This window comes from Pararge aegeria, chromosome 8 (assembly GCF_905163445.1).
Source record: "Pararge aegeria chromosome 8, ilParAegt1.1, whole genome shotgun sequence".
Lineage (NCBI taxonomy): Eukaryota > Metazoa > Arthropoda > Insecta > Lepidoptera > Nymphalidae > Pararge > Pararge aegeria.
The window spans coordinates 19,984,433-20,046,703 of record NC_053187.1 but is presented as its reverse complement, the minus strand read 5'-3'; the positions used below and the strand labels follow the sequence as shown (position 1 = coordinate 20,046,703).

Genomic DNA, 62,271 nt, shown 5'->3' with positions numbered 1-62,271 from the left:
ATTTACTTGCCGAGCGCAAATGCGGCAAACCTCACGACCATTAGCTAAATCAATTTATTCTCATTCATGCAATTAATGTTGGCGCTGTACTCCAAGTTCCAATTAATTGCACAGAGTCCGCATCGCTTTAAAACGGCCTCCTCACACGAGCAATCGGCCGAAACTCGGTATGACTCGTTCGTAACTGGTCTTGTCATCACAGTCTGTGTACTTGGTCTTGCAAGTATGTATACTGAAAATTCCCTGCTGGCGAGACTGCGCTCGAGCAGGTAAAGTAGATTCGGCCGTACTCAGGCACTTTAATGAGGCGCTAGTTTGCCATTAAAGGTCTATTGCATTATTAACATGCTTATTTGCCCTTCTTTATGTTACTGCAAGCGAGCCTGATGCTTTAAATAAGGAGTTTATTATTATTATATTGTAATGGCTGGCCCCGTGGACGTAGACCCTATCCTATAATGTCGTTTAAAATAAACGCTTCAAATATTATAAAGTTGATCGGACAACTAAACGACAATCAAGTTGTAATTGAGAGGCACAATAGCGCGGTGCTCCGATGATCGCCGCAATTAGTTCGCAATACAATAACACGCGCACGTGCGCTCGCGGCGCGTCGGGGCGACATCATATTGTCATCACAGCGCATTAAGTATGTCAAGCGCGGCGACCGCAGCCGGCGCGGCGGAGTGGCGGTGCGCTCGCGGTGGTGCGGCGCGCTAGTGGGGGGACATAGCGGTGAGGGGGCGCACGTGCCCGTGACGGATGCGCCGCGACAGGTCGCACCGGCCGCGCCGCGCGGAGAGCGACACTTTGTTACAACATTCTATTGGACCGATGAGAGTAGGGTTACCAGATGAAAATGATTTATTTCCGCAGATTTCCATTGAAAAATCCAGACAATTTTCTCTCGATCTATTTCCACAATCTATTATACCAGATTGTGGAAATAGAATTTGTATCATGGTAAGGGGATGCAATGAAAGTGTCAGAGCGCTATACTATTCATTCAATATAATTTGTAGAGTTTAACATGTGAGGTATTTTATAAGTCAATAATTTAAGAACAAACTTTACTTAAAAAGGTATCCTTTGGAAGGTGTAACATCGTGTAACACTTTCAGCCCTCTCCCAGAGTAATTGTACCGAATTTCAGGATAAAAGTATCCTATGCCCTCGTAACATGTACTCAAATAATCCAATGTTTTTTTTTAATTCATTCAGTAAGTAATTTCAGCGCGAAGCGCGGCCACGGTACTGGCAGACATTAAAAAAAAATTATAGTTTTGGCTTCAGTATCGATCATAGATCACCCTTAAAAAAACTTTTCATAATATCATTTACAATGTACAGAATTCGTCCAGTATAGATTCTAAAAATCCAACGGCAATTTTAAGAAGAGACCAAAAATCTCAGGAGATATCTAGAGATACGGTGATAACCCTAGATGAGGGTAAAATCGATCGATTTTTATTTTGTGAGAACGCGCGCCACGCGGCCTCTTCGGCAAGTGCGTACCTGCTTCCTCAGCGGGCGGCGAGGGCGAGGCGGAGGGCGAGGCGGAGGGCGAGGCGGAGGGCGAGGCGGGCGGCGAGTGCGGCGCGCCCGGCACCTGCGCGCGCGCCGCCAGCACGCCGCGCACGATGTCTGCAAGCGTCACACGGTTATGCCGCGGCCACGCACACACCTATGCTTGCATTCTCTCAACGGGTCGCGAAACTGCAGTGGCAATGGGTGCGGCGCATAGCAGAGTGCTGGAATGGTGACCACGCACCGGTAAACGCAGCGTGCTAGACTCCCGACGGGGTGGATGGGTGACATCGAGCGAATCGCAGGGGGCCGCCGCGCTGGACCCGAGTGGCACAAGACAGTGGACGCCCATTGGGGGATGTCCACCGTGTGGTAATGATGATGATAAGTAGGTATATACATTCTTTATCCCGTTGGGATCGCACCACGAGTAGGAGTTGCCGTGAATTTGTTCTGCACGATTTTGTCACATTTTTGCTGATGAGATAGCTTTTGGATTCGTGAATTGTCGGCCGTGAAGGGTTCGGCCAGCTTGCCCGCATATTGAACGAATTCCCTAAATAAATAACATGATATGTAATATACCCGTGAGGACATCTCTGCTCGTGATGATGGACTCGATTTCATGGGAGACCTCGTCTACCAGCCACGGCATGAACTCTTCTTCTACACCTGAGAAATAATTTGAAGCTGTTAAAATATTACTTATATTTCCTATAATGCTGAGTCAAGTCCTATTATTTGCAATGCGCAGAAGTAGTGCAGCAGAAATCGTTTAATCTGGCTTAATTAAATTAAATCTAAAGACGAATACATTGAATGAGTAGATAATATATTTTTTTTAAATTGAATTTAGTTTAGTCTAATGGCGAAGTGTATTAATTTATTATAGAAAATTAAGTTTCCTATGTAAGTGTCTTAGGTCTTTTTATAAGAATAAATGTCTTTAAACCTAACCTAACTGAAACAAGAAGCAGGCGTTCAGATGTTGGGGAGGATTTGTTTCTAGGGAGTCAGAGAGCTGGGATTGTAGTAGGTACGAATGCATACGAATATTAATTAGAGAGACAGATTACAGAATAGATTGTGTTTTGAATATTTATTATTTTTGCATAATTTAACATCTCTTTATAGGTGCAATTTTCAATTTTTTCAATTTTTTAAATTTTTTCATTTTCTTTATAGGTGCAGGTCAATTCGGCATGATCTTAGTAGAACATAGGGCAAGTTGTAGGCATAGGCCTTACTTTACGCCGTTGTGTTTTCGAAGTAAATCTTCTTTAGGCACGACTAGGTCTGAGATAGTGCCTGAGATTTTTTTCCGACGGAAGTAACGCTTACGTCAGACGACTGTGTAGTTTCCGCTATTTAAAATTAATAATTTGGATTGGTTGTTGGTGGAGTATATGACATATACTTAATATGTCATATACTCCACGCTTCTTGACTTATACGCCAGCTAGTAGCAAATATCAGAATCAATGAGGATTATTTATTTCCAATATTTTCGAACGGATCAATTGTGAATAGCATAGTGTATAAAAATTGTGCAGTTTTAAATTTTTTGAAAATTTCTAAACATACTAAATATAAATTATTTATAAATTCTCTGACGATTGAGACTTTCTATAATATTTAATGACAAGATTATATTAACATGTGCTGATCTAACCTTCCATTTTCTACTCTGAATAATTCTATTTAACAAGTGAAAATATTAATAAAAAAATTAAATTTGGAAAATCCAAAGTGCACGCCTCATAATCTCATTTTTCACTGAAAAAGAACATTAAACTTTTCACCGCATGCGGGCGCTGGAGCAAGTCATCTGTTTTTTTTTAAATTATCATTTGCTATCAGTCAATGACGTAGGTGGAATAAAAAAAATATACTTAACAGTTAACATTTTGCGCCATTCTCGAAATAAAGCAACACAATAGTTCGCAAGCATTGTGAACGAACCGGATTTTCATAAGAGACACACTAAAGACTATTTAATTTTTTGTTAGTTTTTATTAATTGTAATTAAACGACATCGAATTACCCCGAGATTTTAAAAAGCAGCGGGCTGCGATTATGTAGCTTTTAAAAAAAACTTTGTTACGTTTTTTTTTTACGGTCGTGAGAGTGCCAGATCCATACGGACAGACATCCGGACGTCTTGAAATATTTTGCAATTTAATTTTTTTTTGTTAAACAAAATAATTATTTTTTAAAGATATCGAATACGTTTAAACGAATGTTTTTTCTTGATATATACGAGTATATGATAATTATTCTATAAGTGCAACGTGAGAAAAATACAATCATTTTTAGTTTCGAAAGTTCTTGACTTTCATATAGGGGGAGTACAGCTTCACCTCAACGCTTCGCTTATGAGTCATGCAAAAATGTGAAAGTGATATTAATGAATTTTAAATAGAATATAAAACGAAATAGTGAATATTAGATGAAATGACGCAGTCCCAGGAACATTTTACTCTTTCATCAATAAGAAATAATAAAAGTTTCACTTCAATCGCCCGTAAAGGTTACACGCACACACTTCTTTTTGCAAGGTCCTGCTGTTCCTCGCAATGGAGCCCGGGATTAAACTCACTGATGCAATTGTTATGAGAAATACACATAAATGCTTATGGGGTCGGGCCTACCTGTCTGCAGGCGTCGCAGCAGGTGGCCCGCGTCGCGCAGGCCGGCCAGCAGCGACGGCAGCAGCTCGGCCACGTAGCCGCGCACCAGCGCCGCGCCCGCCGCCCGCGCGCGCGCCTGCTCGCCCGCTGCGCGCGCCGCCCGCGCCTCGCCCGCGCGCCGCGCCTGCGCACCGCCACGTGAGACCGCGCGCGCACCGCCACACGGGCCCGTGCGCGCGCACGCACCTTCTCCCGCGCCAGGCGCGCGTGCTGCGCGGCCAGGCGCTGCCGCTCGGCCAGCTCGGCGTCGCGCAGCTCGCGGAAGCGCCGCTGCTGCTCGCGCAGCGCCGCCAGCTCCTCCTCCTGCGCCGCCTCCGCCAGCGCCTGCCGCGCCGCGCCGCCCACCAGCTGCTCCAGCAGCGGCTGCACCTCCAGCTCGAAGTCGAACAGCTGCGACGAGCGACACACGGGGACGCGTGTGTTAGGAAGTAGGGAACTACAGCACTATCTCCAAGCTAAACTCGATAATTATACTAAATATATTAACGAACCATAGTTTGTATACTCATTGATAGTATTTTGCAGAGTGCTTTTGAAAATAGAATAATGGCCTTCACTCGATTCTCAAAGAGATGATCTATGGCGTAGCATGTGACGCGAGTTGGAAGAGATCGATTGGCGGGAAAAACAAGTAAACAAGGAGATTAAAAGTATTGTAATAGAACTTTACAGTCAGGGAATAAATGATTTATAATGGAAATGATATACTTAACGAAATAATGTTGTGGCGGAAAAAGTCTTATATACTGGTGATGGAGTGGTTAAAAGTTGTTAGTACTATGGTGGTACTTATGTTGCACGAGATAGGTATATCTCTGATATCTCTAGGGCTTCTTTGGTATCATATATGGAAACCTAGCATAATTTGATACAGACAGTATATGTTGCAGAGGTTGCTTTATACAATTGGACATCCCCATCAAATATGGACATAGTAAACGGTTTGATGTTTATGACGATGCCTCAACTATTTGCTGCTATGTGTTAAAACAGAAATACTCTGGAAACAAAGCAACCCGGCTTGGTGAATTTCTACATAAGGAAATGTGGTCTGTGACTCAGCTAAATTTTGTGGGTAAGGTTAGGTCAGTAATCTTTCAGTATGATGTTGAGAGAAGTTCTTAAAAATTATCTTAAGAAATAATAAAATAAAATAAATTAATGTTGCAAATTATATTTTAGTCGCATTATAATTTTTTTTTTTTTTTAATATTAATAGCGGGCAAACGAGCCAGTGGGTCACCTGATGGTAAGTGATCACCGTACAGTCTAAGTATGCCAATTGCTTTGGCATACTTAGACTGTACGGTTTCAGTGACTAAATGTGACTAACAATGTCAATGACAGAGATTGATTAGAAATACAATTACTAGTTAGTACCTATATTTAAATAAAGTTGGACTGAAGGCAAAAGGCTAAATTGTTTGAGATTAATATTGTGATGGAAATATTTTGATTGTGTAGATACATGTTGAGATGTACAAGATAAATGAAAATGAGTATTTATGATTTGTTTTGGTTATGCCTATCTTTTGATAGAATATTGTTTACAGTTTACAGTTTATTATACACAGTGATACTAGTGAATACAGAATGTGATTGATTTTATGCTAACATATTATTTGAACTAACTTTATAGAGGTGTACATAAGATGATGTTGTTATTAGGAAATTCTATTCACCTAAGGACTTATGATACAATACATATACTTAAAAAAGAAATAACCCGATGCACTTCGAGAACGAAGTAATTTGGCCGTGTTAGGTGTTTTATGTCGGTGTAACTGGAGCTACGATTTAGTGCTGTGACGCTGCGTCGGTGCGGGTGTATGAGGGTGTACAATACATTCCCCGATTGTAGTCACGACAATACATAATATATGAACGTGTTCACCTGCCAAAGCACGACCACAGGGCATAGGAGAACTTTTAGCCCCGGTTATTATTGCACGTATTATTTGGATCAAAGGATTAAAAACATACAGAAGCCGTGTACACAACTAATATTGAAGCATCAAAGCCACTGCACTTTATTAGTGTTTCTCGAGCACTAGTCACTTCATTAATTTAGCAGTTGACAGGAAAATGGGAAAAGTTTGTGAGCCAGCAACATTCCACGGGGGTGAAGTGAGACGTGCTCGGGGCGTTTTTTGGACATAATGCACTGCATGCAATAATGGCTGACTAAGGATTCTGCATGTTCTTCATTCTGTGTGATTCGGATATTATTTCCACTTGTGCGACAATGCTCGGAGATAAAGTTGTGGGAGAAGAAAAAAATCATCAGAAATGCAGCCGTGTAGTTTTTGTCTGAAGGATTGTCCCGTAGTTATTTGTTTAAATACGAATGTCAGTCGTAGGTTATTTTTGAATGCTAGGCGACTGGCAGCGCCGAGGTCGAGGAGAGGGAGGCAGACATGGTCCGCTGTCGACTCACGTCCCCGGCGTATATCTGCGTGTGCGCGTCGGCGCCACTGGCGGCGGGCGCGTAGGCCGGCGTGGCGGGCCGCTCGGCCGACAGCTCCGTCTGCACGCCCGCCTCCAGCTCCTGCCCCTTGGCGAACAGCTGCAACACGCCACGATGCTGCAGCGCCGACACTCGCGCTCCCTACTCGCTACTTACGTGTTTATGGATTATTTAAATTCATGAGTAGAGAATGGAATGTTTGAAAACATGTCTGCTTATAAAAGACTTATAACGGTGCCTAACTGCCTCGTTCGTGTTTTCACCATCACATCACGTCCTGGTTCGATCCCCGCGTCGGTATAGTGAATGGTATGTATTGGGTATTGTTTGGTAATTGGCGGTAGGTACTTCACGACCGTGCCTCGGGGAGCACGCTAAGCTGTCGGTGCTGCGACTGATCCCTTTTCGTTCGTGCCGAAGCTTTCCATCGGATTATGAGGCCTGCAGAGTGACGCTGTGTCCGTCGAGCTGAGGCGGTGGGAATCAAACCGGCAGCCACGCTGTCGCACCGGAACACAGCAATGTTGTTTTGCGGTAGAAACGAGCGTGGCGGTCGAGATTGAGCACCGCGGGCGAATCGGTCGGGCACTCGCGAGTGTGTGCGGGTACCTCCTCCAGGTAGTGGTCGGTCTGCGCGCGCAGGTGGCGGCGTCCGGGCGCGGGCGGCGGCGTGGTGGCGCGGCCGGGCCGGCGCGCGCGCAGCCGGCGCGACCGCGCGGCGCCGCCCGGCGCGTCGCCCTGCGAGCGAGGGAGGGGTTAGTGTGACACGCCGGCGAGCTGCTGCACTGGAAGAACCTTGCCAGAGTTCACAATCATTGTTAACCTTTCATGAATCCCGGTGGATATCTCCAAAGTGCGAAAACTGAATATGTTAATGACGTTGATGGAATGTTCCAGTTCTACAGGTGTTACTCTACTAATGCAGAATTGTAAATAGGACTTATCATTACATGTGGGGTGATGTGTGCGTGTGAGCATCTTTATATACCTAATTGTTCTTTATTTGGTCGCCATAATACTCCGTAACCGATTAAAGTCTTATTTGCTGTTACTGTAGCAATCCGTGACCGCATTTGACCCTTAATGCAAATACACGGTGACAACCACTACTATACTACGACCACACACACATCGCCATCTAGCCCCAAAGTAAGCGTAGCTTGAGTTGTGGATTGTAAGATAGCTGATGAATATTATTTTATGAATATTATTTTATGAATATAAAACACAATAATAAACACTTATAATATACAGATAAACACCCTGACACTGAAAAACAGTCATGTTGATCACGAAATCATTTTTTTCCAGTTGTGGGAATCGAACCGACGGCCTTGGACGCAGAAAGCAGGGTCGCTGCCCACTGCGCGAACTGACTGTCTTCATACTGTCTGTCTGTCTGTATTAATACTTGGCATGAGAGCCGCGCACTAAGCCTACCCGACTTTACAGTATCATCATAATGAAAATCTTTCTTTCCGCACATAAGAGTTTCCTGATGTTTTGAGAACTATGGCTGAAATAACTTTACAGAGTCATCATAAAAAGATACGCAGTTACAAAATTATTTGGAATCCTGAATTAGTTTGAAAACCTGTGTTTCAAAATGACCGTTCTTCCCATATCTATCTATCTATCTGCACCAACATACAGTCTGGCGAATTGAGAGCCTCCTCATTTTTTAAAGTCGGTTGAAAATACTAAGTAATGTCAAAATTGCACATAGTAGCGAGATGATGGATAACTACATTCGTACCTTTAAACTAAAGCTACGAGAGTTCCCGAAAAATAAGTTAGCTGGGTGTTCTTTCTGTTACTACTAGCTACTTTCAATCGTACTTTTGAGGGACGCGATATATTTCCTAATAACTGCGAAGAAGCCAACGGTTCTCGGTTCGGTTCGGTGAGGATGCAGAGGATGCAGTCTAAGATCTTAGCCCCGGGCTAATCTGTTAGGGGATGACAGTTATACAAAAACCTATATCCCTAGCTGTCATGTCGCCTCTGCCAAGTACCCCTCTATGGATACAATAGAACGGGATGTAACTTGACAATAAAGAGTGGTGGTTCTGTAAACAGGAGAGAAAAGTTAAAAGCACTAGAAATTTATCGGAACTACAATTCAATTGTATTTGTTGTGAGATCATTGTATCGAGTCGTGTGTCCCGCCCGCATGCGACAGCGCGCCACACTACGTTCCGCGACATTAGCACACATTAGCATACATTAGCACTCATGATAGTCCCGCGAGGACACATCGGAGCCGACACGGGCGGCTAATCTCTCCACCAGACTGACAGCTCCAGTTATGTTAAGGGGTCCATACACGCGGGGCAAACGTGAACGTGACTGGGAACCTCTATGCTTTCAATTTCACGTAGACGGCACACCAATGTCTACGTAATTGAGGCTTCAATAAGGTTAAAGGCTATTAAGGGATTTGTTCTAAAGGTTTGCTAATAAAGGTTCAATGTTTGTTTGCACGTGTTTGTTGCCGCGATCATTAGTAGCTCGTTTGTTTTGTCGCAGATTTGTGATGACGCGGATAAAACCGCGGGGCGCAGCTAGACGTCTTTTGCAGTAAACTTTAGAGAAATGCTTTTATTATTCCGATATTGTCTGCAGTTAATTATGTGTTTATGGCGAAAATGATATTTTTCGCAATTGCATGATGACAAAAAAGATGAGGTCTTTATATTTATTTTTCTATGTAGAAATTAAGTTATTATATAAATAATAATAAGGTTCCCAGCAAGGCGAATTTAGCATATTATAATTTCTGAATCTTCTCTGACTACCACTCGGGTACCTGCCGTGGTCGTAGACAAGACCACCGAAAAGGCGTGTCGCGGCCGCCGAGCGATCCAGCGCCGCCGCGGTACAACGAGGCGTATTTATTAGGTTTGTTATAATTGTCGTACCCCTAACAGACTCGCCCGCATCCATCTAGACTGCGTCTTCATTTAACACCGGGTTGGATTGCTGGGCAAACGCTAACCGGTAGTGGACGAAAAATAAAAGGATTAGGTACAAAATAACTCTTGCTAAAACGTCGATAGCATTCGTGGAAACCATAAAACAAAAAATAATTCAACGACTATTTGTGCTGCATATAGTACTCAAAACGAAGTGCAACACGATATTCTGTTTTCCAGATGAGGCACAGTGTATCTGTATACACTTCTTCTTAATCTACCTTAAAAAAATGCACAAGTCGCTACTCACGGCGGCTTGCGGATGGGATCCAAAAGTGCTCCCGCGCACCACGCGCTTGTCATGCATCAGGTTGGAGTAACTCGTCGCACCCGTCGCGCCCGTCGCGCCCGTCGTCAAGCTGCCGCTGCAAACACGATGCACAAAGTGATAGCCGCACTCACACAGCCGGACGCGGCTCTAGTATTAGTATAGTGGTCGTCTGCACACCACAAAGATCTAGTACACTTCCAAAAGCTATTCATTCTGTTTTGGGTGGGATCAAAAGGACCGTGGATGATGACACCTACAAACGACCTATAGGACAATTAAACTGCGCATATTGGAATTATACTAAAAGTATTTTTAGTAGAATCCCAATATGCGCAGTGGACACCCATCGGTTAACATGACGATGTTGATAATGTGCTCCTTTCGTGGCTACTTTAGATCCACAACTCATGAAGTTACGGGGTTAATAACTTCGGTTCTCCTTCAGAACTCATCATTTCTCAATTCATCAAGTAGATATATTCGAAGCAAATAAGTCTCTATCGCCCGTCGAGTGACTTCACCAGGTATACAGACGATGGCTGAATGTTTCAGTATGCTTGGTTAGTAACGTTAAAGAATAGTAATGACCCTAACGGTAAAGTGTTCCATTTACGGTCGATTCGTCGCAACGATCGATTGCACGCCAATCGCTTCAATACTAGTCGCCACACACGAGCACGATGCTTCGTTTGCAACGGGACGTGCCATTACACAAAGTTCGTGTGATCAGAAATCCTCAGTAACTTGCAAATAGTCGCCTCTAGCCCTGCAATAAGTTGTGATAGTATGACAGGCTGGAGTCTATAAGAATTTGTATCGCAGGGGACGATTACCGAGATACAGTTAAACACGAAACTCTACGAGTATGCAAGACTTATGCTTGCATGCGATATCTGCGATTCGATGTACATACATGTCGCAATTCCTTAATGGCAAGTTAGGATTTATTATTTCTTAATTGTTTTCAGCCTGCTCTGGATTTTATGTAACTGTATGCTAAACTAATTTTAAATTCATGTGCAAAACCCATGTGATCAAATTGAAATGGATATTCTAGCTTCACTTTACTCAAAACGTGATTTTTATTTGGATAAATAAAATAAAAATATACTACGACAATACACACATCGCCATCTAGCCCCAAAGTAAGCGTCGCTTGTGTTATGGGTACAAAGATGACTAAATGGCTGGATAAATACTTATAATATACCGATAAGCACCCAGCCACTGAAGTTTTGGGAATCTAAACCACAGCCTTGGGCTCAGACAGCTGGGTCGCTGCAGACTTCGCCAATCGGCTCTATAAATATAAATAAGTAGAATCGATAGTTGCGCCCCGGGCTAGAAATCTAATCTCTTGTGGATTGTATTTCTGGGGGCCTTCACGATCGAAGGTTTCGATCGCTGAGCCGAGCTGGAACTGGGTATTGGTTGTCTATGCACAGGAGTGCCCATGAATACCCACTTCCTGCTGGTATCATGAATAGAATTATAATATGTTGAAAGCTGATTTTGAGATAGATATTAATGCCATTTGGGCATTTGTCATCAGTCTGGGACACGGGCCCTTAACGCAAATACCCGAACACAGTACGTCGAGATAAGAACGTGAATAAATGGTAAGTAGATTGAAAATAACAAAAAAAATTTTGTGTTCGGCTTAAAATCAGCTTTCAAACGATACTCAAAAAATATTTCAAGTTAAAAAATCTTTATTACTAGTATAATTTTCAAAATTTATTAATTTTAATAGGTAACTATATCCTGACCCAACGCTTCGACGAGTCCGCCTGTGCTTTACTACGTTCGCTCGTCTCGTAAGTGACGGAATACGGCTACTGAATATGCATTTTTAAATAGGATTGACATTTGCTGAGCTTAGCACTTTCTTACAAATTCACTTGCATTCTTTATTTAAACCCCTTTGCGGGACGTTTATATTCTGAAACTTTTTAATTGTATGTTAATACTTTTTAAATACTAATTTGTAAAATATGTAACATTAAAAATAATCGACTTTCAAGTGGTGATAGCCTAGAAGTTAGGGCTTTGGCTTCACTTTCGGGGGGCCGAGTTACAATTCCCGCACGGTCACCACGTTTTCTTATGCTCGAGAGCTGTCCATAATGATCTAGCGAGGTAAACAACGGCCTACATCCTTCTCATTCGGAAATGCATGCCCAGTAGTGGGTTGCTAATTGGCAATGGGTTGATCATTGTGATAAGTGCATTGGCATAACTCTGGCAGACCTACGGACGGGCGTGGGCGGACTGATTGACATTATATTATTTTATCCAAGTTCACTATATTGACCTCGCTTCGCTGGCCCAAAAGAAAAAAATCGTAATATTTATAGAGACATACAGGTAAGATTGGATATATTATTACAATGTCTCAAGGGTGGTTGAACTCGCGGCGGAGCGCCCCCGGAAGTAGGCCGGCGGCGACCCCAGCTATTAGTGGCTTGACCCCACCATAGATAAGCCACGTATGTGCTCGGTATTGACTTCTTAATACCTTCGTATTATTAATTTACCCGCATGCTCCAACGGTAGGTATTACACTATTCCAGAAATAATCGCAGTTTTGCCGGGTTATGGACACTAGTCGAGGCCTGCGGATATTGACTTCGGTCGCTGTACCACCGGGGATCGGTTTGTTTTGTGAAAGCGGGAGTACTAACACGCAGTCCCGTCGCTCGAGCAGGCGCCTAACGCCCGCCACGCCGGCGATCAACGCTCGGACGCCCCGGAAGGCCATTCCGGGGCCCGAGGGCGAGGGCTCATCGCCGCGGAGAGCCACGGGCGCGCCGTTCGGGACCCGGTCCCCGCTGCCGGGCAGCGAGCGCCGGGCCCGCGCGGCCACCGGCTTGGGCCGGCTGGCGTACTCGTACACGACGGGCTCGCGCGCGGCGTACAGCGCGTGCAGGCCCGGGTGGGCGGGCGCGCCGGGCGGCGGCAGCAGGAACTGGCCCGTCTTCACCGTGGTGACGAAGCGCGGCCGGTCAGCGTCGGCGCGGCGCTGGCCGGCCGCCAGCCGCTCGCGCTGCTTGAGGCGGCGCAGCTTGAGGTCGAGCGCGCGCGCGAAGTGCGCGTCGGGCGCGGCCGGGCGCTGTTGCGGCCGCACCGCGAGCACGCGGCGCGCGACTGGCGGCGGCGGCGCGCCCGAGCCGCTTATAACCGTGAAGGCGTGCGCGGCCAGCTGGAGCGCCGGCATGGCTGCGGGCGCTCGGCCGAGTGCCGCCCGCCCCGCGTCCGCGGCTGCGACACGCAAGCGCAGGCCGCGCGCCCGCGGCCGGCGGTCAACTGCGGCGAACGACGAACACGAACGAAGCGATGGCTGCGGGTGGACCGCCGAGGGTTCAGTCTAAACAACGCGACGTGCCATACTGCAGATATCCTGTGAGTTCGCACTTCGAGCTCAAGTTCACTGACCACATCATCGCACGGAACGTGCGCGGCCCGCAGCCTCCAAGCATTTCCCACGAGTAATTTCCACTGCGTTCGTCGCCGAGGCACTGCCGCTATCTGTCGCGGCTCGTTATCTTGTTTTGTCGATGTGCTGCGCGGAGGCAGGACGCGATAGCGGAGGAAAGTTGTTTCCCCGCGCCTCATTTTTAGGATTCCATAGATAAACGAGGAATGAATAAATCGGTACGTGCGAATTTTACCATTTCATGGAAACAATAAAGCTATAATAACCCTAATATCAATAATTTCGTGAGAAAAATAAATTCAACGTGATTTCTTCTGATTTGTCACTTGAGAAGGTCCGCTATAAATATTGAATAGCACTTTTGGAATACCTACATTCTTCTGCTGAAAAAATGTATTAAGATGAAAATATTCATGCTGCAGCGACTATCAGCCGGAAGCCCGACTGCCACCCAGCGACTCCCAGAGAACATTATAAAAATCCAGATCTCTCCGGGCTGTCGCGCCTATTCTTCATCGGATCAGTTCCATTCAAACAGGAAAGAAGAATATCGTAAAATCTAATACGAACAACGGAATATCAATCATTTCAGTACATGAATGCCACACAGCTGGGCGCGGGCCGCCTTCCCAAAGGAAAGGAAATTTTAGAGCATTGCACATGAAGCAGCGTGATGTTAGGGATAATAACCACTTAAGGGATTGCCCGGGCCAATGGTCGTTATTCCGGGATTTCCTAACAGAAACGACTTTGGCCCATCCCGGGAATCGAACCAAGGACCTAGTAATAACTAGCTAAATATGCCACCTGCTAGTCACTAGAGCAAAGAGACATTAGAGATAATTGGATATCGTCACTTTTGGCTTTTGTGTGGTGTAATTTCTGCGTTAATGGCCCCCGGGTGCTGTCTGGATAAAAGCTATCTATGTGCCCATCGAGTTTAGTTCAGCGGTGGAACATGGGTCATAAACGATGGTAATAAACAAATAAAAGAGATTTCGAATTTAAAATAAGTTTATTTTATGGGACACACCCAACATCCGCGATGATGTGAGTCGACATACCTTTATAACATTGGTTTCAGTTATGTTGGCCAAGGAACGGTTCAAAAATCAGTGAACAATTACACAAATAAAGCACCTAGTTATTCTGAACATTTAAAATACTAAGCCCAGACACGAAATATGGAACGCAAGTTGTCTAGGAGTTGGGTAGCGTGCAAATTGTTTCATGGCCGCAACATTATTAAGGCCATGTTATCGCAGAATCAAGAGGATAGCTAAGCTTCTGTAGAAATTCAAAGTCAGACAATATTAATATCAATTGTATGACTGAAAGTCCTTCAAGCATACCTGATCATTTTCCATCGTGTATCAGACATTTATCAACAAACCGCCATAGCGCTACAACGGAATAGACAGACCTAACGACCCGTCGTCTTATAACATCATAACACTCCATCGAGTGTTACGACTTGAGTAGAGTATTACGACGCCTGTGGCAGTCTGCAATGAGCTGCACGTGTAAGGGACAGCGGTGCCGGAGGTTTAGAAATAAAAATAAACAGTGATTGTGCCGCCCTGCGAGTGAGCGCGCCTGCGCGGCGGCAGCGGTCGCTGGTTGCCGGGCGACGAAGACCAAACGGCCCGCGCCCCAACTCCCTCAGCGATAGCCCTCTTTGACCCTTCACCCACCCTCAGGGCGGCTCAAGGTTAAGGGCAATGCTCCTCTCGCGCTAATAGCAATATGCTAATCACAGTTAGTAGAACGGTTATCTCAATCTCAGATCTAGCACGCGATATTGATGCAGTAAATAAAACATAACTACTCCAAGTCGCCGCTTGGTATCCACTGCTATTAGTGAAGGAACAGTACCTTATAGCCAAATGTCGAGGTCAACAAATTATTTACGTACAAAAATAACTAGTTACTTAAATTATTTTGGATTGGCAGAATAGAATTCAAACGTAAGTAGTGCCAAGCGCGGGGCCCGTAGCTAATTCTTTCAAAGAGCCCTTGATCTGCTCTGGATTTGTATGTGTGTGTGTGTGTGTGTGTGTGCGTTTGTATGTATGTATGTATGTGTGTGACACTCTTATAACTTTTGAACGGCTTGATCGATTGGAATGAACTAAACGAGGTTCCAAAGAGTTCCACCAAAATTTTAACCAATTCGAACCAAAATATTTAGAGAAATCTCAAAAATAAAAAAATTTAAAACAGTTTTATTGGAATCACTTTCTAACGGCTTTATCGATCAGCGGATTCACTTCAAAATTCCTAGTTCGATCAATTCAAACTTAGATATCCTTTATGAAGCTTTAAAACCGATGTCGAACGCCGCCAAGAACGTGAAATCGGTTGATTCATTCAAAAGTTAAACGTGAAAATCGGTTGATTCATTCAAAAGTTATTGCGTTTTGAAAACTCAACAAATACTGTTTTATTTAATCTCTATCAGACTTCTCAGTTTGAAGAACTCAAAAGCAAAGAGCAGCCATATCTCTTTCAGCTCTTGTTTGATTGTCTTAGTAGCAGACGTTTCACGTTTTTATGCGGGCCCCTTTCGCGCGGAGCCCGGAGCAATTGCTACTCTTGTTACGTGGTAAATCCGGCAATTAACGTAAATATACCTTATGACAATTAGTATATAATATAGTTAATTCATAATATAATGGCTAGTTGAGTAATAGGCCGGAAAAACACGTCTCGTAACATACGAAATGTGTGTGAAAAAAATAGTTTAACAACTAGAACAAATCAAATAAAGATCAAGATAAAACGCAGAGATAGATATTTGTTTCGTCTGGTAAATTCAGACAAACACAAAATCTCGAATGAATGGCAGACTTCGTGAGACTCCCAAGTGCAGTCTGACATTTGTAAACAGAGCAAACGACTCGACTTGAATTGCACACTGTTAGGTCGGTTTCATGATATGGATATCTGGATAGACGCGGGCGTGTAAGACAATCGCCTTTCTTTTCGCCTTATCTATCTCTTGTGTTTTTTGAAATAGGTTTTTTAGTTGTTAAGACTTTTTGTTGGAGTTTTTATTTACTTCAAAAAAACTTGCATTGGAGTTAAAAATACGGCTTCTAAGATCAATTTCTAAGATTATTAGCGCTTGCCTGCAATCTCACCTGTGCTAACTAACTGACGATGCAGTCTATGATGATAGCTACAAATTTAAATAAACCCCGTCGGGAACTGGGAAGTGGGAACTCCCACTTATTAAATCATACTTGCCGTCTTGTTTACTTTGCCAAGCTAAAAATAATTATTGTAAACCTATTCAGTTGGTTTAATGTGAATAAATTTACATTATTACAAATTACATAAAATCATGATTCTTGTAGGTCTTTATCACGGACACTTATGGAGCGTGCATACATAGGTATAATGTTATTATGTTTCCATTGTGATAGTGAAAACTACATTCATCAACTTAAAACTAAAGCTAAAAAGCGCAATAAAAACACGCTTTTGTATGGCTTATACATAATCCATAGGATTTTGCTATAGCTTACAATTTAAATTCAAAGAACATTACATTAAATTTTCAAATTGTGCGCTGTCATTATTTTAACTTCTATAAATTTATCTCTTAATTATTCCTCTTGGGCCCATTTTATATATTGTACAAACAGCCCTCTTCTGCAGGACTATAATCCCCATAATAATATTCTGTAAAAGTAACTAAAATACATACAAGGCTAGCAGTTTCGTTAAGCAAAATTAGCAAGGGATGATGGGAAGATATGATAATCATATCCTCCACTCAGTAGCGTTCGTACAGAGTATGCAGTAAGTGTGCAGATGATATTAAATGGGACAAATTACCAGTACGAGTTATAAAAAGCCTACTCTTAAGTTTTATAACTAGTACTGGAGATTTTTCAAGTTGAATTGTTAAATAATATTTAATTGTGGTACTTTAGAATATTTCGAGCATAGGGTGGGCGCGATACCATCGTCTGCCACCGACCGGAGACGCGCGACCGCACGGAGCTGGTGCGACGCGACTCACGGTCGCACGCAACTAGAGACTCCCTGCCGGCGCTGGGTTCAAGCCGGGCGCCGCACGTGAAAGCACAGAGAGAATGTAACAACAAATACGGGTTTTAACAAAAACAGGATCGCCATGAACAAGGCTGGGCCTCGCCTCGCCTTGCCCGGAATAGTGGACGCGTGAGCAATTTTAAATTTAGTGGTACTCTGATTGCGTATTCATCGCCATTGATGCCTAAGATTCGTTTTCGTTTGTAGCAGGAACGCGCCAGGCAGGCCCGCCCTTCCGGCGGTCTCGCTCGAGGCGCGGCTGCACGGAGGTTGGTGCATACGCGAGCGAACAGCGTGAGTGCGTGGTGGCCGACAAGCTCTCGAACGGTCGGTCGGGTGTGGATTGCGGACGTATATTTGAGCTCTGACGATGAGGTGTTTTGTTGGACCTGGAGTGGCTTATACTGGCGTGTGGGGCAGAGAACGTACCAGGGAAAGTAAACGGTAAACGAGAATAGAAGTAGGTTTTAGGCTCCGCACACACTCAGTTTAGTTTTTGTGTTCAGGTTAGCCGTGAGGAGTGAGTAGAGCAGAGCTTGGTTAGTCGCGTTATCGACCGTAGAGGTCTTACGCTGTTTCTAGTTCATGTAGCATCCCAGATACTGCACTGAGGTCTTCCACAGGTTCTATTCAATTTTGGCGTTGTATCCTATTAGTAGTAAGGCGACGCGAAGAACGCACTGATGTCCGCATATGAGGCCGCACATCTACTACTCGTAGTAGCTTTGATATGCTCTGCTGTTAATCTTCTAAAGCTCAAGGCTTCCCAGCAGAAATCGCTCAAACAGTTTGGCGATGTGATGAGCTCCGAAACAGCTCGATGGTTGGGTAGTTCGCAGTAATCTGGCTGGTTTGGCAAAATTACCTTCCCTTTCTTCCCTGCTGCAGGAAAGAGGCCCCCTCCACTATAATGTCATTTAAAAAAAAACTTGTGAAATTATTTTAAACGTTAATTCAAAAAAACGTGTAATTTAAACATCAAATGTTGAAACAACTGTGGTAGAGTTATTATTTGCTGTCAGCTGAAGAGTTTCGTCACCTGTTTCTGAGCAGCTTGAGTGACATACGGGATGAAGTTCGCTCGTCAACTCTCTATGTCAGCACGTTCAACTACGGGTTGAGAGGCCCCGGCTCAATTCGGCTCGGGCTAACAATAAATAGGTATCGGATTTTTCTGTTATGAGTTCTCAGTTCCAGTCCAGATTTAAAGTTGTGTCTATCGCGATTCACATTTACGTAGAGTACGTAAACGTGGATCGCGGTCCCGGTAATAAGAGATCTATGACCGAGCAGGACTGCGCCCAGCAGTGTGCTAATGTTGACGATGAAGGGATGAAGTTTATAATAATTAATAATATAGTTCCAATAAATTCATAATTTCTGCTATTTGGTTTGCTTGGTCACCCTACGGAAGAGCCCTGCGTGAGACGCTTTTCGGTAGCTCAAGGATTTTCGGCCAATAGAAATAATCATTTTGACCGATCTGTACAACCATAACTTACGTTAAAACTATTTATGTTTCAAACTACAACTTAACACGCTCTTATATATAAGTAGAGTTGGGAATTTAAAATCTAATTTTTATTCATAATATAATTTTCCATTGGTGTAGCAAGAAAACGCCCAAAGTTGACTCATAGTCTTCCTTTGGAAACGTGAGGTAGTGTAGTGAGTATTATTAGCTATAGTGGGCCACTGAATTGATTGCACGGCGTGCATGTTCGGCCGCCATTATGATTCCGGCGATGCCCGTCGGGCGTCCGGCAGGTATCACTGTCATCGGCAGCTCTATAAATTCCACTAACGAATAATAAATAATCGATTGTTTCAAACAAAACGACGAGTGCCTGATGACGTCAAACAGCTCCCCCGAAACTGCTGAATCACGTTATTGTGAAGTGTACACCACTTCACTTAATGACGGTGTGGGTACCTGTTCTGTTACGAGACGGCTATGTCTGTTACGCGAAAGTGAGGGTCGATGACAAAAGCAAAGAGGCCTAGGTGGCGAGCGACAGAGGAAGCTGAAAATGTTTGGCTTTTCAAAACATTATCAGTCGATCTGTCCAAACCACTTTTGTAAGGGTTTCTAAATTTCACTGCCTTGTTCATTATTTTCGAGTGCAGGGATTCCCTGCGTCTTGTTCTATATCGTTTACTCACTTGTAGAAGCCGCGCCAGGGTAGATACAACGAGCAAGTTTTCAAAATTGGACAGTTACCGGGGTAAACGGGGTTTCCAAAGTTCTGTTAAAGGGCACATTGGCTCCCTGACGTAGTGCACAAAGTGCAAGACCTTGCCTAGTTTGCGGACAAGAAATCTTTTGCGATCGAATGAATCCGAGCTTCCCTGTAGACCAACCGCTCCTTACGCTCGTTTTGCAAAGTATTAGTTAAACGACAAAAGTAACTATTCTGCGATGAATGACGAAAAACACTATGAACGATATAAAAAATTGTCTCATTAAAATGTTTTTCTCCAGAAATGGAACCCAGATTTATTTCTCATCGATTATTCTACCGTATTTATGAATAACTAGCTGTTGCGGAATTGGGCCGCGTCTGTTTTTACGAGTACATTAGAGTAATGAGAACTACACCTATACTTATTGAATAATTTAGGTGTAGCTCTGCATTTATTTTTAGTTGTGTATTCTTGTAAAAGAAAATCAGGTGTACCTAATTAGTTATTAAAAATAACTTTTCCAATTAAATGCATCTATAAAAAGAACAGTTTGGTTTAGGTGTACCTACTACCTAGTCTTTAAAAGTGTTGAAACTCGCGATAACTCGTACATTAAATGCCAATTAGAATGAATTAAAAGTAATATACTGCTACATAAATACCTTTAATGACAAAACTATTTATTTAAATATAAATTGATAATGCGAAACTAATGTAACCCACTTTTCTACCGGCGATTTGATAAAATCTTAGAACACAAAAGCTGCTATTGCGAGCTAACTACGTTAGTTAGTATATATATTTAATATATTTTCACGTGGACTTTTTATAGGTAGATAATAGTAGTTACTTTAATCATGTAGTACATATTTTTTATGAATCATTAATATTGTTCTCAGCGCTCGCCAGTAATGATTTTTAGAGGTAAAATTTTGCTACATCGGGATAATTTTTTTAAGGATCTAATTTTTTTGAAAATAAATTATAGGCTATGTTATTTCGTGATGGTGTAGCTTTCTTTTGGCCAAGGAATGCTTAAAATCACTCCAGTACCTACTTTCGGAGTCTATTGGGTACATAGAACGAACCAAAAAACGAACAAAAAATCTTTCCTCTTTTCCTTCTTAAAACATCGCGCATCCTACGTATAAACGACACTGGCATGAAAAAAGAGCTCAGGCGCATCAATCCACATGCGTGAAGATGCTTGGGTGGCGTTGTTTGTGCAACCATGCAATAAGACGCCTCGGTGCAGGGGACCTAAGGGTCGTGCACACCTCCGGCGACTCACCAGGAGGGGTCGCGGCGCAGCTTGGCGTTGTTGTAGAGCGCGCGCGGCGTGCTAGCATACGTGTACGGGCCCCGCGCGCCCGCCGCGCCCAGCTGCAGCGCGCGCATGGCCCCGCGCCCGCAGCACGCGCGCCTCGCACGCCGCGATCAGCAGGCGGCACATCCGCACATCCACCCGCACTCCGGCACTGCCGTCGCTATTGGTTATGCCGGTCTCTACGCACTGGAATCTACGAGTCGCATCAAAACTATTAAAACACTGCTTTCAGCGGCTTCCTGGATGGTTTCAGGATGTTTCTTTGCACCAATTTCAGCGGTATGATAAAATTCTGCAGTCTAGTTGAATGTCCGTCAACAATTGACATCCGCCCACGCGATGTCGCGATGACAAACGACAACGACACATTCGAAAAAGGAATCACGTGTGTCCGTCACTGCCGGATACACCTCCACTCGCACATGTCGATACTCCGTCGCTCGTATCGATTATTGCTCGGTTGATGAAGTCACTGTCTGCCTGAGCACGATGCGCTGCCCGGTCGGCAGCGTGCGACTGGGGGGCGGCCGCCAGAGCGCTAGTGATCGCGCTCCGCGTCGCCATGGCGACGACTAACAGCCTGCTCGAGTCGTGGCCGCGTAGACCGGCCAGCTGTGTACTCTGCATGCACATTTCAACTTGTCAGTGAATTATTTATATAAAGAAATGAATAACTGATGTTTTGCACCTACAAGACTAACCATTCAACTGAGATCAAGTTTAACTGCGCCGAAACGCATCCTCGGCAGCTGGTGTAATCGTGCCTCGCCCGTCGCGCAATTTTAAACCAACTTCTTCGGGCGGAGGTGGTTGTACATTTGTTTCTACTTATATCTTTAATTAACCTCACTGAATTATAAAAAAAGGTCAATACGGACCAGTCATGAAAATTCCTTGATTGCTGGTAACGGCGTTCTACCCTGGAGGTGGTCCCATTGCCACTAAGTCAGAACCTGATTAGGGAATCCCAGCGAAATCAAAGGAAATCCTCGAGCTTTCCAGCCATGAACCGTGTTCTAAAATAATTCAGAAGGCGTTTGAGTCTTAGTGATTCAGTCGTTTTAATTTGATTTTAAAAAGTTTGACAAGTGCTGGATAGTTCTAGGAAACTAATAAATAATCAATGCTACATAATATTTTGAAAGGAATAAATAAACTTCTTTGTATAAAGAAGACTCGTAGCTGATTCGTAGATATCTCTACGTTTTCGTAGCAAAAGGGGTTGCTCGGAGCTCGTTTTGACGTTACTCTCATACCGCGAATCTCATACCTACGCAATTCTCGAATAGCTATAGGTGACTATAATATTTGAAGAGTTCCCTCGCTTTCTCCAGGATCCCCCCAATAATTCTTCACGAAATTAAAACGGGACCACCTCTGAGGTATAACGTACCTACCAAACAAAAAAGAATTATTTATTATTAGGAGTTCAAATATACAAAAAAAAACATAGAACATTTAAGTTGAATTGAGGTCCTTCTTCTTTTTTTAGGTTAGTAATAAAATACTTTAGTATTGAATTAAAAACAGCCTTTTTTGCTTGCTTGTAATAGTTTACTTTAACATAAGTAGTGACACCTTTTGAACAGCGGTGGAACCAGCACAGCTAAGAGGTGCCGCGGCTGCACCGTCAACGGCGCGGCGGGTACTGCAGCTAGAAGTGCAAGCTCGCGCCGCTAGGTGGCAGCTCGTTTTCGCGTTTTCCTTTCAAAAAAATATTTACTAGTTTTATTAGACTTATTAAATATTGTATTTCTACAGAGCCGATCACGGCAAAACTTGCTAAAAGAATTTCAACCTGACGAATAGTAAAGCTCTACTTTACTATTCGTCAGGTTGAAATTCAACAATTCGTCAACTGTGCTCTACAAGTTTGGTAGATTAGGTACATTGAATTCTTCTTATCTCGATTTACTAAACGAGCTAATATTGTGCTCAGAAATTGCGCGAGCATGCTCGAGTAATTTGACATTAACACCTATAATACAATGTTTCCTATTTAATGGTTTATTTTTGATGATGGTGATGATGATAATTTGAAATGTATAAAGTGTCCGTTTATTAGAGAATGTGAATTGCCATATTGCTAAATATTAAACATGGAAAAGAGCAACTATTTAGTTTCCTGCCGGATAATTCTTCCGAACTAGCGGTAGAATCACTAAAAAAACAAACAAACTTGAATAAAGTACGTGAAATACATGAATGAAATAGTAGATACCTATCTAAAAACAGCTACATTTGAATCAGATGAGGTTATTCTTGATCTGTGGAGTAAGCGCTAGAGAAGGCTCGCAGTTAGATGCTCGGCCTGCGTTCTGGCCTGTTCATCATAGCGAACGTAACATGTGGGGGCATCGATATTACTGTCTCAAGGGAAAAGTCCTATTCCTCTGTATCTGGCAGCACACACCTACATACTTTATCTATTGACGAATAAGTCTCCCACCATGACAAACATACCTACATAAAGAAGAATGGCGAAGTTGAACCCAGCTATTTTAGTAACCGTTCAGACTCATAAATAACTTATCTATGAATACTTTTCGAAATATTTTTATGTGTAAACAACATATTTATAGAAGTGGGGGATCAAAAATTAAACTAAGTAAGGTATTAACCACAAAAAAATCATTGTAATGGCAATAATGACGACTTCGATTCCCACAACTGGAAAAAGTTTTTGTGATGAACATGAAAGTGTTTCAGTGTCTGGGTGTTCAAATATTATAAGTATTTATGTCTATTATTAATAAAAATTATTTATCAGTTATCCTAGTACCCATCACACAGGTGGGGCTGGATGGCGATGTGTGTATTGACCTAATATATAAAAAAAATTAGCTGTGTAAATTACGTTTCGGCTTATGTAGAAAATAATTATTTTTATAGAGATGAATGTTTATTGTCCAGGCAGGGCGGTAACTAAAAAGGGCTTACGCTGAGCGCTGAGCGCTGAGCGCTGCGCCTACGGACTATGCCATCAACTATTAATATTATAAGTTTATGTAACAAGTTATACTCTAGTGCTAACTATAACAAATAGCGTGTTCGGACGTAAATAAAGCGAACAATAAAGTCACCCCGCCCTCCCCCGGCCGCCGCCGCCCCGCGTGCACGCACTTCCCGGCCGGCGGAGCGCGCGCCGTGACCGATGCCGATGAAGACGTCATAAAATAATCACTATTACACTTTCCACCAGATTATCCTCACGGGTGACAGCCCTCGACAAATACAGTTCTAGTCAACAAACCGAACCATTCAATACAACCTCTTTGGAGGAAGAGTTAAAGTCGTAATTCGCTCGGTCATTTTTGTAGCGGGGGCGTCCCAAATTGTGCATCGCGCCGTACAGGGTTGTCAAAGCGTACAGTAATAAATATAGTTGTACTTTCGAGCGGAGAGCGTTTAATGATCTGTGCGTAATGTACTCGGAACATAACTTCCGCACTCTTTTGTCGTAAAAAAGTCCGCGCGCGCTCGGATGGCTGTTTTCCGCTCGCAGTTCTGCTAATGTCGCTTTTTAGTAAGTAATCATTAATTTATCACGGGAAATGGGGAGCATTTTTTATATCCATCGCTTAAACGAACGTTTGTTAGAAAAGCATGATATTGATATTTCTTCAACGATATATGCCTATGTAGTTTTTATTTCCTGGATTGAAATCGCAAAGAATATTTTGTAGAGACACACAGTGCCTTACAATTATTTTATAGCAGTTCCCATCCATCCTGTGTATAATATAGGCGAACCTAATAAATAAATCCCTCACTGGCTTCGCTAAATGTTTTGCGGTATGTTCCATGCTCTTAAGACAACATCTGGGGCCCCCGATGCACCGTCGTAAAAGGCTCCCCATCTCCAGGAGCTTCACCTCTTCTCTTCGACCTCCATGCACTCCATGTATCCTTAGGGGCTTGGTAACCGCCAAGCCTTGTTTCCACTCAGTGATGCTGCGCCGCCTTCAGATGCCCTATTGCAACCATTGTGTCGAGACCCTGCCAGTTTGCCCATCGTTGCTGCAAACATATAAACTTAATATGGAACTTCATCCTTTTTGTCAGTTTCACTATCAACAGATAGCTTTCACCTTGTTTCACCGAAAAAAATTAACTGTGTAATTACGTCCCGGCTTATGCAGAAAAGAAGTCTTAAATATAAATAAATAAATAAATATTTACCTACCTACCTCTAAAATATAATTATTGCTCACTGTACCGTACCTATCACGAACTTGTTATGTAAACTTAAAATACAATATTCAAATATTATTAAGGAAGTAAAACGGCTGTAAGTATCAATTTCGACATCAACATCGTCTATTGTTAATGTGGTCTTTGCAAACATTTAAAAGAAAAACACTAGCTGTAGTCCGCTCTCTTCGTCCTCGTTTTTTATGGTGTTTTTTTTGCAAATCCCATGGGAACTCCTGGTTCTCCTGGGATGAAAATTGTTGGTGTTTGGTGCACAAGTCAAACTTATGTCGTCTTTTGTACAATTGATTGTGCCGATTCACACGGATTAAAATGGAATACGAATTAGTAGTGAAAATGTATGCGTAAAAACAACAAAATATTGCGGTTGGATAGGTAATAAATATATGAAATAACGAATGCGCTTTCAGTAGCATTTGCTTCGAAAATAATGTAGGCGAATGTAAGAAAAATGAAAAATAAAATATTCTCACGCTCCTCGATTTGGTATCACCTGGTTGACCGCTGCGTAGCTCAGCCACGCTGGCTGCGCAATGTAGCTCGTGCCCGCCACGCTGGCGCCACGTCGCGTCGTAGGCAGGTATGCTCCCAGGCCGCTTAAATATTTGTTCGAATACCTCAGCGGAGTTGTAGTTAAAATGAAATAAAAATAAGTAGGTAAACGTTAATGCAAACACAGCCAAATTTGCGGCAAATTATTTTTAAATTGGTTGGTATTGCAGCCTTGATTATTTAAGGTTTAGGTAATATTTGTTCTTTAAAGAGCTTCCCGGGATGAAAAAAGAAACCAAAAAAACAATAACCTATAAATCGTTACCACACGTACGAAACAAATAGGTTTGCTTAAATTTGAATAATTATGCAATAGTTTCACCGTAATTTAGCGTATCGTTTCTTACATTGAGCTAATTACATTAGCCTAATAGAACTTATTTACGCATACATTATGCGTAAAAAAACATTGACATAACAAAATATATTGCGGGTGGACGCGTAATAAATATATGAAATAACGTATGCGCTTTCAGTAGCATTTGCTTCGAAAATGGTGCAGGCGACCTACAAAAAGTAACAGATGAATCCTCCGCCGTTGAATGACTACATAAATGATCGATGTTTGAGCGACCCACGAGCCCTGAGAAACTAACTGTACCTACCCGTTTATTGTTATTTTGAAAGTGCCAAACTATCAGGTGATCATCGAATATAATCGATTCATATTTGGGTTGCGCAAATATGATCATATTCAATTCAAACGGTCTCATCTCAAGTGGAGACCTATCGGACTTAATGGAATTTGCACATTGTTTTTATTCAGTACTGTGTTTTATTTCATCATTCTACTCCTCTATTCTTGAAAGAGAGGTTTCAATTTGTAGGACTCCCAGAGAAACTTCATTCTACGAGGAAGTTAATCTTGGAGATGCTTTGTCACGAATCCTCCTTGTTCAACGGATCATTTACGGTTCCGGCTATTAAAATATGGAACGCCCTGCCGTTAGATATCCGTGAGGCAGATACTATTGGGACCTTTAAAACACTAGTGAAGGATCATTATTTGTCTCTATCGGTCAAACATCTCTAAAGCGTATCATTTTAATTGTGTATTCTATTTATTTCTGTATCTCGTTTTAATTGAGAATATTATATATTGATAAAAGTATTTATGATATATATGTACATTTAGATTTAATTAATCATGGGTAATGTTATTTAATGTATTTTTATATCTTATTTGTATTTATATGTTATATATATTATATGTAAATATTTGCGTAATGTATATTTCCTTTAATTGCACCACCTACCTCTTTTCTATGTTTTTTTCTTTTGCGTCTTTGGTTGCCTGGAAGAAATCGCTAAGTGCGATAAGGCCAAATTATACTGCTCTAAGTGTATATTATCTCTGTAACTCCTTTTTTTTTTTGGTGTGCAATAAAAGTGTATTCATAATGAAGACGCTAGATGCGAGAACGGTGCGACTTTGGCATAGCGCACAACGGGCCGTATGTCAGCAAACGTATGAGCTGCTCCCAGAGAAAGGCACAAAAGAAAAGGCAAGTTTCCGTAAAACTAAAAACACGGCTCCGTCCAATTTATTAGAGCATCATACATATGTATCATGACCCGGCCGACGGCGAAAAACTATTCGCTAATACAATCAATTGAATTATACATCAGTTTGGCCGTTTTGGGGACTGGCCGGAGACGCGGGCGCTGGGAACGGGCGAGTCGCGGGCCCGTGCGACGCGCTGCGCCCTCCGCCGGATTCCTGACGTTGATATTTATGTACATCAGGACATTTTTACTCCTCGCCTTCGGTACTCCACATTGCAGCCGTAGAGCTACAAAAAGATTTAAGGGCCAATAAATCAAGGCGAGGGATTCTCTCGAGCCGCGCTCGCGAGACAATGCGCTGTGTTTTGTGGCTGAGCTTATGAGGTCGAAACATTGAAATGTTATTGACAGGTCTCGGGTCACAATTTTCGTAATTTAGCTTTGTGGTCAAATTTATATTTTTTGCATCATTCTTTATCGTCTCATTTCAAGTCAAATGAATTCAACTCTCCCTTAACGTTCGCCTGAACGAATCAATTTTGTTAGTGATATTGCGTAACAAATCAGTTATATTATGACTTATTTAAAAGTTGTCTGAAATCATTAACTTGACTTTGATCAAACTGACTGCAGTTGGTTATAGTTCGAACAGTCGAGTCGATAAATGGATCGGCAACCAGCTCCTGCATCCTCAGAGAGCTCGTAAGCTGTCGGTTTCGGTCAGTGTCACTAATACTCGGCAATTGACTAGAATCCAAATTGGTTAGTGGAGTCCGCAGTATCCCACTCTGCAATGGAAAAGCAGGCTGATAAAGACGACTTGTTCACCAAGGGCCGGCTTATGCTTGACGACATTCTCTCAATGTCACAGAACAAGAACTTTGGCTCGATGCTGTAAATCCCGAACTTTATAATCGTGTGGGTATAAGGTATAACAAATTTTTTTGACATAAAAACAACTTGATTTAACAACTAAATAGCAAGAATTGAATATTTCCTACAACATTTTTAAGTCGGTGCCAAGTAAGATATAGAATTACTAAGTTTATAGTACTTACGTAATAAGGAAAGTACCTAGTAATTTGATAATATTGCTTATCCCGAGGCCGGGGTTTTAATAGTTTCTGAGTTCTCCCAGCACTTCACCATCAGCTTTTTTACTGTGACGAGAATAATTTGCTTCGCAGTCATATACCTACCATAATCAAAGAGAAACCCGTGTAATAATAATTATTGTATAGACTTCAGCCACAGTTCTACTTGACCACAAGGTCCTCTTCGAAAGAAAATGCACGAGATCCTTTAGAAATACTCTAAATTATTGCTATACCTAGATGTCCCTATTATATTGAGAGAGCTCCCTCCATTTCTCAAGGATCTTTTTAATAAATCTTCACCAAATTAAATGGGACGGTATGGACGGTACGGATGGTATGTTATACCTACTTCAGAAGCAGTTCTGAAGTAGGTATTACCTACCCACCAAAAAAAACATCAAAATCGGTTTATAATTGGCGGAGTAATCTTACAGTCCAATTGAGAACCCACTCCTTTCTTTAGGTCGGTTGAAAGGGGTTGCTGTACTAAGTATGTGTGTGTACTAAGGTATTATTTTCATTATTACCATCTTACAAGTCAATATATCATTAGATTTTCTAGACATTCCCGTATAAAGGTGAATAGGGAGTTTTCATAACGTTTTGTATATTAAACATTATTAGAGATAGATGCGGTGTCTCGAGCTGTTTCCAGGGTCAAGGCAGATACGTTGCAAGCTGAGACCAATTTGGTGTGGAGCAGGTAATTACCTATCACCCCCTATTGCGTTTTTGCGGCTGCTGCTGGCGCTGGCCCTTTCATATTTCGCCAGAGAGACAGTAAAAGCATAAAATATCCACGCTGCTCCTATTCGGTTTGGAATCCTTATCACACGTATAATGATAACTGCGAAAGCAATCTATATCCGGACTGGTTCTCAAACTTAGTACATTGCGACAAGTAATCGAATCCAGAACCTGTGGTCTGTTATGGAACATGGTCGCACGCGGCTACTGCCCGCTGATGTATGCAATATTCTGAAAGCCCCGCGGCCGCAGCGAAGCGAGCTGTCACTCAATTCAAATCCATGCATACGGTCACGTGGCTCACGCGCCCTGCCACACGGCGCGCCGCTCATTGTCGAAGCGAGCACCTCGTGGCCGTCTGAGCGATGCCCAGCATGGCCCTGCACAGGGCAGTGAACTACAGCATGAGACCAAACCAAATGGTTGCGACTCTACCTATGGTTCAGTAGAACCGACTGCGCCGCAATGATTGTACCTACCAACACTCAACCGGTTAGAACATAGCACTCTTACAATTTAACCACATTCTACCTTTTTTGCTTAGAAATTGCACTATCTGACGGTCCGCAGTTTGCTTGTCGGGATAAAGTGCATTCTATACTGCAAATTCAAATATAATGTCAATGATGCGGAAGACATGACATACGGTCGTGGCTTACTTTGTGCCAAATTTTGTCAAAATCGGAACCATAAATTGGTAACCAATACACAAACAGTCGCATCTTCACATCTATATATGGTTAATATTATTTCGGTCGAATACCACGGAAACATTTACTTCAGATGTCATTTTTATCGAAAGCAATAAAAACAACACGTACGAGATTCAGTGTGCATACAGTAGAATACAATCGAAGATTAGCGCCAACTCGACACGAGCAAATCGCGCTGCAAGTTTAAAGAACAATGCTAGGACCAACAATAGCCCGCGGCGCACGCAGCTTCAACCCTACGACGTTAAGCACGCGAGCTACTCCGGTCCCTATACTAATAGCATTAGAGGTTATTATGATAGTGCGTATTTAAGTTTGCGAGGGATGCGCGGGCGGCGCGGCGGTGCGCGATATGCTAATGCCGGCTACCGTATTGCTCGCCGCCGCCCTTTAGCCGTAGTGATGGGCAGCTTGTGGCAAACAATATCACACCCACATTATATATTTTGACCACTTCTAGTTAATAATGCATACAGTTAACTATCCTTATACTGGCTTATTTAAGCAAGCACTATTGCAAATGTAATCCAAACTCGATGTTACGACATGCGTATTTAAGCAAATACCTGCATAACATCGACGAAAGTAGATGTAAGTCAAATGTTGTCTTTCGTCTACCATTTTTATCATCATCATATAAACCCATTACCGGTCCAATACAGGGCGCGGTTGAAAAGGGGTTAAGGCCATAGTCCACCACGCGGGCCCAGTGCGTTTCGGTGGATTACACACTTTTGAGAACATTATGAAGAACTCTCATGTATGCAGGTTTCCTCACAATGTATTCCTTTACCGTTGGAGCAAGTGATATTTAAATTGCTTAAAATGCAAATAACTTAAAAAAGTTAGATGCTGGGATTCGAACTCCTGGTTCTACCCACAGGGTTATCACCGCTTTACCGTTTCCTTACTAATTGAAAAACCAATTGCTAACATAATTTATATTATAAGCAATCAATTTTATCAAATGTGCATTTTATAGATGAACTACAAAAGTTCGAATTCGATGATGACAGCTTTACAGTACTCGTCGAACTTGAAGCATTCCACGGATTTAAGTTCGTTGAAATTGTAAATACCGCGTGAGAGGTTCGTGGCACTACGGCGGTTCGGGGGGTAGAGTCCTTGGTGACGGAGTGACCAGCAATGGAAAGAGTCGCCGATCTGGAGCACGGGGCTGCGGCCGCCCTGGCCAGCACTAGCGCGTCGTGTGGCCGCGCACGCGCGCCGCCGATTGTTCGCGCCGACTCATATTTTGTAAGTAATAATCATTTCTTTATCGAAATCTCCCCTGGCAGCAATACAAAGTCAGGCCGCACTGCGTGTAAGCGCCCAACAAAGCTTGGTCGTAAATATTTTTTTTCCCAAGTTTTTACTAACTGTTGCCCGCCACTTTGTCCGTGTTTTTTCGAATTTTTTTAACAATCCCGCAGGATCGGTTGCATTTTTCAGAATAAAAAGTATCCTTTGCCATCTGCAAATGTCTCCAAGATTAGTGCAGTAGTTTATTAAATATTTATTTAAGAATTAAAAAAAATTGACAAAAAATAACCTCCTTTGAGCAACAACCAAAAGGCAACACTTTTGAAACGTTAAGTATGTCTGTTTGTAATGACTCTACCACCGGTTCGGAAGGCACATTCAGACAGCAACTCAGCAGCTGTTTTTTTAAAGCATCAACAATTTTCCAATCGTTTTTTATCTTGCGGGAGATGAGAGCGAAGCTGACTGCTTCCAAGCTAACTTGTCATCATGAATTGTATAGTAACTACGATGTAATGAATATCTTATTGCCCTGTCTGTATAATTTTTGTAACATCTATGAATGATTATGATTATGGTTATAATGATTATGGACTATTTTTAGTTAAGTTACAGAATAAACTTGGGGCCATCATTAATGTATGTCCCTAAAGAACTCGTTCAGAACGTCGTGATAAAAAACAACATAATTATCATCATCATAAAACTTGGCCTTAAATATTGCAACCTGCCGGATGCTGGCAGGTTGCTGGGCGCGGGCGGCGTAACCGTGTGGCGCGCGGCGTCAAGCGGCCTGGCTAGGGCTCCGCGCCTCACGCGGCGCTACACAATTTCTCCTCACAGCCGGTCTGTAGGCAGCTGTTCTGAAAAGCCTCGATCCTGCTTACTATCTTTCGTTTGGTCTAGAGTTTGGCCGTCCTGAGTTACCACCCTACCGACAAAGATGTGCCGCTAAGTGATTGAGTGTTCCGGTGCAATGTCGCGTAAAAAATGATCATACTAGCTAGCGAGCTACATCTTTGCGATCTGGAATAAAAATACCTGATGAATTCAGGTCCTACAGAAAACAATGCCTCAAGACTCCTCTGACCTCAATTTGAAACCTTTTCCCAACCCTATCTCATACCAAGTATAGCAGGAACTTGGAAGACCTCGTTACGAAAGGATATTTCTGATAAGGAGGTGATGTTGTTATGGCAGTAGTAGTCAAGCGTAGTGTCAATCTGTCTCCCTCTCGCGCGAACAAATGCATTATTTTTTCTGACACAATACACGCGAACAAACGCTGGACGGGTGCAAAAACGACGACTATCAGATGGAGCGCGAGTACCCGCGATTAATCTAACAGGTAGATCACGTGCTCCAACGGGACTTCGAATCCCGAACTTTTTGCCTCCACTCGTGATTCCCAGAAATGTTGACGGACCGATGCTGTGATGACATTAGTTTCGTTAATAACTTACATATCTCACGCACCTTTTTATTAGTTAACGTGAAATGATGAACGTTAACACAGGTAGCTTTTTGTTACATTTATGCACACGCATATTGATTATTTCAATCACATCCGAAAAACAGTTTTGGCGTAACAGTAATAAAAAAAATTGTGAGCCGTCACGGGACGCCTGGCAGATGTGAAACATCGAAATTATTTTGTACAAGTAATAGGAAGAACACCGCGCACCGGCTGAAGCAGGAGCCATGTTAACTAACATCACATCCATGTTGCCGTGAATAAGTAATTGTATATGGAGGGCCGAACGTTACAATTTAAATACCTAATACAAATTTGCCATTTATAGTTTATCCAAAATTAAATTTGTGAACTTGTTAAGCTACACTGGGGTCAAAAAGTAAACAGGAATTTCCACATGTTAATTGATAGGTATTCAAACAAACCCACAGTACTTGAGGTAATCTAATGACGGAATAGGATGGGACATAGTATCGCAACGGTGTTAATATTTCGGCCGTCCAACGACAGTAGTCCAAACAATGATCACATTGTAGCACTCAGAGTCCTGGGGACGAAGGCGTACCGTACGATGACGCGGAAAAACCGATTAGGGGTATAGATTTAATAAAACTGTCGTACCCAGAACATGTTAGCCCGCTTCCATCTGACTGCATAATCACTTCCCACTTTATCCCATATCATCATCAGGTGAGATTGCATTCAAGGGTAAACTTGTAGAGGAATGAAAAAAATTACCCAGTTCGGCCCAGCGGATTGGTGACCTTTGTGAAGATTATGGAGAACTCTCGGGCATGCAGGTTTCCCCACGATGTTTTTTTTTCACCGTATCTTAATAACTCAATACGCACATAACTTAGAAAAGTTAGAGAGTTATATATACATATAGGTATAAATAATAATATACAGGTAACTAAAAAATAAACCGCCAACTCGATTTAAAAAAAATCCTTTTCCAGTTGATGGATAAGTGTGTATGGAATTATTGTGTGCGACTTGATTCTTTGAGGATTCCGATTTAAGCTGTGATTAAGTAATAAGATTTAAGTCGTTTCCAGCATCCTACGTCACAAATAGATATCCGGACTATGAGTCCCCTCCGGTACCAATTCAACTGAGTTCGGTACGAGTCGAGACAGTTTCTCGTGTTTCAGTTTTTTTTAATGTAATTATACAGTGTAGTAATCTGAACATCAAAGGCGTGTGTTAATTAAAAAAAAAATCTAGACAGCTTGTTTTTTTTGTCCAACAGATAAGTACTTAATAAAGCAGATACAATTGAAATGATCCCTACAAGGTATGGTAATTTAACATGGATGTGAAAATACTTAATCGTTTGTCCCGCGTGTCCAAATGATTTGACAAACAGGAATAGTGATGCGGGCGAGCGGGCGGCGCGGGCGGCAGCGTCAGCGCATCTACAACTCAAATATGGGATCAATTATTGATGAGTTCTCCGAACTGTCAGCCGTTACTCTTGGCGCACTGTTTGCATGCATTACCGATGTTTTTTGAAAAGATTGTCGAGCGACATACGCGGCCGCGCGACTCCGCCCGCCGTGGGCTGCCAGCGCGCAGCTAACAGTCTCATGGCCGCTCGGATTGTGATGAATTATGGATTACTTCATACCTCTGGCAGGCAAGTTAATATAGTGATGTTTACTTTCCTACCAGAAGCTCTGTAAATAGTCGGCTTAAATACATTCATTTCAATGTTATCGTCCCTTCCAAAATTGCCGTTTTAGGGTTCCGTACCGAAAGGGTAAAATGGGCTATATTACTAAGACTCCGCTGTCCGTCCGTCTGTCTCCGGGCTGTATCTCATGAACCAAGATTTACTATTTCGTGAACGAGAGACGGTTGAAATTTTCACAGATTATGTCGGTATTTCTGATGCCGCTATAAAAACAAACTAGAAACCAGAATAAAATAAATGTTGCAGGGAGCTCCCACACAACAGACATGTTTCTTGCCGATTTTTAGATCGCTCTTACCCGCGGTTTTGCTCGCAAGTTAATTTGAAAAACTTTGCCAGGAGGAATAAGACACCGCAATCAATAATGCTTTGTGCTATGGGTTCCTCATTTCCACCCTTTTGACCAAAATATGTTGGTTAAGGCTTTGCGAGCTGTTTGGTTACTAGCCATGGCCGAAACCCCCTACCGCAAACCCTGAAGTGTTGGCAGTACACCTTAAGAGCATACATGTACATTTATATCAAATACAGGAATACATAGTGTTGTAATAGCACGTAACTACCTGCAACACTGAGTAGAGACGTTCGCGCGTTTTGCTCCCACAAATCATCGCACAATGAGAGCGGCGGCCGAGCGGAGCCGCCGCTATCCGTGAAGAATCGCCCAAAGGGTGCCTGCGCCATAATAGGAATATGATTTAGGAGACGCAATATGGTGACAAAAACGCCAAGAATGGATACAGGTGCGAGGCCTTCTAAAGAACTCCGATACGATCGGTTCCCGTTTGCCATGCCGTCTATTAACACGTCCGGGCGGCGGCGGTCGCGGCGACCCGCGCTGTCGCAACTGTTGTTGGCAGATTTATGCGCGGCGCGGGGCTTCGCTTGTGAGATAACACGTCAGCAGGACCTGTCTTTACGTTGGTACTTGTTATTTAAATGTCTATTACTATAATCATACAGTTATAAGGCTATTAAGAAAAATAATAGACAACGGAAAAGTTAAGCTTTTCAGCTCCGTTTTTTATACACTTTTACTAGTTGAAGATAAGGAATGACATCAGTAAGTATAATTCTATTATTCTACTCTATACGGAGTATTATTCCCTTAGTAATGAATGTGTACACTTTAGCAACACAGACCTTGACAAACCTGTACCTAGTTGTAAATGGTGAATGCACTGTGATTTTTGTAAATAATGTAACATACATCATCTAAGGGCAAATCGACACTTCTCGTTGCGCTTAGCGCCCGATTGTACGTATAAAATACATTTAGTCACTTTAAAAGGCATTATGAATTAAATCAAAAGCGACGAGGTAAATAACATTATCGTTGATGCCAAATAGGTTGCATAACGGAGGCGGCGGCGCATATTCGAGTGCCGGAAAGCGGAGGGCCAGGGCCGGGCGACAGGGTCGGGCGCCAGGGGAGCCGGCGCAGTGGAGTGACGTAGAGGGCCCTCCGTGCGCCTCGCCGCCTTTTAATTACACACATTTCAAACATCACGTCAGAGGGTTATCTCCGACAAAAGCGCTTTTTGTCTTAGCGAGTTGTTGGTGACGGCAGCTCTCAATTATTTATCCAATTACCATATTTCATTTATTCCAATTAACACATCCGCTATTATTCTTAATATTTATGTATTAAAAAAACAATAATAATCAGTAGATTCGGAAGCAAAATTTGGTTTAGTCGAATAGGAAAAAATATACTATGATCTTGTGAGAACAATACTCGTACTAAAAAAACATCTAAATGCATTTTCAAAATGAGCTATCCTTTAACGTCAGACTTGCACGAATTGTATGCGTTTGAATTGTTCTTCTAAATGGCATTTGTACGACGCGGTCGCATGACTGAACTGTCAAATAATCCATTTTACAAAAAGTAATACCGTTTAAGTTAAGCGTTACCATTTATAAGGTAAGCGTTCGTTCCCGTGCCATAGATATATATAATCAAAAAATGTATGATGACTCAAATACGTCAAAAATTTATTAGTCTCATTTCTTAAACAGCACTTTGCACCCTACGTTGCCATAATTTCCATTGCTATCATGATACATGAATAGGTCTAAGGTTAGGATCGCGTACTCAGGTTCAAATCGGACGACGCCTTGCGAACTGACGCGATCAACGTCGCGTCGCGCGTCGGCTGCGCGCAGGCACGGGTTAAAGATGTTTTTAAGATGTTTGTTCGATCAACCATGTGTATAGGCTCTGAAAGTTTATTCTATATTTATATGTGTCAAGTTTGCACTTCTGTTTGTTTATTATCAACCCATTTGTATTTCTTCAGGAAAACTAAAAGAAGTATAATTCATTTTGATGTTAGGCATTTATTTAGGGCCTACTTGTGGAAAGATAGCTTTTTAACGCTTTGGCATTCCTTCATTATAGAATCAAAGATATTAAACTCACTAACTAATTCTACTGCGTCTCTCCTAACATTAATTTAACAGGGATTTACATACACTTTGAACTGATAACTTTTTTAAACTGCGGTTTGAAGACATTTCATTGAGAAATAAAAATTAACATAAAGAAGTGGTAATATATCATCTAGTTAGTGTGATATACAACTAGCAGCTTGAACTAATAACAGCTTTGAGTAGTAAAATAACTTATAATGACGCGTTTACAAGAAATTTAAACAAAGCATTTTAAAATGATTTAAACGATTTCTCGCAAAACATCTCTAGTTATCTTAGTGCTCCCTCAACCTGTATAGTACTTAGTTCTAGTCTTGGGTAACCTTAATATATGCATATTTCGTGTATTTAGATGTGATTTAGTTTGAAAAGTAATTTGTGTATGTATTATTTTCCTAACTAGTATACATTTTTCATATTTATACAAGTAGCTAAGGGAAATTATGTTAGATTTTGAATAAAGTTTTTTAGTCGGATAACGATAATCTAGTTGGAACTAGGTTTCAAGAGTTTGTTTTGAGAAATAGTTTTGAGGTTTGTATCACATGCACTTCCCCATATTTCTATGAGGTATTCTAATAAGGGGCTTACTAATGATTTGTAAATAATAGTGCGGACTTTTTTTGGTGTCCATCGGGTAGATCTACGCAGTAGTCCAGTAAGTGAACTTGGATGTAGTCTTTGTGACTACGCCACGTACATTTAGAGTCTAAAACTACCTGACATTGAATTATAATGTTATCAGCATTATAATGAATTTTTAAGTACTTCTTTAATTTTATTTTAATATTGTTACATTTTTGATAATGTGAAATATTCATACACTGACTTCGAGAATGTACGGTTCTTTTTACCATTACGAAATCGCAATGCACTTACATTCTCATTATTTACTTTCGAAGGAACGTTAAGAAGGATTGTGATTTGATCCTTAATAACAAAACTTCACGGTTAAGAGAAAAGTTTATGTACTTAATAATAATTTGGCAAACATTAGAAATCACACGCAATTCTCACATGGATCGCTTTTGAATGTTAAACAAATAAAATTCCGCAATGACTAATTGTTTTCGCACTGCTAGCCTGCAAGAATAATAGCGCGTTCGGCGCGGTCGTTAGAGCCAGTCTCCTCGAACAATGGCTATTGCCGATCGGCGTATTGGTTTGCGGTATTGTGTCCGCTGCCTCCCGCCGCGGTATTGAGTATCGACGCGTCCCGCGCGGCGCCCGTGTTTGTTTGTTTGTTTGTTTGCGCGGCGCACCTCATTACCCGACACGCGACCTCTGCGCAATCCCCGGCTGATTGCCGCCGCGCGGGGCCTGCTCAATGAGTGTAACTTTCAATATTTATTCAACACGAGCTCACCCCTCTAGCAGTAGGTACAGTCCCGCCTTGAAAATGACTTCACTTTATTATCTCAGCTCTGTTTAGTTGCTGATGTTTCGATCGCTACAGGTGGTGCTATGCCCAGTGGGCTTACACTGTTGTCAAATCAGCTATATTTATTTATTTACATTCATGAGTTCGAATGTCATCAACCCATTACCGACCCACTGCAGGCTCGGGTATTCTCTCAGAATGTGGAGGGTTTAGGCCGGAGTCTATCACGCTGGCCAAGTGCGGATTGGTACACTTCCGACACCTTTGAGAACATTATGGAGAACTCTCAAGAATGCCGTTTTCCTCATGTTTTCCGTCACTGTTTAAAGCGAGTGATATTTACATTGCTTAAATTAAAAACGCTCATAACTCCGAAAAGTCAGTGGTGCGTGCCGAGGATCGAACATACCAAAGGAAAGCCGAAGCCTCACCGCTCGTTAGGTCACCAACGTCAACATTACTTTAATTTTTAATTCGCAATGTAGTTCAGCAAAAATTATCTATAACCATTTCAGATTTCAAGTTGATAGCATCAGTGATAACGTCTTTAAAGTTTTGATAGTGCCTACATAAACAAAAAAGGAAAGTAATGACTATAGATAACAGATTTGGCACTTATCTCATACGTAATTAGTGGCGATGAGTGGCGCCGAGTGGTAGCGAGCGGTGGCGAGAGGCGGCTGGGCCCAGGAGTGCGGACACGTTTGCATCTCAAACGAGTCGCTTGCCGCCACTTGGTCACGAGCCAGCGCCACTGAGCTCGACACGCGGTTGCCGGCAACAATCAAAGATTTCTACTGAGCTCTTTAAGTTGACTGTGATGGTTACCTTAAAAAAAGCTTTAAATATATCTGTTCATATCAGAATATAACGGTTGCTCCCGCTTTGTACGATTACATCTTTTAAAGTACGCTACGGAATCTAATTCCGTTTTCAGAAATAGATAGATTGATTGAAGAGATAGGTTTATACTACGTAGTAAACATGCATAATATAGGAGATAAGAGCATAGAAATAAAGAAAAGATCAAGGATTCGTAGTGCGACGTCGTAACAATCTTCTTTTTCTGCTCTCAAAACCTTAAACGATAAATTAACGTTCGTACTTACTATGGATTACCGAGGCGGATCGCTAGTGAACATACTGTCTCACCTGTTTCTCGAAATCGGAACTTGCTAGCTGGTTAGCCTTTCTTAGAGGGATTAAAATTCAATACTCATTAACTTCATGATATTTCCTTAACATAGAACGGAGGTAACTTTACGTACATGAACATAGGCAAGTATCAGTTCGCAGTAAGAAAAGTGGCGTTGGCGTTGTGCACTCCCTTACCTTGGAGAGCACGCTAAGCCGAATAGCTGTAAGTTTCATTATTTTTTTCACTTTTCTTACATTGTTTACTTCTCTCCAGTTTCAATCATGATGTACACACAGTTGGGCACGTCGAGTTCAAACAGATCCAGAATCTATTAGTTGAAACTTTTGATCGCTTCAATAGTGGAATCGTGATGGTGATATTTTTCGAGCCCCGATGCTAAAAAGCCTGCAAGAAATAAATATGGCACAGATTACGCTTCAAATACTTAGTGATTATTTGTGTGGATACCTACTTAATAGTCAGTGAGAGTGTAAATGCTTGCAATGTTTCCGCAGTCGAGTGCGCGACCAGGCCGATTGATTCGTATCTCTCCGAGAACATCGTTTATTCTGAACTGATTACGCATGCTGTGTTGCGAAAACTTGGTCTACAGTGATGGGACTTGATTGGCCAAAAAGGGATTTAATGAACATGATAGGTAATGTATTGCCAAACGTCAGATTCCTTACAAATTTTTAATCTCTAAGAAATGTCTATCTGTTTACTTATATAATATATGTTTTTCAGCGTTAGAGAGGCATACTTACAATTACCCAAAATTATTTGCCTCATTCTCGAGGTTAATGGCAAGCTGCTGGCATTTTTATATTTTTATTAAAAAAATCGATATTGGAATTCGCGGTAAACTACAGACCTCGATTCCTTTGTAAATGAAATAAGTGATGAAATGTGAGATAAGTAGATACCTGTTTTTGCAATCAGTAACTAATTCATAATATTTTGTTAAAAATGCTCAGAGCCGCAGGTCGTTGCTTTATTCTTATATATATATTATAGTTATATATATATATATATATATATTATATATATTATTTATATATTTGTAAAATTTTAAATATCATTTATTGCACCACCTACCTCTTTTCTATGTTTTTTCCTTTTACGCCATTGGTTGCCTGGAAGAAATCGCTATGTAGCGATAAGGCTACCAAATTGTACTCTCTTGATATGTGTTTATATCTCTGTAACTACTTTTTTTTCTTTGGTGTACAATAAAAGTGTATTCATTCATTCATTCATTCTCTGCTAGCACGTTCTTCATTCCCGTTTATTACCGTTTTTAAAAACCCCGTGGGAACCGTGTGTTTTCTGGGGATAAAAAGTTAGTTAAAAGGACGAAGAGATGTTACTCTTCGTACTCGTGGTTCTTACTTTCACCTTAATCTACATATGCCGAAAAACAAGGTTATTAGTTGCTTACTTAGGGGGTAAAGTAAGGACAAACATACAAAAAATCGCACTTTCGCAATTATAATATTAGTATAGATTAATTAAAATTTGGTTAAGGTAGAAGCTGACTCTAGGTTTCAATGGCATTTCCTGGCGACTTATACAATGGGAAAATAAATGCATTGCCAGCTTGAACAAAGTTTATTGAATATAGAAACGAACATTGAGATGTGTAGAGTGCCTACCGTCAGGGTGGTTTGCGTCGGGCGGCTCTCTGGGGCAGGTACTTACAAGGGCTGTCGCGATATTAAGTTCGCTTTGTCTCGCGGGGGTCGCGTCGCCGAGTCATTTAAATGCAAAAGCCCGTGTAGTGCCCGGTGAGGACTCCGCCATGTCGGCGAGGACCGCTTTTATTTTTATTTGCGAATCAGCGCGGCGCGGGCGGAGCCGGCGACTCGACAAACATCCGGCTGCTGCGAGTGGAATCGCTTCGGTAAACCGGCCTGAAAGGGTGCGCTCTACATGTAGAGGGCGAGTTTTCTTGTTACAGTAGTGTTTTTTAAAATTTCATTTTTAAGGCTCGCGAGTACCAATAGATACCGTACTACATTCGGAGTAGAATACGAATACGGTATATGAGCACGTTATGGAAGAAAAGGCAATAAGAAATTAAGTTTTTGTTCATTAATTCCAATACATATTTACGTAATAGCTTATAAGCTTTTTTCTTAACTTACCTTGTACATGCGTTCATTCATTCATACGTATTACTTTATTTTATTATATTGTTACATTCATTAGATGAACGATATGCCCGTAATGATCAATGTAGAAAATCATTAACGGGAAGAAAAAATGATTTATGATTTTTATAGAAGTTGTTATTAATAATTTGCAGAAGAAAAGAGTAAGGCACGATAGGGCTGAAATATTTTTGTAAAATAAAAACCGTTTAAAGAATTACAATCAATAAAAAAAAGCATTATTCTCAAGCCATTACCGGCCCACTACATGAACGGGGTCTCCACTGAGAATGAGAAGGTCGCCATACTGGCCAAGTGAGGACTGGTAGTCTTTTCACCTACCTTACCATAACATTTACAACGTTATGGAGAACTCTCAGGCGTACGGGTTTCTTCACGATGTTTTGCTTTCACCGTTAAAGCAAGGGATATTTTAACTCCAAATTTGAGAGGTGCGTGCCAGGAATCGAACTTGGTGCTATGAAACGGAAGGCGTGTATATGGTACTGTAGGTCACCCACTCAACCACAGTTGCAGCAGTCTGCCGTGCTATCCAGGAGGAGCCAGAGCTCGGTGCCTCCGCGGAAAGCTTAAACAAGTAAAACCAACCACTTACTATATGTTACAATAAACAACTAAAATACAATTGTAATAATAACAGATTAAACCGAATAATGCTTCTAGAGCAAGTTAAGCTTATCGAACATCATTCTATTACTTGCAATCAGTCTCAATATTTATGATTAAAATAAATATATTTTTTTAATTATGCATGTATTTAGGATTTATTTCTCAATTATTTTTGAAATTTTAGACAATGTATTTCTTTGACATAAAAAGGGCGATGCTACAGCTTCAGGATGACCGGGAAAGATTCGTTATTCTTTTCTTGATAATTTCTTAAAAAGAGCTCAAGTCTCCGGTCCCCTCGGCCCGAAGGTCGGCTCGGGACTCCAAAACGCACAAAAATGAAACTGCAATCAAAGTTTTCATATGTGCACCTCTTCGGTTGCTGTAGTCTAATAATTTCAATATTCAATCCGAAAGCAATAATTACCTCCACAATATTAGAAGTTTGTGATAACGCAAGGTCGACGTTTTTACAATTTTGGTAACGGGACACTTAAATGGTGCTGATTTTCACATGATGGGTAGAAGATAAGATTCCTTTACAAAGATTTTATTAAATAAATTCTGCACCTAACCTGACCTATCTATATTACAGCATAGTTTTTGGCAATAATGGCTTTACAAACTATAGTTGAAATAGTCGGCATCCTCCCGTGAGCCAGTTCAGACTCGACAGAGCAGAGAGCTGCTACACATCGACCGTATCTCGTTATCATCTGAGAAATGTTTGTGAATAACTGTGGGAATCTCCATAACAGGCCCGCGATCCTTTATCGCGCTTCCTGGCGGACACGCGGGACGTGCGGCCGCGGAGATAAGGCCGAGTTCCCGTGTCGCGCCGCTGCCTGGGTGTTCCGACGCGTTGCCAACGACTCTAGCGAGCTCAGCTGCTGTGCAGTAAAACCTGAACGTTCTTGGTCCAATCCACGCCACGGTCAAGTAACAAATAATACTCAATTGGAGGGCAGTGTGACTTTCTTCTGTTATAACAGATATGAGATAAAAAATCGGATAATCGGTTTCATATTTCGGATGAACGGACGACGACGTATAAAATATACACGAGTAGGTTGTGTGCACATGTGCTGATAGAGTAGGTATACCTAATTGAAATAATTAAATTTTGAATTAAATTTTGTCTTAACTCCTATTCCTAAGTTAGCCATTAAGTGGCAAGGCAATCTAATACGATTGTATTTATGTTCTAAATAGCTGTTGCCCGCGTCCTTGGTCCGCGTTTATTGTGGTTTCATACAAATCCCGTGTGAACCGTTTGTTTTCTGGGGACAAGAAATAACCTCCGTCCTTTCATCTAAACCCATGCAAAAATCAAGTTGATTGGTTGCTTAGCTAGGGCATGGTGGAAGCACAAACAACAACTTTTAGTTTGATAATATAGGAATGTCAAAGTCAAATATTCCTTTATTCAAATAGTCACATAGATGACCCTTTTAATGCGTACATCACATGTAAAATATTACAAAGAAGTGAGTTAATGACGATAACTAAATTCGTCAACTTAAAACTAAAGCTACGAGGGTTCCAAACGCGCCCTGGTCTAAGAAGAAGCCACAACAAACTTAGCCGGTTGTTTTTCTTTTGTTATTACCATCTTACATTAACATTTAAAACTATTAAAGAAGCAACCTGGTTAGAGTAATAATTTACACCCAAGCATTTTTATAGTTGACGTAGTCCTTAATAGGTAGGTACTATAATAGGACTATTCTATAAGCTTACGTTTGTATACAAACTTTGAACTTTTTAAGAGACATCTCCAAGATATCCACTGGTAGTTTATAACTTGTATACAATTTCCTTTAAATAAATTTATTCTTATTTATTTTATGTAGTATAGTGTACTGCATTGCAAGTTTATTTTTGTCTCTAATATTTAAATGATTGCAGTCTCATTTTCTCTTAAATTTAGATATATTTATTTTTATGAACATACTCGTACATTAAATTTTCAAATATGTATTGGAAAAAAATTGTCATTATCTTATGGATAATTGTTTTAGAGTGTTCTTGTATAACATTGGTAAAACAAATAAAAATAAGAAATACTATTATAGAAGCGACGTAATTAAACGCCCGTCAACTTTGAACGAACGTGACGTGCGGTGGAGCGCGAGTGCCGGCAGCGCCGAGGCTCGCTTTTCAAGATGGAAAGCTTTCGCTGCGGCGAGCGCGCCGGACGTGAAAAGGTTTCGCGGGCCCGCCCCCGCGCGCCGGCCAATGGCGGCGGCGTTGGCTCGCCATTGGCCGCCGCGCCCAGAAAAAACGCGCTCGTCACTAACAATGGACGCACTTGCACTGCAGCACTCGCGCGCCCAGCCTGCGCTGACCCGCGCGCCGACGAGTGACCGCTCGCCTCGCCACCAGCAGGCTAACATGGAAACGCGATTTCCTCGGTAGCTGTGGCCATTGATTACAGTTCACCCTTGATTTTAAGGTGGCATCGTAGTGGAACGAGAGTCCTCGGGTGATACGTCTTTACCATCAATTTAACTGGTACTTTCGATACTAAAAGCTGCAACGCACTCCAATTAAATGTAGAGTAGTTATGATTTAATTTACGTCAATAGCACTGGTAAGTTTCTATCCCAAAGGAAATCACTGCCCGGTGGCCCCTTTTTCAGTAATTCAATGGCTATTTAAATTAGGAGAGAATTAGTTACAAATATTATGTTGTCATAATAATAGTGCTATTCCTTTGTTACTGAGTTGCATGAACATCATCGCTTTTTTATGCCATTTAGTGGCATAAAAAAAGCGACTTTGTCAAAACTCATATGGCACTGCCCTGCCCATAAAATACAAAACAAATGATTAGTTATTCACATGGGTTTTAGCACGAAGGCGAAAAGAAAACCTTGTCCTTCTCCGAATTTCACTAACTGCAAGAGATAAGAATACGATTTCGAAACAGCATGATGAAGAGTCAGTTACTCAGTATCAAAATATGCTGGCGAAAATTGAAAATGGAAGACGAGTGGCTTAGGATCGTTTCGAAACCGGTCGCGGCCTCCACCGGCTCGTGGGAGGCGCGAGGGGTCGCGCGAAGTTGGTGGAGCCGCGCCGGCCGCAGCTCGCGTGACGTCACAGCGGGAGTGGTGGTCGGCGTCGTCAGCTGAGATCCTGTCGTCCAGTGCGGGACTGCAGAGTCCGTGGGGCGCTGGCAGTGCACTGCCAGTCCGCACTCGTGGCTCCCGCTCTCGTGACAGACCAATCAATACTATATTGAAAACATGTCAACAAACAAAGTCTATAATCCACCGTGTTTGGATCACATTGTATATTTACCATGATGATGATGATAAATTGAGTCCTCAGCTTATTAAAGACCCACTGCTCAGCATGGGCCCGCTCTTTCATTGGAGAGAGGGGTTTGTAGCTGAAACCCTCCTCTACTCTAATGCGGATTGGCGGTCTTATTGGAGATTAGGCAGTTTATAAGCCAACACTGATGGCTTGACATGCACTTTGCGGTATCAGTCTCGACAGCTGCCGGCTTGCAACCTCGTAATCGTCGGACGCACAGACAGACAGACGGACAGACAGACAGATAGACGGACGGACGGACGGACAGACATTCAGGCAAAAATTAAAAAAAAATTAAAGAACGCATTTCAAAAAGTTGACAATTTGACCCGCTACAGTTTTATTATAAGTATAGATAAAATAAAAATAGTAACTTGTAAGTGTAAATACATACGTAGAAATAAATTGTGATTTTGTGTGTAGCATTCGACATTTTCATTAAGTATAATCCCTATCCCTACTAATATTATAAATGTCAATGTAAGTTTGTTTGTTACGCTTTCACGCAAAAACTACTAAACCGATCCTCATGAAACTTTGTACACATATTCTTGGAAGTGTTAGAAGTACCTAATATATGATACTTTTTATCCCGACATTAAGATCAGTTCCTTGTTAGGAGAGGGGACGAGTGTTTGACGATTGTACACCATCACTCCGACAAATTATAACCGATTTAAATAATTATTTTTGTACTATAGAGGTTACTACTATAGAAATGTGTTTAATTTTGCCCAAACTGTGTTTGGAGATAGAGGACAGAACTCCTCAGCGGACAGCAACAAACCCCTCATTTAAGGCTTAGCGATACTGAATACTTTAATTTTTTTTAGATCTACAACTACATTTAATGCCACATCAAAAAACAAAATCAAACGCAGACGAAGTCGCGGGCAACAGCTAGTCTATAATATATACCTACCCTGTGTTAATGCCCCTATCGTATCTAATACGTGTTGGCAGGTATTCGGCCCTAGAATATTAATATCTGCCGAGTTACCGAAATTCAAAATAACTATTAATGAAAATCATTCAATTTGGATAGTTATAAAAGTGGTAAACGTATTTTTTTTGTTTGTTTGACGGCCGACTGGCGCAGTGGGTAGCGACCCTGCTTTCTGGTACCAAGGCTCTCGGTTCCCACAACTGAAAAATGTTTGTGTGATGAACATGAATGTTTTTCAGTGTCTGGGTGTTTATCTGTATATTATAAGTATTTATGTATATTATTTATACAAATATTCATAACACAAGCTACGCTTACTTTGGTGCTAGCCGGCGATGTGTGTATTGCCGCACCATTTGCATAATGTTCGTCATTGGTAATACGGTCTTTGGTAATTTCGTTTCTTCTTTTAGCAATTACTATACTTTGTGAGTGTTGTGTTTCTAAAGATATCATACCGACTTAGAGTTTTGGTTGATGATACATGAAAATAATGTACTATATGTTTACAGTGGCGTTCCTAGGGTTTTGAATTTGAGCAAGCCCAGTTACCTAAAGGACAAATTTAACTCGTCATGATCTCTAAGTCACCATTCTTGTTGTGCTAAATGACAAACAATATCAACAAATCTTTGAAAAACACTACGGTTAGGGTCAGCACGCGAATTATGAAAAAGAAGTTTCTATGCAATGTTTGCCAAAATTAAAAAATAATCATAGTAATCCCAAGTGTTTCTTTGAGTTCTGCTCTCTTTAATTCTTGTGATGCCTGGTAATTTATGTCGTAACTAGCCGCGGTCCAACCATTATTTTCATTAGAAAAAAAATATGCAAAAATTTACCTGTTGTTCGCCAATTAATTTTGATTTTGCCACATAAACAATTTGCACACAAATTGAGCTCATATTTAACAATATTTACTATAATTTTTAAGAAAACAAACCAGTAAAATGCACTATTCAACTCAAAAAAACAATAATAAACTCCTAAGTAGTTACTAATCAATAATAATGAATCTGTCAAGTGTCAACTACACGCAAACAATAACACGCGTGAAGTTGTTTCAATTCACTCACTGGTCATCTTCACTAACTTCAACTCGCAACCTGGCATTTGATCTCCATACTAAATTATTAAATAATCTAGATTGTCTCTGCTAAATACATTGAAATTTCTATGAGAGAGAGCAGTAAAATAAAAGCCCCATATAAGCAAATGAGTGTGAGCGAGACAAAGCGGGGCCTCCGATCGCGTACGAAGACACGCGAAGAGCGCGATAGTGATAGTTCGGCGCGGCGCCGCACCGTTCGGCTGGTTGCTACCACAGAGACTACCTGCCAGAGTAACGTAGTGCTTGCAGTAAAGTAGACAATATAATATACATTATTAAGCAAAAGTTAAAACATTGTATTTATATCCTCATTGCTATCAAGTTTTAATTATTTTGTTAATTTCATTTCGGAATAGTCGAGAAAAATTTAAAAGAGATATTTATTGTAACGCAAGCCCGGCTTTTCGGCTTGTATGGTAGTACCGCCACTGCATGTTTAAAGTAATCGTGATTATCTACAAAATAATCCGCGGGGCTATATGTCTAACTGTTATGGTTAAGTCACAATAACTGTTTTTTTTTATAATTTTTCTTTCAAAACACGGGTATAATCGTAAGATGTTGAAATTCCTATCATGATATTAATCCTTATACAAATAAATAGTTTCATAAATATTAATTTTGATTATATATTGAACCTATCACTTAGAAGTTGCGACGGAAGAAACGCAAAAGGCAATAAAATGCAGCGGACCGCCCGGCCGCGAATAACATAGTTTGGAAATAAAACTTGACCTGGTAAGTAGCGCTGCAATTCGTTTCTAGGATTTTTTAAGATATTAAAACCATTAATAACCGATTCGGTGCGGACGAAATTGTGCGGGTCAGCTAGTTTGTAATAAGAAGGTATAATTTTTGGGCTCTGTCAGGCTTCGGACCTTTTAATATTAGAAATAGAAATAACATTTATTTGCTTCAATATATTAAATTAACGACATACATTACACTACTTATTTACCAACCGCAACATTAAAACGGCAGCCTTGCGAAGTTTGCCGATGTCGACGCAAGTATTGTAGGTATGACTAGGTGAAGTGTATGATATATATTTTATTTATTAACTCGATTGCATTGTTTGTTAAATTACAAGAAACAAGTTCCTTTAAGTCTAAAGTGTACACGTGTAAAGTAAGGCTAATAGTATGGTTTCGTAAATAATAATCAATCGATCAGCCGTGAAGGTTGACTCTAATCAGAAAGGTTACGGCTAAATTCCGCGAGCGGGAAGGAAAATTAACATTAGTCATATTGGGTTGAAACTATTTGTTATTAAATGTAGCCGGCCGAATAAGGGGGTTTGGTCATACAAACTAAGAAGTTCGGGAATTTGTCAGGATATTTGTAAGAAACTAATAAATGCACGCGACATATCATGATGTTGAATATTAATTATTATTGTTACGTGTAAGGGCTAGTTAATTTGTAAATTGTTTAGCTATGATAGAGTATTTAGGGTTACGTATCGAAACGTTACTTTCATAACTTATCTTGACTAATATTATAAAGAGGAAAGATTTTTTTGTTTATTAGTAGGTACCATTTAGGCTCCGAAGTTAAAGTACCGGTCCGATTTTAATTATTTCTTCGCCTAAAGGAAGCTAAACTACCACGAAGTATTATTTATTTTGAAAAAAATGATGAGAATGAATGAGATCCTTACGAAATTTGCAATAATGTAAACTAGAGTATGCCTACAAAATTCTTTATTTGGGGTGCGCAGAGAAAACTGTTATAAAATATTTTTTAGATACTTAAAAAAATATTTTTTATTAACTTCAGAAAAGTCCACAAGGGACTTTATCTATCTGTCATAGTTAAGTAGCAATAGCAGTTTTTGTGTTCTAAAATCGTATAGGACTGCCGCGTCGGTAGAAACAGATCGGGTTACATTAGTATCGCAGAATTAATTTCCATTGAAACCAACAAAATTCAACAAGCTTTACCAAGGATACTTGTACAACAAATAGTACAACACTTTTTAATTCATTCCAATCGGACACATAATAAATAAATAAATATACTACGACAATCCACACATCGCCATCTAGCCCCAAAGTAAGCCTAGCTTGTGTTATTAGTACTAAGATGACTGATGAATATTTTTATGAATAATATACTTTTATACTTATAATATACAAAGAAACACGCAGACACTGAATAAAATTCGTGCTCATCACACAAACATGTTCCAGTTGTGGAAATCGAACCCACGGCTATGGGCTCAGAAAACAGGCCCACTACGCCAGTCGGCCCTCCAATAGGTACTGTAAAAGTTATCAAGAGTTAAAAAATACAGTTTTTTCAGATAAACTTAATTTTAATTTAGTGAATTAAAAAATATGATTTAATTAAAATATGCTTTAAGCAAAAATATGCTTTTATTAAAAAAAAACGGACGGAGTCGCGGGCAACTGCTAGTTACAAAAAAAGCTCGTCCAATTTTTCTTGCAAGGGAAAAATATTTTTAACAAAAGTCTGAAATAAAGGTGAGGTTTAGTTTGCAATTTTTAATGTGCGATACAAGCGGCACAGACAAGCGGTTTCAAAAATAAGAGATATTCCCTACCTAGTTAGTATATTTAATTTTTAGAGGCGGAGATAAATTACAAAATTTAATTTAATATTTCCTTTAAAAGCTGCGGAACCAGAGTGTACAAAACTGACTCGTATGTGACCAGGTTTTTCCAATGCATATACGTGAATGCAAATTAAGAAATAAAAATACCACCAAGCAGGTAATTTTATTATTGTTGTAAAGTAGATAATATTAAGGTTAAAAAAGGAGTGTATATTTAGTATCCAGTTTACTATACCTATTGCACTAACTAGTATGGCGTCCACATACGCGCGACAGCTGCGGACCTGCTAGCAGCCTGCGACACTGTCGGGAGTGTGAGTGGTATACGCCGGGTTAAGGCTCCACAGTGGGCATTTCTATTGCATACTCTTATTTTTTTTTAATAATACCTCTGGGACAGTTGTTTTTACTTCTTTAAAATATAAATATAACCTAAAATAAACTAAATAAAATCTAAAACGTCCTCGAAACCACCGCAGCGAGGCACAGTTCCTAAGATGCTGGCAGCATTGCCCCTTTGGATGGCCAAACTAATTCGTTGGCCAAGGTAACTGCCCGCTCTAGGATCACCGGTAGACTCGATAACCCTTTTCGATAATTCTTTGAAAAGGGCTCTTGCCTCCGGACCCCACGGTCCCAAAGTCTCTACTCCAAAAGTTTTCATATTTACGCCTCTTGGCCTGCTCGGCACTGGAAGTAGCCGCACCTACCTTTTATTTCTTAAAACAATTATCATACACATAAATTTATCTCTATATTAGCATGCTTCTAAAAGTAGGCTTGGTTTCTTTTTTTTTTTAATTTTAAATATGTGGCCCTCGATAACGCCAAAATATTAATGTAACTCAAGATAAGATCTGTATCTATGCCATAGAAACTTGATTAATCGGTGAATTGAGAGTGCATCGGCGTCTTCTGGCTTAAGACGAGGCTGTGGTTCAGTCAAGCAAATACCATTCTGAGATTAGGCTGAGTAATTCGCGTGAGCATGCCAACCTAGCTCTATCAGCTTTTTAAGCCTACCTCAATATTTTAAAGATCAGAAGAGATTTCGCGCCTGTTCAGTTCTTGTGCACTGCAGCAACCATTCCAGTTAGTGCAGCCTAAACTTCAATGTTATGTTATATGTAGCGTTATAAAGTACGACCTCACTGAATGTGTTTCAGTGCACTCAATGTCATACAGAAGTAGGGAGTCTCTGTTAAAGCATGCGGTGTGGATGACATTGCGCCCCGGGGATCCCTCCTCGTACGGTCTTAATGGATTTACGATTACGATTTCAGCTTGACGTATCCGGTATTTAGGATCAATTTTCTCGACAGGTGTTGGTTGACACAGAAAAACGCTGCAGTGTAAGTTTCGTATTGAGGCAATACGGTCACGAAAACAATTTTACGCACCTGCGACCTGAATATTTTCTGGCAGAATCACCTGCAATGTTTAATAATTATATTGATAAAAACCTTTTGTCGTGCGAAATTTGAGTAATAAATATAAAATGTACATCGTAATTCTACTGGATAAAATAACCCGGTCCCCGGGGATGAGTCTAACAGGATTCGCACTGGAAAATCTATGCTGGGTTCCAGCTCAGTCGACAGAATTTTACTGGGAAGGAATCCCACATGAACCGATCTCCCCTAACAAAGTCCTGGTGTTACATCAGGAGATATGGGGGAATATCTCCTGATTAACTATCAAAATGTACTACCTAAAAAAAAAGATACGTCTTTGTAATTTCGTTTCGTTTTCGTAAGTACCAAATAATCATTGAGCTCGTGTGAACCCCCCACTGGCTCCCGGCTAGGAGCTAGTGGGCAGTCAGCCCAAGCTGCGCTCTGGACATTGTTGCCGAGGCCTCCATCAGCGAGTGGCGTCACGTGCCAGCATTTGCTGCACGCACGAGCGTACCCCGGGCAGGCGGTGCACAACCGCGCCGCCGCGCCGGCCGTACGCCGCACTAGGCAACGGCGGTAAAACTCCGAGTGACATCAATATGGTATAGACGAGTGCGGAATAGCTAATGAGGACGTGCACTTCTTGTCTTCGAGCCTCAAACTGTCTTGCTTGCCGGGAAATAATAACAAATAAGTCCGAATGAGGCCTGATACTACAAAACAATTCATTGTCACACATAATTCTTATATAACTTCACAAGGGTTGCTTTGTTCAAGCGTTTTGACGACCTCCCTTAACAGGAAGTTGTTATCAAATTGAGTAGGGAAACGACAAAGCTTCGGTTTCTATAACCCTTGTACCATCTGGAGTTTTAAGGCTTACATAAATCTTGTAGTGAAATGTACCATACCATGTAACCATTGTGTATGTACCTACTCCCAGGCTCAGAGATCCTGCAACATAATTTTATCAAATATTAACCGATGTAAATAATTATTTTTGTGATGGAAAGGTTATATTATCAGTATATTTTTTTCAAAATTTCGTGTAGATCTGATGAATATACTGGGAGATAGAGGACAGAACTCCTCAGCGGATAGAAGCAAACCCACTTACTGAAGGCTTAACGATACTGAATACACAAAATTTATGAGGACTTCAGTGCTCGGACTAAATGAAAATGAAATCAACAAAAAATGCCATTTCGATTCTTTCTTTAACAAATTCTAGTGATAGTTCTATTCTAGAAATTATCTTTCAAACTTCTAACATCGGACAGCCATCCATTTACTGACTTGGGTCAACGTTGCTTACACTGCACTATCGACTAATTTGTAGTGCTGCTTTTAAGTCACACATTCTTTTAGCAGTTGTTTGTTATAGGAAATTCAAAGTATTTTAAATAAGGCAAAACGGGAGTAGGTCCGCGGGACGGGCATTTACGATTGGCAATGTTTACGTGATTAAAGGATCCAAATAGTGGGTGATTAAAGCTCCAAGAGCAAGAACAATATTATTATTGACGTGACAACGTCTTATAAATTGGTTTGCCGGGTGACACTTCAAGAAACTGCGTTACGCTCCGCTCACGTTATGCGCTCACAATGAGAGCGAGTGAGAGGCACGCGTCCCTTCCACTCGGGCATGGTTAGCCTGCCTGAGAGCGAGAGAGACACACATAAAAAGTGAAAGGCACGCGTCCCTTTGTAGTAAACGCTGTTTCATTGTACGCAAATGTATTGCAAGTTCTTGTATGTATATTTGTATATAAATACGTATGTATGTGTAAAGGTAAAAATAAAATTTTGTTAATATGAAATTCAGTGCGAGATTCTTTGTATAAATTAATATTTTAAATATAATTCTTTGTATAAATAAATGTTTTAAATTGTTACTATTATTTCATCCTTCTTCCTACTATACGAATGAATATTCACATTAAAATTTTTTTACCACTCAAAGTCGTTGTCACGTAAAACTTTCGCCCGTATACCGACTTTACAGGCAACCAATTTTTATGAACAATTTTTATAATAACTCTATGACCAATAAAATGGAAGGGGATTGCAGCACTTTGTTGTGATACTAGAAAAATCTACGGTAGGTGTTTGAAGAAAGATATAAAAAAGAGCGAAGTGGATAATGGGAATATTTCCACAGAAGTATCAGAACCCTAAGGTTCCGCACTCATTCCAGGACATGATAGACGTATCATACACTGGAATAAATAAATAAATATACTACGACAATACACACATCGCCATCTAGCCACAAAGTAAGCGTAGCTTGTGTTATGGGTACTAAGATGACTGATGAATATTTATATGAATAATTAACATAAATACTTATAATATACAGGTAAACACCGAGACACTGAAAAACATTCATGTTCGCCACACAAACATTTTCCAGTTGTGGGAATCAACCCACTGCCCACTGCGCCAATAAGCTACCTAAAATATGGAATAGAATGGAATAGATGCAGAATTGTGTGTAAATTGCTCGATACTTAATGTTTAACTGAAGCAATATTTACCTTAATTCAATGATTCAATTCATCACATATTAATTTTATTACTTTACATAGGATTCTGGTACATAGGCAGTACCTAAATGTACCTTGTACATACAAGAAAAATAAGCGAAAACTTAAAAAAAGTCTCCCTTAAAAAGGTTAATTTCATCCTCAGTCGTGGACAGGGTATGAATACAGCAGATATACTTTGGCATAAAATAGAAAAATTCCCCTGCAATACGAGCTATATAAAATCATTTGGGTAGACAGTGCTTTTGTGCATATACGATATACACGCCACTGTTTATCCTGCCCTGAATTACCAAAGCATGAAAGAAGCCTTCGTCAAATTCAAATTAAAATTCAAAATTTCTTTATTCATGTAGGCCTATCACAGGCACTTATGAAGCGTTTATACATATATGTTTACATAATTGTAAGGGGATGGTGATAACTTTGTCCGCCAACTTAAACCGAAAGCTACGAGGGTTCCAAACGCGCCCTCGTCTAAGAAGAGCCCACAACAAACTTAGCTGGGTTAATTTTTTTTTGTTATGACCATCTCACAGTCAATTTATATTAAGCTATGAAGCTAGAGCAATTCACACCCAAGCTTTTTTACCAAGACCTCAGTCGTGTGTTTAAATATGTTGAAATACTATCTGTTTTTGATATCATACTCGTAGGTTTGAAAAAGAAATTGAGTTTTGTGTCTGATTTATTATAGTATATGTAATATTTTGTATTAGTATTTTTGTAGCAATCATGTAAGTATATTTTATGTGCATAAAGTAAAGTGGATGGTCCCTTGCACTTTCATCTTTTTTTTCGGCTTCGCACGCTCAGGTTGCTTTTAAAAGATCACTTGTAGTGATCCGGCCGCCTTTGTATCCCGCCTTTGTAATTGTTTTTCATGTGTTTTTCCTATTGTATTGTGTTGCAATAAAGTTTTTAGTTTAGGTGATAGACGTATTATATAACGGGTCTATAGTATAACAGCATACCGCCGCAGGGTACATCCAAATTATTTTATCATTAATTTATTATGTATACTCGTCAAATCATAATTTTATTAAAATTCACGAATCTATAAAGAAAAGTAAATATTTTAAAGTTTAATTGTGTTATATTCTATTAAAAGGAATATGTATTCCAATATTTTCTAATTATTATCCACTAAGAAAAACTGTAGAAATTAATTTCTACTAATTTTAGCTTATATTTTTATGAATAAGCTTACCAATTATTATTTTAAATATTAATGTAAATTATTTTGATTCAAGCTTACTTATAACTTTAAATGCGTTAGTTATAAAATGTAATAAAACGCCTTAATATATTAATCCATGACGTTTGTCTATGGCCTACATTTAATTCGTAAACGATGTCTAATAAAAAAATATACGAATGACTAGGCAGAGTACGAGGCTCTTTTGACGTCTTTATTGAATATTTTACCACCCGCGCTAAATTAATGAGGTATTTTCAACCCGCAGTTTAGACGAAGAACGCAAATTTTCCGAACATGAGATATGAAGAAGTATTTTACGACTGCGATACGTAGTGTGATTGCCTAATGGAACATAAAGAAACTGACATTCGAGCACGCAAATAAACAAACAAAGCAATCGTAAAGTTATATAACCTGTTTTAGGATAGGTAATAAAGAAATAATTCATTTGGCAAGAACGAGCTACCAAATATCGTTCGTTACTTATGAAGAATGCGCATATGGAGAGGATAGAAGCAAAAAGGTGTGCAGCGACTGAACCTTTGCCTGCTGGTGTCCGAGGCTGCGAGCGCAGACGCGACTGGTGCCATAAACATTGCGACAACCAAAAACTGGCTTTTAGGGAGAGCACTGCCATTTACGTTACGTCTGTGCAGAGATCCTGAAGTCTAACGAGAAACTTCCATCTGTCCGTCCGCCACTACGTCAGTTTTGTTTTATCCAGAAACTACCACATTAAATCTACACGACACTGCACTATGATGAAATTTGTATCCTGAAGATTAAATATTTATCCCGGAAAAGAGATTTAATAAGAATGTCATTTTACCTATAATGTATTGACCATCTAAATTATATTGGTGAAATTTTGCAGCTTGAAGACAATTAATTTATTCTGGGAACATAACTAAAGCGTTCCTGCAGAATTTTTGAAAACCCAAAATACACGCAGATGAAGTGGTGGGCAGCAGTGACATATACTTTATTAAACTTAGTAATATATTTATTGAAATACGATGTAAAATCATAAAGGTTCATGCGTCAAACTTATATTATTTAGTCAAGCCCAAGGGCGATATACTAACCTATATAGTTGGAAAGGTCTTAAGACTCCGCCCATTACATCTTTGACAAATACTTGATTAAATAATTTTTCTTGGTTATATTTTTTTGCGATCCTACGACTTATTAAAATCTATTGGTCTCAATATACAAAGTATTTAGGTAAAATTCGTTACGAGTTTTTGTAATCAAGACTAGATCTTTACAACAACCTTACTACTTTCAAATCACACATAAACAACGTAAATATTTGTATATAATACCTAATTGTAATGATCATTTAAAGCTTAGTAAAAATGATAGTGTTTCTTTGCACTTATGTCGGGTAACCTCGCGGACTCTAAAATGATAAAGTAATAAATATTAACGAAGCGTCATAAAAATGGCCATAAACAATATCTGGTGCGAGGCGCAATATGCAGACGATCTAGCAAGCGAGGCGACGCTGCATTTAACGATGATAAAGAAATTATCGCGAGGCATTCCTCGAGAGAGCCTTCGCATCACCGTCTAAGGCTCGCGGAGGAGTGCAAAAATCCGACACCACCACTTGATGCAACAAATAGTACTTTAAGATCATCGGTACAGAAGCGATATTTGAGTACTTACTATAAAGTTTGGAGTATCTTCGGAATCCGTTGCACGCGCATTTCGTATGGTGTCCGCCGCGAGGTTAATACAAATAAACTGTCATGCTCCCTGGATAGGTATAGTGTCATGATTTGGTGTCAAAATAACATAAAAGTTTTAGGTATAGTTGTAGATCGCATTGTAGTTCCCCTACAGGTAATTTGTGAAGCTGATTCTCCGCAATTCAATAACTTTTGAGTTTCGAAATCGAATGCTTATAATGACACATCAAAGTGAGCTAGTGTGTGTGTCTATTCAGGTCCCACCTTCAGAGATAGCTCGTAGTTGGAGAACCACATAGAAACATTGGCCTGATAACTCAATAAAGTAACCAGAATTGAAGTATCACAATGCGACAGATATAATGGATTACTTCATTACCAATTATTAATCCTAACTAATATTATAAATGCGAAAGTGTATTTGTTTTGCCTTCAATCAACTTGATTTGTGGCAAATAGTTACCTAGTTGAAAGCGCGATGTCTACTTGTCATTCCAGGAAAACAAACGTTTCCTACGGTATTTCTAAACGAAGAACGCAGGGCTGTTGTCAAATAAAGTTCAAATGTATGATAATAATTATTAAAATTTACCGTTTTTAACGTTTAGCAGCTTCCGTACAACGGACGAAGGAGTCCCGGCAACCCTGCCCGTCGTCCCGGGGCGCGCCTGCACGCGCGTCCGAGCCAGCGGCTCGCCGGGCCGACGCGGCGAGGCATTCCGGCGCGCTCGTTGGTATTCCGCCCGCCTCGCCGCCTTGCGCCCCGCGCGCAAAAACGCGAACACTACCTTTATAACTAACTGACCATTGTTCTGTCGCCTCGAAGCGGGACACGCCCTGCAAATTTAAGTCATTACCAGTATCACCAGCCGGAATATCCCAAAGCTGAGCACAGTCCTCCACTCGTATGGGGTTTAGGCAACAAGCTCAGAACCTCAGACCTACGACGTTAAAATGTGATAATAATTTGACCGTAGCGGTGGCCTTTCTAGCCTTTAGGTAGAGTACTCAGTGGAGCTAAAATACTAATTTCAAAAAACAGAACTTGTAAGTCACTTATATTTACATGCTTAATTTGTCTGCAAGTAATGTTTTATAACACTTTGAATGCGGTCAATATTTTTATGACGTAGATTTTTTAGCATGGAACACGTGCCGTGATGTCATTGTGTCATCAAATATTTTAACTTTTTCATTAAATGGAATTGGTATAATGAAAAGGTATATCTTATTGTGTGTATGAAGCATTGTCTTAGTTAAACTACCTTCCTATTCTTTGTCGTGCACTGCCGTCTCCAACGAAAAGTTTATGTTATCAAGATTACAAACGTTGGAGTTACGTTAATTTGATAAATTAAGTTTTGTTTACCCTTGTGTTCGAAACTTAACCTCACAGTCGCCTATCGTTTTAAATTCCGAAGGTCACCGGTGGTGGTGGCAGTTTTGTTTTCCTTGATAATGCAGGCGCCTCAGGTTAGTTGTTAGAGAAAAAAGAAAAATTTGTCACGCGAAAATCAGGACAGTCCCGCTAAGCACGAGACGTGTCGTTACTACTTAAAAAATCCATCCCATTATGTATTGATACGAGTCTACCGGCGCGTTCCTAAACAATGCTCCGCTTCTGTTTTTAAGACATTTGATGGCCGCGTCGTCGCTCGTCAGTTTTTGAGTGGCAGCTCCCGAACCTCGCAATAATTTAAATTGGGAATGGACTGCTTTGTATTGACAAGTAGTGTTGCATCGTAAGCAATGCCGGCAAGTTGTGCATAATTCCTAATTAATTTTACTCTTACGCGTAAATTGTTTATAACCCATCGACGGGAAAATTGCTGGGTGGTATACGAGCGCCCTGACTGTCTATGCGTGTGCGTCGTAGTACTTACACGGAATTAGTGGTTCAAATCAGTATTTTGCATTACTCATGATTCACTTCTAAGGAGGTTCGTAGAAATGTTGTACCTTTAATAATTATTAACTTAGATATTTATAAGAAACAAAAATAGATTTTTGATTCATAAGCTCTTCCGAAAAAAAGTCTACCACCAATCGAATTCATAAAATCCTTAAGGATCGACTAAAAAATGATAATGTAAATGAATGTTTTTCAGTTTCTGGGTGTTTATCTGTATATTATAAGTATGTTTGTATATCATTCATAGAAATATTCTGTTCGAAGACTGGTCTTCAGGCTTCAGATTGATCGACTTAATATAAGTTAACGGGCAATTAGGTATCTCCTAAAGTTTAACAAAGGTTAACGTTGCTTTACAGCGTAATCTAGATTCAAATATCTATAAAGAATTTTATGGCTTCTTTTTGCAGTTTCACTATCATAATACTATGATACTATGCAGCACATAACACATCATTGCGTTGGAAATTGAAATGGTATCGGGAGCGCAGAGTTTAGCGGTTGTCGTGTCCGCGAATTCCAACTCGTCAGCAGGCCGCCCTCGCCGCCCGGACGCCGCGGCCTCGCCGTTACGTTTTATGGGAGTTTTACAAGAATTTTGGCGCCGCTTACCATGGCCACATAAGTCCTACATTCCTAAATTTCCTTTCTACATTCCTAGATACCTGTAAACTTTGCTGCGCAATCATGTTTTGAAGCTACGAAATAGTTTACAGATTTGTTAATCGCGATTACTGATACTTAGCATCAAATGTCACTTGTCTACAGTCTTCCCAACAAATCTTTCTGGCTTCGCATTTTCACACAGTGGAGTAGCCGTCTATAGACGGAAATAATAAAAATAAAGTCATAAGGCTTTGATTTGTTTGCAGTCACAATTTGCAACAAGGTAACACGATATTTTGTCATGAAATGTTGAGAATATGAAATATAATAATGAAACGTTGAAAAGTCCTTTTTGAACTCTCGGACGGTATCGGTCTTTCCTAAAAATAAAATTGTGTTTATATTACTTTCTTGTGAGTAATCCAGTGACACTTTTACAAGTAACGGGATTATAACGATACATCATAATGTGTATATAAACCTATGCCCGATGCAACCTATTTATGCCTATAGTCTACAGATAGAGAATATCACCCAAAAATATACTTACCGTTTCTTCTTGGGTAGTAGGGTAGTACTAAGTATAAACGTATCAAAATAGCCATCCTACGCAAACAAAGTCACATGCGGAAAGTAGTATATTTTAAAAAAGAATAAATTTTTAGATTAATTTCAATCCATCCGCCATATTGACCCTCGCATTCCAAAGATATTAGGTATGAATATGAACGTGGCAAGCACAATGTAATGGCCACATAATTAGCAAATGTAGAAACTAACATTGTAATTACTCATCTAATAATGCCACCATCTTTTTGTTGCTTTCCTTTAGCAGCTCACAATAGCAGCCATTACACGGCTATCGGAACTAGCAATAAAGGTGTCGTCACACCGAGCCGCGACACCATTGCCAGGGCAACGACAGCTATTAAGCGACAAACAAAACATGTGTGCCCATGACCCAACTCCTAGTTAACTACTAGCTAGGCCCTCTATGCTGCTCCAATGCGGTTTGGTGGGCTTTACTTAACTGGGATTTCGGTACAGAGATTCTAATTCTTGGCGCGACTCGGGAATTTAATAATGGGGAATTAAATAATCACAATACCAACGAGGTGAACAGAATACTTTCAATAACTGTGAAAGTATTCTGTTCACTACACTACTAGGGATTGCAAGTAAGTTGCTACTTATTGGACTACTCAATGGACAGCAACAGTCCTTCATGTCTTTATCTGAGCCTTGCTTCATACAAATTAGACTATAAGTTAAGCACACAGTTTTATTTTTGGCATAGGTAAATAAATTACTATAGATTTGCTGCAGACATGAAAATTGGGGGGAAGTTTATGATGGACCGCCAGTCTGTCTGGTTGACATTTTCCGTGTTCGCAGTACTTAAGGGATATACCGATATGAATTAGATGTTTGTATATTGATATGTTTGATATTTGTACGTATCAGTTTATCCTTCCGGTCCACTTCTTAAATATGAAATCGTGTAAATTGCTACGCCCTGACGGGGCCATGGCGATGTTTAAACATTAATGCAAATAAATTAATAAAAAAATATGTTTTATAGCTTTGAAACATGGAGGCGACGAAATCGCGGTTTAAGGATTAAGGAGCTGAATTAAGAAGTGCGTGAAGTTCCAAACCAGTCCTACCACTACGATATGTCCCTCAATTATTATTTCTACTGACTGGACCCCGTGGTTCGCCGTAATGTCATTTGGAATAACTCATAACATCTATCATGTTATCTATATAATATAAAGCATGATAGAGGTAGTGAATTATTGCTCTAATCAGGTGACTTTTAAATAGTCTTAATTGAAACTGTAAGTTGGTAATGACAAAAAGAACACTCGGAAAATTTTTGTGTGCGCTTTTTCTTAGCGCAGGGTGCGTTTGCAACCCTCGCAGCTTTAGTTTTAAGTGTACGAATGTATTTCCACCATCTCAATACAATGTTTTTAAATAATGTACGCATCAACAGTGCCATCAATGTGCCTCTTTGAATAAAGAAATCCTTGACTTTTTTATAGATTTCTTACGTCACTCCCCATAGCCCCTTTAAGTGTCTAGTGTGTCTGGCGCGCCGGGCCCAGCGTTGCTCTATGTGAGTGGCCCCTAACTGCGGGCGTCGACTCTCGCCGCGCGTGTCCCTCAGCTGGTGAAGTGCCACAAAAACGTATTTAATATTCCCCACTTGAGTTTATGTTTTTTTGTGCAGCCTAACTACGAATTGTCTTCTCGGCTAATGGGTGTCCTTTAATTAACGGGACTCTGGCAGGTGTGAAAGGATTGCAAAAAGTTATAAAGTAATGAAAAATAAGGTTAATTGAATTAGAAACAGGTCACGTCATCGCGCTGACTGCAATACAACATTTCTAATGTTATGTTAAACAATAAATTAATCATTTTTCAGGAATGCTTTTTGCAGCTTGGCATCCTACAATGGGTGTATTGCATACGTTATAAATTACATGGGTCCACTGCAGAAGTTCGGGTCGTTTGAGAAAATATGTTTATAGATCCTACCTTCTGTTTATAGACAGGATTGTCGATTGCTTTTAAATTATTATAACGTATTACGTTTTAAACTTATCATACCTACATCTAAAATCTTCGGAACCAGCATGATTGGAACCCGCATAACTCCCGCTAATATATACCGGCAGTTCTTAATTTATTTATTGATGATTTTTTTTATGAATATACTAAATACACTACGACAATATGCCTTGGACTCAGAAAGCAGGGTCACTGCAATCTGCGCCAATCGGCCGTCTAACATCCATTTACTACCAGGTGGGCCATGTACTAAGCGGGCATACGATGTTAAATGGAGAAAGTCTCTAGGACACGTCACAAAAATTTTAGGGTAGGCTTTAAATAGCTCTTACAATACCTTAAGTTTTTTATAACTCGTACTGAAGATTTTTTCCGTTTAATATCATCTGCCGCTTAAAGCACACCCTCTATGCGCGCCACTCCCACCACCTGCCTCTAC

The 62,271-nt window shown here is 40.6% G+C and overlaps 1 protein-coding gene across 1 annotated transcript; it reads right to left on the bottom strand.

Moving 5' to 3' along the window:
- Positions 1 to 1,564: 1,564 nt before the first annotated feature.
- LOC120626052 (radial spoke head protein 3 homolog A) lies at positions 1,565 to 21,010 on the bottom strand (the record flags this gene model as incomplete). The annotated part of the gene is made up of 11 exons (XM_039893333.1): positions 20,904 to 21,010; positions 18,110 to 18,333; positions 17,584 to 17,792; positions 12,603 to 13,297; positions 9,910 to 9,979; positions 7,294 to 7,422; positions 6,655 to 6,783; positions 4,404 to 4,607; positions 4,179 to 4,341; positions 2,113 to 2,199; positions 1,565 to 1,644 (listed from the first exon to the last, which is right to left on the bottom strand). Coding segments are annotated over exons 1-11 (2,097 nt in total), but the record flags the coding sequence as incomplete, so codon positions are not given.
- Positions 21,011 to 62,271: the final 41,261 nt, after the last annotated feature.